General features: G+C 53.4%; 3 protein-coding genes across 3 annotated transcripts; all 3 read left to right on the plus strand.

Moving 5' to 3' along the window:
* Positions 1-185: 185 nt before the first annotated feature.
* LOC134432667 (death domain-associated protein 6-like) lies at positions 186-18233 on the plus strand. The gene is made up of 5 exons (XM_063181560.1): positions 186-259; positions 9458-9674; positions 15274-15502; positions 17781-17911; positions 17994-18233. The coding sequence occupies exons 1-5, from the start codon at positions 186-188 to the stop codon at positions 18231-18233; spliced, it is 891 nt and encodes a 296-aa protein (XP_063037630.1).
* A 2583-nt stretch (positions 18234-20816) lies between these two features.
* On the plus strand, positions 20817-32164 carry LOC134432668 (aggrecan core protein-like). The gene is made up of 3 exons (XM_063181561.1): positions 20817-20840; positions 28015-28386; positions 30007-32164. Exons 1-3 carry the CDS (start codon positions 20817-20819, stop codon positions 32014-32016), a joined length of 2406 nt encoding a protein of 801 aa, XP_063037631.1. The 3' UTR covers positions 32017-32164.
* A 3699-nt stretch (positions 32165-35863) lies between these two features.
* Positions 35864-38706, plus strand: LOC134432711 (uncharacterized). Its single transcript, XM_063181602.1, has 2 exons — positions 35864-35942; positions 37260-38706. Exons 1-2 carry the CDS (start codon positions 35928-35930, stop codon positions 38115-38117), a joined length of 873 nt encoding a protein of 290 aa, XP_063037672.1. The 5' UTR covers positions 35864-35927; the 3' UTR covers positions 38118-38706.
* The last annotated feature ends 32023 nt before the right edge of the window (positions 38707-70729 follow it).

Below are 70729 nucleotides of genomic sequence, written 5' to 3' on the forward strand. Positions count from 1 at the left end.
TAAATGGGGAAAAATGGGGGAAAATGGGGTACAACCTTGGAGCCACCTCACCGATGAGTACCGGCCAGGTAATGGGCAAAAATTGGGGTGAAATGGGGTAAAAATGGATAAAAATGGGGTACAACTTCGGGAGTCATCTCACCGACGAGTACAGGCCAGGTAAATTGGGGTTAAAATGGGTAAAAATGGGTAAAAATGGGTACAACTTCAGGAGTCATCTCACCGACGAGTACCAGCCAGGCAATGGGCAAAAATTGGGGTAAAATGGGGAAAATGGGTAAAAATGGGGTACAACCTCGGGAGTCACCTCATCGACGAGTACAGGCCAGGTAAATTGGGGTGAAAATGGGGAGAAATGGGGTAAAACCAGGAAAAAATGGGGTACAACTTCGGCAGCCACCTCACCGACGAATACAGGCCGGGTAATGGGCAAAAATGGGGTGAAATGGGGTAAAAATGGGTAAAAATGGGGTACAACTTCGGGAGCCACCTCACCAACGAGTACAGGCCGGGTAAATGGGGATAAACTCAGGGAAAATGGGTAAAATGGGGTAAAATAGGGTACAACTCCATGAGTCATCTCACTGACAAGTTCAGGACAGGTAATGGGCAAAAACAGGGTAAAAAGAGCAAAAAATGGGAAAAAATTGAGTACAACTTTGGCAGCCGCCTCACCAATGAGTGCAGGCCAGGTGAGAGGGGAGAAATGGGGTAAAAATGGGTAAAAATGGGGTACAACTTCGGGAGCCACCTCACCAACGAGTACAGGCCGGGTAATGGGAGAGAAATGGCATAAAATGTGGTAAAACCAGGGAAAAAATGGGGCACAACTTCAGGAGCCACCTCTCCGATGAGTGCAGGCCGGGTATGGCGTGGGGAATGCAGAAAAAACGGGGTGAAAATAGGCAAAAATGGGAAAAAATGGGGCACAGCTTTGGGAGCCGCCTCACCGAGGAGTATGGGCGGGGTAAGGGGGTAAAAGTGAGGTAAAAATGGGAAAAAATGGGTGAAAATAGGAAAAAATGGGGCACAACTTCAGGAGTCACCTCAGTGATGAGTACAGGCCGGGTGGGGCGAGGGGAATGCAGAAAGACCAGGGTGAAATGGGGTAAAATGGGGTAAAACCAAGAAAAATTGGGGTACAACTCTGAGAGCCACCTCACCGAGGAGCACAGGCCGGGTAATGGGCAAAAATTGGGGTGAAAATGGGAAAAATGGAGAAAAAATGGGGTAGAACTTTGGGAGCCTTCTCACTGCTGAGCACAGGCCGGGTAATGGGGGAAATGGGGGAAAAATGGGAAAAACCAGAGGGAAAATGGGGAAAATGGGATCCAAGTTCAGGAGCCACCTCAGCGATGAGTGCAGGCTGGGTGTGGCACGGGGAATGGGGGAAAAATGGGGGAAAAATGGGGGAAAAATGGGAAAAATGGGGCACAACTTCGGGAGCCACCTCACCAATGAGTGCAGGCCGGGTAGGGCGAGGGGAATGCAGAACAAACGGGGTGAAAATGGGAAAAAATGGGAAAAAATGGGGCACAGCTTTGGGAGCCGCCTCACCAATGAGTATGGGCGGGGTAAGGGGGTAAAAGGGAGGTAAAAATGGGAAAAAAATGGTGAAAATAGGAAAAAATGGGGCACAACTTCAGGGGTCACCTCACCGATGAGTACAGGCCGGGTAGTGGGCAAAAATTGGGGTAAAATGGAGAAAAAATGGGTAAAAACTGGGAAAAAATGGGGCACAACTTCAGGAGCCACCTCACTGATGAGTGCAGGCCAAGTATGGAGGATAAACACAGGGGAAATGGGGGAAAATCAGCAAAAAATGGGAAAAAATGGGGCACAACTTCAGGAGTCACCTCAGTGACGAGTGCAGGCTGGGTAGGGTGAGGGGAATGCAGAAAAAACGGGGTGAAAATAGGAAAAAATGGGAAAAAATGGGGCACAGCTTTGGGAGCCGCCTCAGTGATGAGTGTAGGCCGGGTAAGGGGGTAAAAGTGAGGTAAAAATGGGAAAAAATGGGTGAAATGGGAAAAAATGGGGCAAAACTTCAGGAGCCACCTCAGTGACGAGTACAGGCCGGGTAGGGTGAGGGGAATGCAGAAAAAACGGGGTGAAATGGGGTAAAATGGGGTAAAACCAAGAAAAATTGCGGTGCAACTTTGAGAGCAATCTCACCGAGGAGCACAGGCCGGGTAATGGGCAAAAATTGGGGTGAAAATGGGGAAAAATGGAGAAAAAATGGGGTAGAACTTTGGGAGCCATCTCACTGCTGAGCACAGGCCGGGTAATGGGGGAAATGGGGGAAAAATGGGAAAAAACAGAGGGAAAATGGGAAAAATGGGATCCAAGTTCAGGAGCCACCTCAGCGATGAGTGCAGGCTGGGTGTGGCACGGGGAATGGGGGAAAAATGGAGGAAAAATGGGGAAAATGGGGTAAAAATGGAAAAAATGGGGTACAATTTCGGGAGCCACCTCATTGATGAGTACAGGCCGGGTAGGGCGAGGGGAATGCAGAAAAAACGGGGTGAAAATAGGAAAAAATGGGAAAAAATGGGGCACAGCTTTTGGAGCTGCCTCACGATGAGTACAGGCTGGGTAAGGGGGTAAAAGTGAGGTAAAAATGGGAAAAAAACGGGATGAAAATAGGAAAAAATGGGAAAAATGGGTGAAAATAGGAAAAAATGGGTGAAAATAGGAAAAAATGGGGCACAACTTCAGGAGTCACCTCAGTGACGAGTACAGGCCGGGTAGGGTGAGGGGAATGCAGAAAAAACGGGGTGAAAATAGGAAAAAATGGGGCACAGCTTTGGGAGCCGCCTCAGTGACGAGTACAGGCTGGGTAAGGGGGTAAAAGTGAGGTAAAAATGAGAAAAAATGGGTGAAAATAGGAAAAAATGGGAAAAAATGGGTGAAAATAGGAAAAAATGGGGCACAACTTCAGGAGCCACCTCAGTGACGAGTACAGGCTGGGTAGTGGGGAATAAATGGGGGAAAAATGGGAAAAAATGGGGGAAAATGAGGGAAAATGAGGGAAAATGAGGAATGGGGGAAGAATGGGACATGGGGAAAAATTGGAGAGGAAATGGGGAAAATGGGGGAGAAACGGGGAAAAATTGGGGGAAAATGGGAAATGAGTGGGGAATGAGTGGAGAAAACGGAAAAAATGAGAGGGGAAATGGGGAAAATGGGAAAAAATGGGGAAAAATGGGAGCAAAAAATGGGGGGAAATGGGGAATGAGCGGGGAATGGGGAAAATGGAGAAAATGGGAAATGGGAAAAATGAGAGGGGAAATGGGGGAGAAACGGGGAAAAATTGGGGAAATGGGAAATGAGCGGGGAATGAGCGGAGAAAATGGGAAATGGGAAAAATGAGAGGGGAAATGGGGGAAAATGGGGAAAATGGGGAAAATGGGAAAAAATTGGGGGAAATGGGAGGGGAAATTGGGGAAAATGAGGGAAATGGTGGGGATGGGGGAAAATGGGAAATGAGGTGGAAATGGGAAAAATGGGAAATGTGAAATGGGGGAAATGGGAAGAAATGGGAATAAATGGGAATAAATGGGAGAGGAGCACGGGTGGGAATGGGAAATGGGAGAGGAAATTGGGAAAAGTGAGGGGAAATGGTGGGGATGGGGGAAAATGGGAAATGAGATGGAAATGGGGAGAATGGGAAATGGGGAGAATGGGAAATGGGGAAAATGGGAAATGGGGAAAATGGGAAAACTGAGAGGGGAAATGGGAAAAAAATGGGAAAAATGAGGGGAATGAGGGAAAATGGGAAAATGGGAAATGGGGGAAATGGGATGGGACAAGGGAAATGAGAGGAAATGGGGAAATGGGAGGGAAATGGGAAGAAATTTGAGGGGAAATGGGGAAAATGGGAAAAATGAGAGGGGAAATGGAAAAAAAATGGGAGAGGGGCATGGGGGAAATTGGGAAAAATGAGGGGAATGAGGGAAAATGGTGGGGATGAGGGAAAATGGAAAATGGGAAAATGGGAGGAAATGGGATGGGACAAGGGAAATGAGAGGAAATGGGGAATGCAAGGGGAAATGGGAGGGAAATGGGAAGAAATTTGAGGGGAAATGGGGATGGGGGAAAATGGGAAATGAGATGGAAATGGGGAGAATGGGAAATGGGGAAAATGGAAAAAAATGGGGAAAATGGGAAAAATGAGAGAGGAAATGGCAAAAAGGGGAAAAATGAGGGGAATGAGGGAAAATGGTGGGGATGGGGGAAAACAGAAAATGGGAAAATGGGAAATGGGAAAATGGGAAATGGGGGAAATGGGATGGGACAAGGGAAATGAGAGGAAATGGGGAAATGCAAGGAGAAACGGAAAAATGGGAGGAAAATTGAGGGGAAATGGGGAAAATGGGGAAAAAGGAAGAAAAATGGGGTAGAAGATGGAGAAAATGCAGGATAATGCTGGGAAGTGGTGGGGAAATGGGATAAGGGAAAAAACGGGGTAGGAAATGGGAAAAGGGTGAGGAAATGGGGAAAGTGAGGGAAAATGGTGGGGATGGGGGAAAATGGGAAATGAGATGGAAATGGAGAGAATGGGAAATGGGGAGAATGGGAAAAATGAGAGGGGAAATGGAAAAAAATGGGAAAAATGAGGGGAATGAGGGAAAATGGGAAAATGGGAAATGGGGGGAAATGGGATGGGACAAGGGAAATGAGAGGAAATGGGGAAATGGGAGGGAAATGGAGAAATGGGAGGAAAATTGAGGGGAAATGGGGAAAATGGGGGAGAAACGGGGAAAAATTGGGGGGAAATGGGAAATGAGCGGGGAATGAGCGGAGAAAATGGGAAATGGGAAAAATGAGAGGGGAAATGGGGGAAAAATGGGAAAAATGGAGAAAAATGGGGGGAAATGGGGAAATGGGAGGGGAAATTGGGGGAAATGAGGGAAATGGTGGAGATGGGGGAGAGGGGAAATGAGATGGAAATGGGAAAAATGGGAAATGTGAAATGGGGGAAATGGGAAAAAATGGGAATAAATGGGAATAAATGGGAGAGGAGCACGGGTGGGAATGGGAAAATGGGAGAGGAAATTGGGAAAAATGAGAGGGGAAATGGAAAAAAATGGGAGAGGGGCACGGGGGGAAATTGGGAAAAATGAGGGAATGAGGGAAAATGGGAAATGGGGGGAAATGGGATGGGACAAGGGAAATGAGAGGAAATGGGGAAATGCAAGGGGAAATGGGAGGAACTTTGAGGGGAAATGGGGAAAATGGGAAAAATGAGAGGGGAAATGGAAAAAAAATGGGAGAGGGGCATGGGGGAAATTGGGAAAAATGAGGGGAATGAGGGAAAATGGGAAATGGGAAAAAATGGGCCAGAAAATGGGAATAAATGGGAGAGGAGCATGGGTGGGAATGGGGAAATGGGAGAGGAAATTGGGAAAAGTGAGGGAAAATGGTGGGGATGGGGGAAAATGGGAAATGAGATGGGAATGGGGAGAATGGGAAATGGGGAAAATGGGAAATGGGGAAAATGGGAAATGGGGAAAATGGGAAAAAATGGGAGAGGGGCATGGGGGGAAATTGGGAATAATGAGGGGAATGAGGGAAAATGGGGAAATGGGAAATGGGGGAAATGGGATGGGACAAGGGAAATGAGAGGAAATGGGGAAATGCAAGGGGAAATGGGAGGGAAATGGGAAGAAATTTGAGGGGAAATGGGGAAAATGGGAAAAATGAGAGGGGAAATGGAAAAAAATGGGAGGGGGAAATGGAAAAAAATGGGAAAAATGAGGGAAAATGAGGGAAAATGGTGGGGATGGGGGAAAACAGAAAATGGGAAAATGGGAAATGAGAGGAAATGGGGAAATGCAAGGGGAAATGGGAGGAAAATTGAGGGGAAATGGGGAAAATGGGAAAAATGAGAGGGGAAATGGAAAAAAAATGGGAGAGGGGCACGGGGGGAAATTGGGAAAAATGAGGGGAATGAGGGAAAATGTGAAATGGGGGAAATGGGAAAAAATGGGCCGGAAAATGGAATAAATGGGAGAGGAGCATGGGGTGGGAATGGGGAAATGGGAGAGGAAATTGGGAAAAGTGAGGGAAAATGGTGGGGATGGGGGAAAATGGGAAATGAGATGGAAATGGGGAGAATGGGAAATGGGGGAAAATGGGAAAAATGAGAGGGGAAATGGAAAAAAAATGGGGAGAATGGGAAAAATGAGAGGGGAAATGGAAAAAAATGGGAAAAATGAGGGGAATGAGGGAAAATGGTGGGGATGGGGGAAAACAGAAAATGGGAAAATGGGAAATGAGAGGGGAAATGGGATGGGACAAGGGAAATGGGGAAATGCAAGGGGAAATGGGAGGGAAATGGGAGGAAAATTGAGGGGAAATGGGGAAAATGGGGGGAAATGGGGAAATGAGATGGAAATGGGAAAAATGGGAAAAATGAGAGGGGAAATGGAAAAAAAATGGGAAAAATGAGGGGAATGAGGGAAAATGGTGGGGATGGGGGAAAACAGAAAATGGGAAAATGGGAAATGAGAGGGGAAATGAATTGGACAAGGGAAATGAGAGGAAATGGGGAAATGCAAGGGGAAATGGGAGGGAAATGGGAGGAAAATTGAGGGGAAATGGGGAAAATGGGGGGAAATGGGGAAATGGGAGGGGAATTGGGGGAAAATAAGGGAAATGGTGGAGATGGGGGGAGAGGGGAAATGAGATGGAAATGGGAAAAATGGGAAATGTGAAATGGGGGAATGGGAAAAATGGGAAAAATGAGGGGAATGAGGGAAAATGGTGGGGATGGGGGAAAACAGAAAATGGGAAAATGGGAAATGGGGGAAATGGGATGGGACAAGGGAAATGAGAGGAAATGGAGAAATGGGAGGGAAATTGAGGGAAAATGGGTGGAAATGGGCTGAAAGGAAGGAAAATGGGGTAGAAGATGGAGAAAATTCAGGATAATGCTGGGAAATGGGATAAGGGAAAAAAACGGGGTAGGAAATGGGAAAAGGGTGAGAAAATGGGGATGGGGTGGGGCTGGAAATGGGAATTTTGGGGGTTGGGATTTCAGGGTTTGGAGTTTTGGGGTTTTGGGGTTTGGAATTTTTGATTTGGGGTTTTTTGGGTTTTGGGAATTTGGGGATTTCGGGGTTTGGGATTTCAAAATTTGGGAATTTGGGGTTTTGGGATTTGGGAATTTTGGATTTCGGCGTTTGGAATTTGGGAAATTGAGGTTGGCAATTTTGGGAGCTGGAAGTTTGGAATTTTGGGAATTTTGGGATTTGGGGAATTTGGGAATTTGGGCAGTTTGGGATTTTGGGCAGTCTGGGATTTCAGGGTTTGGGATTTTGGGCAATCTGGGATTTGGAATTTCAGGAATTTGGGGATTTTGGGCAATCTGGACTTCAGGATTTGGGATTTTGGGCAATTTCAGATTTGGGAATTTGGTATTTCAGTAATTTGGGGATTTTTGGCAATCTGGGATTTCAGGATTGGGGATTTTGGGCAATCTGGAATTTCAGGAATTTTGGGGTTTGGGATTCCAGGATTTGGAATTTCAGGATTGGGGATTTTGGGCAATCTGGTGTTTGGGGATTTGGGATTCTGGGCAATTTGGAATTTCAGGAATTTGGGATTTTGGCCAATCTGTGATTTGGGATTTCAGGATTTGGAATTTCAGGAATTTGGGGATCTGGGATTTTGGGAAATTTGGGGGTTTCAGGATTTGGGATTTCAGGAAATCTGGAATTTTGTGATACGGGATTTTGGCCAATCGGTGATTTTGTGATTTTGGGCAAGCTGCGATTTCGGGCAGTCGGGAATTTCAGGGTTTGGGAATTCCAGGATTTGGTGTTCCAGGAACTTGGGGATTTTGGCCAATGTGGGATTTGGGGATTTGGGAATGTCGGGATTTGGTATTTCAGGAATTTGGGATTTCAGTAATTTGGGGATTTTGGGCAATCTGGGATTTCAGGAATTTGGGGTTTGGGATTTCAGGATTTGGAATTTCAGGAATTTGGGGATTTTGGCCAATGTGGGATTTGGGGATTTGGGATTCTGGGCAATTTGGAATTTCAGGAATTTGGGGATTTGGGCCAATCTGTGATTTTGGGGTTTGGGATTTCAGGATTTGGGATTTTGGCCAATCTGGGATTTGGGGATTATCTGATTTTGGGCAATCTGGGATTTTGGGCAATCTGGGATTTGATGATTTGGGATTTTGGGCAATCAGGGAATTTCAGGATTTGGTAATTTCATGATTTTGAGGATTTTGGGCAGTCGGTGATTTGGGGTTTTGGATTTCGGGGTTTCAGGAATTTTGGTATTTGGGATTCTGGCAGTTTGGGATTCTGGGCAATTTGGGATTTGGGGATTTGGGAATTCCAGGATTTGGTATTTCAGCAATTTGGGGATTTTGGTATTTGGGATTTTGGGCAATTTGGGATTCTGGGCAATTTGGGGATTTGGGAATTCCAGGATTTGGCGTTTCAGCAATTTGAGGATTTTGGCCAATGTGGGATTTGGGAATTTGGGAATTTCGGGATTTGGCGTTTCGGCAGTTTGGGGATTTGGGAATTTGGGAATTCCGGGATTTGGTGTTTCAGCAATTTGGGGATTTTGGCCAATGTGGGATTTGGGGATTTGGGAATTCCAGGATTTGGTATTTTCCTGCAATCTGGCATTTCAGGAAATTTGGAATTTTGTGGTTTGGGATTTTGGGCAATCAGGGAATTCAGGATTTGGTAATTTCATGATTTTGAGGATTTTGGGCAATCGGTGATTTGGGGTTTTGGATTTCGGGATTTCAGGAATTTTGGAATTTTGGTATTTGGGATTTTGGGCAGTTTGGGATTCTGGGCAATTTGGGATTTGGGGATTTGGGAATTTCAGGATTTGGCGTTCCAGCAATTTGGGGATTTTGGGCAATTGGTGATTTGAGGTTTAGGATTTCGGGATCTCAGGAATTTTGGAATTTTGGAATTTTGGTATTTGGGATTTTGGGCAGTTTGGGATTCTGGGCAATTTAGGGATTTGGGAATTCCAGGATTTGGCGTTTCAGCAATTTGGGGATTTTGGCCAATGTGGGATTTGGGGATTTGGGAATTTCGGGATTTGGCGTTTCAGCAGTTTGGGGATTTTGGCCAGTGTGGGATTTGGGAATTTGGGAATTCCGGGATTTGGTGATTCAGCAATTTGAGGATTTTGGCCAATGTGAGATTTGGTGATTTGGGAATTCCGGGATTTGACGTTCCAGCAGTTTGGGGATTTTGGCCAATGTGGGATTTGGGGATTTGGAATTTCGGGATTTGGTGTTTTAGGAATTTGGGGATTTTGGCCAGTGTGGGATTTGGGGATTCCAGGATTTGGTGTTTCAGCAGTTTGGGGATTTGGGAATTCCAGGATTTGGCGTTCCAGGAATTTGGGGATTTTGGCCAGTGTGGGATTTGGGGATTTGGAATTTGGGGATTTGGCATTTCGGCAGTTTGGGGATTTTGGCCAACGTGGGATTCGGTTCCCCCCCCGATGCAGGCGCGGACCCGGCGCTGTCGGACCCCGAGCTGGCGCAGCGGCTGCGGCGGAACCGGCGCCTGGCCCTGGCCCGGCTGGACGACGTCATCGCGCGGTTCGCACAGCGCCAGGAGCGGCACCACGAGAGGGGCGACGGAGCCGGGGCACGGAAACGGGCACGGGGAAACCGGGTAAACACGGGGGAAAATGGGGAAAAACCGGGAAAAACCGGGAAAAAACGGGGAAAGGCGAAATGGGGATGGGAAACGGGCACAGGGAAACAGGGTAAACATGGGGGAAAAACCGGGAAAAACGGGGAAAAACGGGGAAAAACGGGAAAGGCGAAATGGGGATGGGAAACGGGCACGGGGAAACGGGGTAAACACGGGGGAAAAACCGGGAAAAACGGGGAAAAACGGGGAAACGCGAAATGGGGATGGGAAATGGGCATGGGGAAATGGGGTAAACACGGGGAAAAGTGGGGAAAATGGGGAAAAACGGGGAAAAACAGGGAAAAACAGGGAAACACGAAATGGGGATGGGAAACGGGCACGGGGAAACAGGGTAAACATGGGGGAAAAACCAGGAAAAACGGGGAAAAACGGGGAAAAACGGGGAAAGGCGAAATGGGGATGGGAAACGGGCACGGGGAAACAGGGTAAACACGGGGGAAAAACCGGGAAAAACGGGGGAAAACCGGAAAAAACCGGGAAAAACGGGGAAAAACGGGGAAAAATGAAATGGGGATGGGAAACGGGCACGGGGGAAACAGGGTAAACACGGGGAAAACGGGGAAAAACGGGGAAAAATGGGGAAATGGGGATAGGAAATGGGCACGGGGAAACAGGGTAAACATGGGGGAAATGGGGGAAATGGAAATGGAGATGGGAAACGGGCACAGGGCAACAGAGTAAACACGGGGGAAACACGGGGGAAACCGGGGAAAAATGGGGAAATGGGGATGGGAAACGGGCACGGGGAAACAGGGTAAACACGGGGGAAACGGGGAAAAACCAGGAAAAACCGGGAAAAACGGGGAAACGCGAAATGGAGATGGGAAACGGGCACGGGGAAACAGGGTAAACACGGGGAAATGGGGAAAAACGGGGAAACACGGGGGAAATGGGAAATGGAGATGGGAAATGGGCACGGGGAAACAGGATAAACACGGGGGAAAAACGGGGAAAAACGGGGAAACACGAAATGGAAATGAAAAACAGACACAGAAATGGGCACGGGGAAACAGGGTAAACACGGGGGAAGTGGGGAAAAACGGGGGAAAATGGGGAAATGGGGACAGGGACGGCACCACGAGAGAGGGGACAGCAGCGGGGCACGGAAACGGGCACGGGGAAACAGGGTAAAATGGGGGAAAATGGGGTAAAACAGGGAAAAACGGAAAAATGGGGAAAAATGGGGAAAAATGGGGAAATGGGAAATGGAAATGAGAAAAAGACACAGAAACGGGCACGGGGGAAACAGGGTAAACATGGGGGAAAATGGGGAAAAACGGGGAAAAATGGGGAAATGGGAAATGGAAATGAGAAACAGACACGGAAATGGGCACGGGGAAAAACGGGGGAAAACGGGGAATGGGAAACAGGAACGGCCACAGGGGAACAGGGGAATGGGGGAAAACGGGGAAAACGGGGAAAACGGGGAAAACAGGGAATGGGAAATGGCCTCAGAAATGGCCACGGAAACGGCCACGGGGGAACGGGAGAACGGGAAAATGGGAATCGGGGAACAACCCAGAAACGGCCGCAGGGGAACCGGGCAAACGGGGCAAAAATGGGAATGGGAAACGGGAAATGGGGAATGGGGATAGGAAATGGACGTGGCGGAACCGGGTAAATAGGAACGGGGGAAAATGGGGAAAAACTTGGAAATGGGAAATTGGGAATGGGAAACAGGAACCGGCCTTGGAAACGGACATGGGGGAACCGGGGAAATGGGGGAAATGGGAAACAGGGAATGGGAAACGGGGATGGGAAACGGCCATGGGGGAACAGGGGAACGGGGAAAACGGGGAAAACGGGGAATGGGGAATGGGGATGGAAACGGGAACCAACCCAGAAACGGCAGCATGGGAAGCAGGCACACGGGAATGGGAACGGGAAACAGGAAATCTGGAATGGGGAACGGGAAATGGGGAACAGCCCTGGAAACGGGAACAGGGAGAATGGGGAAAAACGGGGGAAACGGGAAATGTGGAATGGGGAACGGGGATGGGAAAAGGCCGCGGGGAGCCAAGTGACAGGGGAAAAACAGGGAAAATGGGAAATGGGGAACGGCCCTGGAAACAGCCATGGGGGAACCGGGTAAACGGGGGAAACAACAGGAAAAACGGGGAATGGGGAATGGGAAACGGGCCCGGAAATGGCCAGCGGAGAACAGGGGGAATGGGAATGGGAAAATGGGGAAAAATGGGAAATGGGGAGCGGGAACAGGAAACGGCCACGGAAACGGACACAGGAGGGAACGGGGTGAATGGAAATGGGAAACGGGGGGAAAATGGGGAAAAATGGGAAATGGGAACAGGAAATGGGAACAGGAAACGGCCGCACGGGAACTGGGTAACGGGAATGGGGAATGGGGAAAATGGGGAATGGGGAAAATGGGGAAAATGGGGAATGGGGACAGGAAATGGCCGCACGGGAACTGGGTAACGGGAATGGGAAACGGGGAAAATGGGAAATGGGGAAAATGGGGAAAATGGGGAATGGGGACAGGAAATGGCCGCACGGGAACTGGGTAACGGGAATGGCAAACGGGGGAAAATGGGAAATGGGGAATGGGGAACGGCCCTGGAAACGAACACAGGGGAACCGGGGGGAAAACGGGGAAACTGGGGAATGGGAAATGGGAACAGGAAATGGGAAATGGGGAAACAGGGTAACAGGAAACGGGGAAAATGGGAATGGGGAATGGGAACAGGAAATGGGAAATGGGGAACAGGAAATGGGAACAGGAAACGGCCACAGAAATGGCCACGGGGGAACAGGGTAAACAGGGACAGGAAATGGGGACAGGAAATGGGACAGGAAACGGCCACGGGGGAACAGGGTAACGGGAATGGGAAATGGGGAAAATGGGAAATGGGGAAAATGGGGAAAATGGGGAACGGCCCTGGAAACGAACACAGGGGAACCGGGGGGAAAACGGGGGGAAAACGGGGAAACTGGGGAATGGGAAATGGGAACAGGAAATGGACATGGGGAAACAGGGTAACGGGAGCGGGAAACGGGGAAAATGGGGAATGGGGAATGGGAACAGGAAATGGGAAATGGGGAACAGGAAATGGGAACAGGAAATGGCCACAGAAATGGCCACGGGGGAACAGGGTAAACAGGGACAGGAAATGGGGACAGGAAATGGGAACAGGGTAAACAGGGACAGGAAATGGCCATGGGGAACAGGGTAACGGGAATGGGAAATGGGGAAAATGGGGAATGGGGAAAATGGGGAAAATGGGGAACGGCCCTGGAAACGGACACAGGGGAACCGGGGGGAAAACGGGGGGAAAATGGGGGAAACTGGGGAATGGGGAATGGGAACAGGAAATGGACACGGGGAAACAGGGTAACGGGAACGGGAAACGGGGAAAATGGGGAATGGGGAATGGGAACAGGAAATGGACACGGGGAAACAGGGTAACGGGAACGGGAAACGGGGAAAATGGGGAATGGGGAAAATGGGAAATGGGGAAAACGGGGAAATGGGGAAAATGGGAAATGGCAACGGGAACCAGCCCGGAAACGGCCACGGGGGAACGCGGTAAATGGGGGAAAAATGGGAAAATGGGAAACACGGAAAAATCAGGGAGAATGGGAAATGGGAAACAGGAACCGGCCTCATAAACGGCCGTGGGGAACCGGGGAACGGAAACAGGGGAAGGGGGGAAATGGGAAATGGGGACGGGAACAGGAAACGGACATGGGGGAACAGGGAAATGGGGAAAAGGGGGAATTGGGAAACGGAAATGGAAAATGGGAAATGGAAATGGGGACGGGAACAGGAAACGGGCATGGGGGAACAGGGAAATGGGGAAAAATTGGGAAAGGGAAATGGAAAATGGGAAATGGGAAATGGGGACGGGAACAGGAAACGGACATGGGGGAACAGGGAAATGGGGAAAAATTGGGAAAGGGAAATGGAAAATGGCCTGGAAACAGACACGGGGGAACAGGGTAAAGCAGGAACGAGAAACGGGGAAACGGGAAATGGGGAACAGACACGGAAATGGGGAAACGGGGAAACAATGGGAAATGGGAAACGAGAATGGGGAACAGGAAATGGACACGGAGGAACCGGGAAAACGGCGGAAACGACCGGGAAAACTGGGGAATAACGCGGAAACGGGAACAGGAAATGGGCGCGGGGAAATGGGAAACGGGGAAATGGGAAATGGGAAATGGGAATGGGAAATGGGAAACGGCCCCGGAAACGGCCGTGGGGGAACCGGGTAAACGGGAATGGGAAACAGGGAAAACGGGAAAAGGGGAAAATGGGGAATGGGGGAACAGGAAACAGCAACAGGGAACCGGGAAACGGGAAATGGGGAAAATGGGAACAGGAAATGGGGAATGGGAAATGGAAATGGGAAACGGGAAATGGGGAAAATGGGAAATGGGAAATGGGAAACGGGAAATGGGGAAAATGGGAAATGGGGAAAATGGGAAATGGGAAATGGGAAACGGGAAATGGGGAAAATGGGAAATGGGGAAAATGGGAAATGGGAAATGGGAAATGGGGAAAATGGGAACAGGAAATGGGAAATGGGAACAGGGAATGGGAAATGGGAAATGGGAACAGGAACAGGAAATGGGAATGGGAAATGGGAATGGGAAACAGGAACAGGAAATGGGGAATGGGAAATCGGAATAGGAAATGGGAAATGGGAACAGGGAATGGGAAAATGGGAAATGGGAAATGGGAACAGGAACAGGAAATGGGAATGGGAAATGGGAAATGGGAATGGGAAACAGGAACAGGAAATGGGGAATGGGAAATCGGAATAGGAAATGGGAAATGGGAACAGGAAATGGGAATGGGGAATGGGAATGGGAAATGGGAACAAGGTGGGGAAATGGGGAAAATGGGAATGGGAAATGGGAACGGGGAAATGGGAAATGGGAACGGGAAATGGGAAAAGGGAACAGGAAATGGAAATGGGAAATGGGAACAGGAAATGGGGAATGGGAATGGGAAATGGGAACGGGGAACGGGAAATGGAACGGAACAGGAAATGGGAAATGGGAAATGGGAACAAGAAATGGGAAATGGGAATGGGAAATGGGAATGGGAAACAGGAACAGGAAATGGGAACGGGAAATGAAATGGGAAATGAAAACAGGAAATGGGAAATGGGAATGGGGAATGGGAAATGGGAACGGGAAATGGGAATGGGAAATGGGAAATAGGAACAGGAAATGGGAATGGGAACAGGAAATGGGAATGGGGAATGGGAAATGGAAACAGGAAATCGGAACAGGAAATGGGAATGGGAACAAGGTGGGGAAATGGGAATGGGAAATGGAAATGGGAAATGGGAACAGGAAATGGGAAATGGGAAATGGGAACAAGGTGGGGAAATGGGAATGGGAACGGGAACAGGAAATGGGAATGGGAACAGGAAATGGGAACGGGAACAGGAACAGGAAATGGGAACGGGAAATGGGAACAAGGTGGGGAAATGGGAGAAGGAAGAGAAAGAAGAGGAGGAGGAGGAGGAGGAGGAGGAGGAAGGCTGGAAAAGGAACCGCTCCCCCTGAACCCCTCCATCCACAGAGGAAGAAAGAGGAGGAGGAGGAGGAAGAGGAGGAGGAAGAAGAGGAGGAAGAGGAAGACGAGGAAGAGGAGGAGGAAGATGAAGAAGACGAGGAAGAGGAGGAGGAGGAAGAGGAGGAGGAGGAGGAGGAAGGAGAATCCTCGGAGGCCGAAGGGCGGGTGAAGGTCAAGGAGGAGGAGGAGACGGAGGAGGAGGAGGAGGAAGGAAGAGAAGCCGCGGCGGCGCAGGGTGGGGAGTTGGGGGAATTTGGGGGAATTTGGGGAAATTTGGGAATTCTGGGGAAACTTGGGGGGATTTTGGGGGGAAATTCTGGGAAAATTTGGGGAATTCTGGGGGAAATTCTGGGGGAATTTTGTGAATTCTGGGAGGATTTTGGGGGAGATTCTGGGAAAATTTGGGGGGATTTTGGGGGAAATTCTGGGAAAATTTGGGGAAATTTGGGAAATTTGGGGGGAATTTGAGAATTCTGGGGGATTTTGGGGGGATTTAGGGGGAAATTTGGGAGCTCTGGAGGGATTTGGAAGTAATTTTGGGAATTCTGGGGGGAATTCTGGGAAAATTTGGGGATTTGGGAATTTGGGGGGATTTTGGGGGAGATTCTGGGAAAATTTGGGGAATTTTGGGAAATTTGGGAATTCTGGGGGGATTTGGGGAATTTGGGGGGATTTAGGGGGAAATTTGGGAGTTCTGGAGGGATTTGGGAGGAATTTTGGGAATTTGGGGGGATTTGGGGCAGTTCTGGGGGATTTGGGGGGAGTTTTGGGGAAATTTTGGGAATTTTGGGAGAACTTTGGGAATTCGGGGGAATTTGGGGGGGTCCTGGGGGTGATTTTGGGGTAATTTTCGGGGTGAATTTTGAAGGGCCATGGGGGGATTTTGGGGGAGGGAATTTTGGGGCTTTCTGGGGGGGATTTTGGGGAAATTTCGGGAGGGATTTTGGGGGTTCTGGGGGGGATTTTTGGGGGGATTTTTGGGAGGGATTTGGGGGATCATGGGGTGAATTTTGGGGGTCCTTGGGGTGAATTTTGGGGGGTTCTGGGGGGAATTTTGGAGGGGAATTTCAGGGATCCCTTAGGGGGGATTTGGGGAGGGGGGGGAATTTTTGAGAAGGATTTTGGGGGTCCTGGAGGGAATTTTGGGGGTCCTGGCAGGGATTTTGGGGGGTTTTGGTGGGATTTTGGGGGAGGGAATTTCGAGGTCCTTGAGGGGGATTTTGGGTTTTTTTGGGGGGATTTTGAGGGAATTTTGGGAGGGATTTGGGGGTTCTGGGGGGATTTTTGGGGGATTTTTGGGAGGAATTTGGGGGATCATGGGGTGAATTTTGGGGGAGTTTTGGGAGGGAATTTTGGGGGGTCCTGGGAGGGATTTTTGGGAGGATTTTTGGGGGGATTTGGTGGGATTTTGGGGGAGGGAATTTCGAGGTCCTTGAGGGGGATTTTGGGGCTTTCTGGGGGGATTTTGGGGAATTTTGGGAGGGATTTGGGGGTCCTGGGGGGGATTTTGGGGGATTTTGGGGACATGGGGGGGAGGTTTTGGGGGGTCATGGGGTGAATTTTGGGGGATTTTGGGGGGGAATTTTTGGGGGGTTTCGGTGAAGATTTTGGGGGAGGGAATTTCGAGGTGCTTTGGGGGAAATTTTTGGGGTCTCCGAGGTGAAATTTGGGAGAATTTTGGGGGGTCCTGGGGAAATTTTTGGGGGTTTAGGTGGGGATTTTGGGGGAGGAAATTTCAAGGTCCTTGGGGGGAATTTTGGGGGAATTTGTTGGGAATTTTGGTGGATCCTGGGAGGAATTTTGGAGGGTTCTGGGGGGAATTTGGAGGGAATTTTTGGGGGGGTCCTGGAGGAAATTTTGGGGTGAATTTTGGGGGACCCTGGAGGGAATTTGGGGAGCATTTGGGGGGGTTCTGAGGGGGATTTTTTGGGGGGTTTAGGTGGGATTTTGGGGGAGGGAATTTCAAGGTCCTTGGGGGGAATTTTGAGGGAATTTGGTGGGAATTTTGGCGGATCCTGGAGGGAATTTTGGAGGGTTCTGGGGGGAATTTGGAGGGAATTTTTGGGGGGGTCCTGGAGGAAATTTTGGGGAACCCTGGAGGGAATTTGGGGAGCATTTGGGGGGGTCCTTCAGGGGATTTTAGGGGAATTTTGGGGGGAAATTTTTGGGGTCTCCGAGGTGAATTTTGGGGGATCCTCGGAGAGGATTTTGGGGGGTTCTGGGGGTTTGGGTGGGGATTTTGGGGGAGGAAATTTCAAGGTCCTTGGGGTGAATTTTGGGGGACCCTGGAGGGAATTTGGGGAGCATTTTGGGGGTCCTTCAGGGGATTTTAGGGGAATTTTGGGGGGGTCCTGAGGGGGATTTTAGGGGAATTTTTTGGGGGGGTCCTGAGGGGGATTTTGGGGGTCCTGGGAAGAATGTTGGGGGTATTTTTGGGGTGAATTCTGGGGGGTCCTGGGTGTGTCCCCGCCCCTCCCCCCCTCTCTAACCCCTCCCCCTCCCCCCCCCTCCAGGTGCGGCCGATCCGGGGGTCCCGGCGCTGCCCCTCCCCCCCAAAGCCGAGGGGGAGGGGGGGGGTCCCGAGGGGGGTCCCGAGCCCCTCCCCCCCCCCCAAGCCCGAGCTGTTCCTGCTGGAGATCGAAGCGCTCCCATTGGAGCCCGCCGAGACCCCGCCCCCCTCCCCCTCCCCCTCCCCGTCCCCTCCCCCCGCCCTGGGCGGCTCCGAGGCCACGCCCAAGGCCACGCCCCCCTCCCCGCGGGGCCACGCCCCTCCCCCGCCCCCGCCCGGCTTGGATTTGGGGGGCGGGGCCCGCAAGCGCCCCTGCCCCCCCTCGCCCCCCTCCCCCCCCCGGCCCATCAGCTCCACCTCCCTGAACGGGGGGGGAGGGGCGGGGGGGGCCGAGACCCCGCCCCCGGCCCAGGGACCCCCCCCCAGGAAACGGAGCCGGAGCGAGACCCAGAGGTGAGCGGGAATTTTGGGGGGTCCTGGGGGAATTGGGGGTCCTGGCTGGAATTTGGGGGGTCCTTGGGGGGATTTGGGGGGGATTTGGGGGGTCCTGGGGGAATTTGGGGGGTCCTGGGGGGATCTGGGGGGTCCTGAGGGGGATTTTGGGGGATTTGGGGGGTCCTGGGGGGATTTGGGGGGGGATTTGGGGGATTTTGGGGGTCTTGGAAGGGATTTGGGGATTTTGGGGAATTTGGGGGGTCCTGGGGGCATTTGGGGGATTTTGGGGGGGGCCTGAGAGCGTCTGGGTGGGAATTTGGGGGTTCCTGGGGAAGATTAGGGGGGTCCTGAGGGGGATTTGGGGGATCCTGGAGGGATTTGGGGGGTCCTGAGGGGGTCTGGGGGGGCATTTGAGGGAGCTCTGGAGGAATTTGGGGGATTTTGGGGGGTCCCAGGGGGGATTTTGGGGGTCCTGGGTGAGTCTGGGATGGATTGGGGGGAAATTTTGGGAAAGTCTGGGGGGGATTTGGGGGGTCCTGGGGGGATTTAGGGGTATTTAGGGGGATATTTCGGGATTCCCATTGGGATTTTTGGGGTTCCCACTGAATTTTTGGGGTTCCCATTGAATTTTGGGGTTCCCATTGAATTTTTGGGGTTCTATTGGGATATTTGGGGTTCATTGGGGGGGGGTTTCGGGGTTCCCATTGCATTTTCTGGGTGTCTCTGACCCTTTCCCCTCCCCCCAGCCTGGCGCTGCCCGGGGGGGTCCCCCCGGCTCTGGGGGGGGCGGGGGCCGGATTTGGGGGGCGCCCCCCCCTCCCCCCTGCCCGACTCCACCCGCGCCGACTCCCCCGGGGGGGACCTGGTCAGCTCCTCGCAGGGGAGCCCCCCGGGACAGGGGCACCCCAAAACCTGCAAGGTGAGAATGGGAGATTTTGGGGGGGTCCTGGGTGGGAATTGAGGGTTTGGGGGCTCCTGGTCAGCTCCTCGCAGGGGAGCCCCCCCGGAATGGGGCACCCCAAAACCTGCAAGGTGAGAATGGGGGGATTTGGGGGGATTGAGGGGGGTCCTGAGGGGTGTTTGGGGGTGTTTGGGGGGTCCCTGGGGGGGCTCCTGGTCAGCTCCTCGCAGGGGAGCCCCCCGGGACAGGGGCACCCCAAAACCTGCAAGGTGAGGATGGGGAAACTGGGGGGTCCTGGGTGGGAATTGGGGGGTCCTGAGGGGTTTGGGGGACCTGGTCAGCTCCTCGCAGGGAGCCCCCCCGGAACGGGGCACCCCAAAACCTGCAAGGTGAGAACCCCAAAACCTGCAAGGTGACAGTGGGGAGATTTGGGGGGAATTGAGGGGTCTGGGGGCTCCTGGGTGGGATTTGGGGGGGTCTGGGGGCTCCTGGTCAGCTCCTCGCAGGGGAGCCCCCCCGGGACAGGGGCACCCCAAAACCTGCAAGGTGAGAATGGGGGGGATTGGGGGGGATTGAGGGGTTTGGGGGGACCTGGTCAGCTCCTCGCAGGGGAGCCCCCCCAGAACGGGGCACCCCAAAACCTGCAAGGTGAGAACGGGGGAATTTGGGGGTCCTGGGTGGGAATTGGGGTGTCCTGGGTGGATTTGGGGGTGTTTGGGGGTGTTTGGGGGGTCCTGGGTGGAATTGGGGGGATCTGGGGGGGATTTGGGGGTGTTTGGGGGTGTTTTGGGGGTCCCTGGGGGCTCCTGGTCAGGTCCTCGCAGGGGAGCCCCCCGAGAATGGGGGACCCCAAAACCTGCAAGGTGAGAATGGGGGGGTCCTGAGGGGGTTTGGGGGGTCCCGAGGGGGTTTGGGGGGTCCTGAGTTGTCTGGGAGGGGGTTTGGGGGCTCCTGGGGGGATTTTGGGGATCCCCAGGGGGAATCTGGGGCATCTTCGGGGGGTCCCAGGGGCCCAAAGATCCCCCTGGGGTCACCTGGACCCCCAGATCTCTGTGGGGCGACCCCAGACCCCCCCCAAAATCTCCATCGAGGGAGCCAAGAGGAGCCCAGGACCCCCCAAAATCCCCTGGGGTGACCCCAGAGGGACCCCAGACCCCCCAAATTCCCCCCAGGATCCCCCAGATTCCCCCCGGGGTGACCCCAGAGGGGTCCCGGACCCCCCAAATTCCTGCAAAACCCCCAAATCCCCCAAATTTCCCCCAGAGTCTCCGTGGGGTGACCCCAGACCCCCCAAATTCCCCCTAACTCCCATGGGGTGACCCCAGACCCCCCAAAATCCCCCCAGATCCCTGTGGGGTGACTCCAAGTGGGTCTCAGACCTCAGGACCCCCCAAAATTCCCCCCAAACCCCCCTGGGGTGACCCCACAGGGCCCCAGACCCCCCAAAACCCCGAATTCCCCCAATTCCAGACCAGCGTGGGAACGCAGTGCGACCCCGAGGAGATCATCGTGCTCTCGGACTCGGATTAGCCCCGCCCACCGCCTCTGGCCACGCCCCCTCGCGCTCAAGCCCCGCCCCCTTCGCGCTCAACCCCCGCCCCTTTGGCCCCTCCCCCTCAATAAACCCCGCCTTTTGTTTTACCTTCAAGGCTCCGCCCCCTTTGTGGGCGTGGCCCGAAGCGACCACGCCTCTTTTGTCGCGATATGACGTCACTGATCGAGGGTGTGGTCTGTGCGGGGAAAGGGACGCGGCGCCTTTAAGGGGGCGTGGCCGGGGCGGGGGGCGTGGCCGGCGGGTCCAAGATGGCGGCGGCGGCGCCGTGAGGGGAGAGCGCGGGTAAGGCGGGCGGGGGGCGGGGCCTGAGCAAAGGGGGCGGGGCCTGAGCAAAGGGGGCGGGGCCTGGGAGGGGAGGGGGCAGCGGGGGGGGCGAGGGGGGAAATGGGGAGGATTTGGGGGGCTCGAGGGGCGATGAGGGGGGCGATTTGAGGGGGATTGGGGGTCCCGGGGGGGATTTGGGGAGGATTTTGGGGGGTCCCGGGTGGCAAGGGATGGATTTGGGGAGGATTTGGGGGGGTCCGGGGGGGGATTTGGGGAATTTGGGGGGTCCCGGGTGGCAAGGGATGGATTTGGGGGGGATTTGGGGGGGATTTTTGGGGGGTCCTGGGGGGGCTTGATTGGGATTTGGGGGGTCTGGGGGCGATTTGAGGGGGATTTGGGGATCCCGGGGGGCATTGGGGGAGGATTTGGGGGGTCCCGGGTGGCAAGGGATGGATTTGGGGGGGATTTGGGGGGGTCCGGGGGGGATTTGGGAATTTTGGGGGGTCCCGGGTGGCAAGGGGGGGATTTGGGGGGGGTTTGGGGTCCCGGGGGGAATTGGGGATCATTTTGGGGGTCCCGGGTGGCCAGGGATGGATTTGGGGAGGATTTGGGGGGGTCCTGCAGGGTCTTGAGGGGGATTTAGGGGTCTGGGGGGGATTTGAGGGGGATTTGGGGATCCTGGGGGGGATTGGGGGAGGAATTTGGGGGTCCCGGGGGGATTTGGGGAAGGATTTTGGGGGTCCCGGATGGCAAGGGATGGATTTGGGGGGGTCTTGAGGGGGATTTGGGGATCCTGGGGGGGATTTGGGGGGATTTGGGGGGATTGGGGGAGGATTTTGGGGGTCCCGGGTGGCCAGGGATGGATTTGGGGAGGATTTGGGGGGGTCCTGGAGGGTCTTGAGGGGGACTTTGGGGGGTCCCGGGTAGCAAGGGGGGGAATCTGGGGAGGATTTGGGGGTCCCGGGGGGAATTGGGGATCATTTTGGGGGTCTCGGATGGCAAGGGGGGATTTTTTGGGGGGTCCTGGGGGTCTTGAGGGGGATTTGGGGGGTCTGGGGGGGATTTGAGGGGGATTTGGGGATCCTGGGGGCGATTTGAGGGGGATTTGGGGGGTCCCGGATGGCAAGGGGGGGATTTGGGGGGATTTTGGGGGATTTTTGGGGGGTCCTGGAGGGTCTTGAGGGGGATTTAGGGGGTCTGGGGGCGATTTGAAGGGGATTGGGGGGTCCCGAGGGGCATTGGGGGAGGATTTTGGGGGTCTCGGATGGCAAGGGGGGATTTTTTGGGGGGTCCTGGAGGGTCTTGAGGGGGATTTGGGGGGTCTGGGGGGCCATTGGGGAGGATTTTGGGGGTCCCGGGCGGCCAGGGGGGGATTTGGGGGGGGTTTGGGGGTCCCGGGGGGATTGGGGATCATTTTGGGGGCCTCGGATGGCAAGGGGGGATTTGGGGGGATTTTTGGGGGGTCCTGGAGGGTCTTGAGGGGAATTTGGGGGTCCCGGGTGGCAAGGGATGGATTTGGGGAGGATTTGGGGGTCCCGGGGGGTATTGGGGGATCATTTTGGGGGTCTCGGATGGCAAGGGGGGATTTGGGGGGGTCCTGGAGGGATTTGAGGGGGATTTAGGGGGTCTGGGGGGATGTGGGGATCCTGGGGGGATTGGGGAGGATTTTGGGGGTCCCGGGGGGGATTGGGAGATTTGGGGGGGATTTTTGGGGGGTCCTGGGGGGGCGTGAGGGGGATTTGGGGGTCCCGGATGGCCAGGGGGGATTTGGGGGGATTTTTGGGGAGTCCGGGGGGGCTTGAGGGGGATTTAGGGGGATTTTAGGGGGGATATTTGGGGGTCCTGGGATGGATTTGGGGAGGATTTGGAGGGTCCCGGGGGGGCTTGAGGGGGATTTTGGGGGGTCTGAGATGGATTTGGGGGGATTTGGGGGGTCCCGTGAGGGACTGGTTGGAAATTGGGGGTCCTGGGGCGGCTTGGGGGGGATTTGGGGGGGATTTGGGGAGGATTTGGGGAGGATTTCGGGGGTCCCGGGGGGGCTTGAGGGGCATTTGGGGGGTCTGAGGTTGATTTGAGGGGGATTTGGGGAGATTTTGGGGAGAATTTGGGGGTCCTGGTGGAAGATTTGGGGGGGAATTCAAGGGATTTGGGGAATTAGGAATTCAATTAGGAACTAATTAGGAATTAATTAGGAATTAAAGAGGATTTGGGGGTCCTCGGGGGGCTTGGGGGGAATTGGGGGGGTCTGGGGAGAGATTTGGGGGATCCTGGGGGGTCCTGGGGGGATGAATTTGGGGGGTTCGGGGAAAATTTGGGGGCGTTTGGGGGAAATTTTGGGGATTTTTTTTTTTAATTTTGCGGAATTTTGGGATTTGGGGATTTTGGGGGGGGGTCCTGAGGGGGTCTGGGGGGGGAGGGGGAATTTGGGGGATTTTGGGGGGTCCCGGGTGGTTTTGGGGGGTCCTGGGGGAGTCTGGGCTGGATTGTGGGGGGATTTGGGGAATTTTTGGGATTTGGGGAATTTTTGGGGGGATTTGGGGAGAAATCCGAGAGGTTTGGGGGTCCCGGTGGGGGGTTGGAGAGGATTTTGGGGAGGATTTGGGGGGTCCTGGGGGAGATTTGGGGGAAATTCCGGGGACTGGGGAGGTTTGGGGAATTTTGGGGCGTCCTGAGGGGGATTTTGGGGGGTCTGGGCTCAGTTTTGGGGCACCTAGGGGAAGATTTGGGGGAGATTGAGGGGATTTGGGGGGTCCGGAGGGAAAATTTGGAAGAGTTTGGAGCTCCTGGGGAAGATTTGGGGGGATCCATGAAGGATTTGGGGATTTTGGGGGGTCCTGAGGGGATTTGGGGAGATTTTGGGGGGTCTGGGCTCAGTTTTGGGGCATTTTGGGGGGGATTTGGGGGATCCTGAGGGGGGTTTGGGGGATTTCGGGGTGAATTTGAGAGATTTTGGGGGGATTTGGGGGAGATTTGAGGGATTTTGGGGGGGATTTGGGGGATTTTGGGGGGATTTGAGGGGTCCTGGGGGGGATTTGGAGGAGCTCGGGGGATTTGGGGGATTTTGGGGGGTCCCAGGGGGGATTTTGGGGGTCCTGGGGGAGTCTGGGATGGATTTGGGGGGAAATTTTGGGAAAGTCTGGGGAGGATTTGGGGGGTCCTGAGGGGGATTTGGGGGAAATTTCGGGGGTCGGGGGAACTGGGGGAGATCTTGGGGGGATTTTGGGGGGTTCTGAGGGGGATTTGGGGGGGTCTGAGCTCAGTTTTAGGGGGTCCTGGAGGGGATTTGGGGGATCCTGAGGGGGATTTGGGGGATTTTAGGGGGATTTGAGAGATTTTGGGGGGACTTGGGGGAGATTTGAGGGATTTGGGGGATTTTGGGGAGATTTGAGGGGTCCTGGGGGGCATTTGGGGGATTTTGGGGGGATTTGGGGGAGATTTTTGGGGGGGATTTTGGGGATTTTTGGGGGGGATTTTTGGGATTTTGGGAGTTCCTGGGGAAGATTTCCTGAGGGATTTGGGGGATTTTGGGGTGTCCGGGCTGGGTTTTGGGGGATTTGGGGGGATTTTGGGAAGGATTTGGGGGATCCCGGGGGGATTTGGGGGGTCCTGAGAGGGTCTGGGGGGGGGGAAATTTGGGGGATTTTGGGGGGAATTTGAGGGATTTTTGAGGGGATTTGAGGGGAATTTGGGGGGATTTGAGGGATTTTGAGGGGATTTTGGGGGGAATTTGGGGGATTTTGGGGGGTCCTGGGGGGATTTTTTGGGGTCCGGGTTCGGTTTTCAGGCTCCTGGAGGGGATTTTTAGGGGATTTCGGGGGGATTTTGGGGGTTCTTGGGGGGAATCTGGGGAAGATTTGGGGGAGATTTTGGGGAGTCCTGAGGAGGATTTGGGGGAGATTTTGGGGGTTTGGGGGAAATTTGGGGGAAATTTAGGCGATTTTGGGGGAAATTTGGGGGATTTTGGGGGAAATTTGGGGGATTTGGGGACATTTTTGGGGGTCCTGGAGGAAAATGTGGGGGATTTTGGGGGCTCCAGGGAGGAATTTTGGGGAAATTTGGGGGAAATTTGGGGGTTTGGGGGGGAAATTTGGGACATTTTGGAATTTTGGGGGAAATTTTGGGGTTTGGGGGGGAAATTTGGGGCATTTTGGGGTTTGGGGGATTTTGAGGTTTGGAGGAATTTGGGGTGAGAATTTCCTGGGATTTGATGGGAATTTTTATGGGATTTGGGTCGGGATTTGGGATTTTACGGGAATTTAGTTGGGATTTGGGGATTTAATGGGAATTTTGTGGGATTTGGGCAAAATTCAGGACCAAAATTTGGGATTTTGGGGAGGATTTAATGGGGATTTGGGTCGAAATTAAAGGATTTGGGTCGGAATTAACAAATCTGGGAAGATTGAAAGGAATTTAGAGGTGAAATTTCTGGGTTTGGGGTGGAATTAACGGGATTTGGGCCAGGATTTGGGGATTTCAGGGAGAATTAACGGGATTTGGGCCAGGATTAAGGGAATTCGAGCCAAATTTATGGGATTGGGGTAAAATCAGAGGGATTCGGGTCCGAATTAACGAATTCGAGGCAGAATTTGGGGCGGAAGTAAAAAAATCTGCGTGAGGATTCAATGGGGTTTGGGGCGGAATTGAAGGATTTGGGGTAAATTTGGGGAATCGGGATTCGAATTAATTAATTAATTAATTAATTAATTAATGGGATTTTGGTCAGAATTAATGGGATTTGGGGTAAAATTGGGGAATTTCGGTTGGGATTCATGGGATTTTGCTTGGAGTTAATGGGATTTGGGCTGGAATTAATGGGATTTGTATTGAAATTAATGGGATTTGGGCTGGAATTAATTAATGGGATTCGGGGCAGAATTTTGGGATTTTATCGTGGAACCAATGAGGTTCAATCCGGGATTGGGGGATTTGGGTCAGAATTGGGGGATTTGGTACAAAATTTGTGAGATTTTTATTGGAATTAATGAGATTTGGGCTGGAATTAATGGGATTTCGGCTGGAATTAATGGGATTAGTATTGAAATTAATGGGATTTTGGTTGAAATTAATGGGATTTGGGGTGGAATTAATGGGATTTTTGTAGGAATTAGTGGGATTTGGGCTGGGATTAATTAATGGGATTTGGGTGGAATTAATGGGATTTGTATTGGAATTAATGGGATTTATAGTGAAATTAATGGGATTTTGGTTGGAATTAATGGGATTTGGGCTGGAATTAATGGGACTTGATGCAGAAAAAAAATATTTGATCTGGAGTTAATGGGATTTGGGTCAGAATTCAGGGATTTGGGTTGAAATTCATCAGATCTTGCTTGGAATTGAGGGAGTTGAGATGGAATTTTGGGATTTGGGTCGGAATTTTGGGATTTGATCCCAAATTAGTGGAATTTTGGTTGAAATTATTGGGGTTCGGGCTGGAATCAGGAGATTTGGTGCCGGATTAACGGGATTTGGGTCAGGATGAAGGGATTGGGGCTGGAACTCAGGGATTTGATGGAGAATGAATGGGACTTGGGCTGGAATTAATGGGATTTTTGTAGGAATTAATTAATGGGATTTGGGCTGGGATTAATTAATGGGATTTTGGTAGGAATTAATGGGATTTGGGTGGAATTAATGGAATTTGGGCTGGAATTAATGGGATTTGGGTGGAATTAATTAATGGGATTTGGGCTGGAATTAATGGGATTTTTGTAGGAATTAATGGGATTTGGGCTGGGATTAATTAATGGGATTTTTGTAGGAATTAATGGGATTTGGGCTGGGATTAATTAATGGGATTTGGGCGGAATTTTGGGATTTTATCACAGAACCAACGAGGTTCAATCCGGGATTGGGGGATTTGGGGAAGAATTAAGGGATTGGTTTTGGAATTAATGGGATTTGAGCCGGGATTCAGGGATTTGGGGTTGGATTAAGGGACTGGAGTTGGAATTAATTGAGATTTCACTTGTAATTAGTGGGATTTGTGTTGGAATGAAGGAATTCGAGCCGGAATTATTGGGGTTTGGAATTGATGGGATTCGGGGCAGAATTTTGGGATTTGATCACAGAACCAGCGAGGTTCAATCCAGGATTGGGGGATTTGGGGCAGAATTGGGGGATTTGGTACAAAATTGGTGAGATTTTAATTGGAATTAATGGGATTTGGGTGGAATTAATGGGATTTGGGTGGAATTAATGAGCTTTGAGCCGGAATTAATGGGATTTGATAAAGAATTAATGGGATTTGGGCTGGAATTAATGGGATTTTGGTAGGAATAATGGGATTTGTACAAAATTAATGGGATTTTGGTTGAAATGAGTGGGATTTTTGGCTGGAATTAATGGGATTTGTATTGAAATTAATGGGATTTGTGTTGAAATTAATGGGATTTTGGTTGAAATTAATGGGATTTGGGGTGGAATTAATGGGATTTTTGTAGGAATTAATGGGATTTGGGCTGGGATTAAGTAATGGGATTTTGGTTGGAATTAGTGGGATTTGTATTGAAATTAATGGGACTTTGGTTGAAACTAATGGGATTTTGGTCGGAGTTAATGGGATTTGGGCTGGAATTAATGGGACTTGATGCAGAAAAAAAAATTTTGAGCTGGAATTAATGGGATTTGATAAAGAATTAATGGGGTTTGGGTGGAATGAATGGGATTTGGGTGGAATTAATGGGATTTGTATTGGAATTACGGAATTTGATACGGAATTGGTGGGATTTGGTTGAAATTGTTGGGATTTGAGCTGGAATTCAGGGATTTGATACTGAATTCAGGGATTAGGGTGGAATTAATGGGATTTGGGTGGAATTAATGGGACTTGGGTGGAATTAATGGGATTTGAGCCGGAATCAATGGGATTTGGGTCAGAATTACGGATTTTATGACAGAACTGATGAGCTTCAATCCAGAATTGGGACATTTGTGTCAGAACTCTGGAATCGGTCACAGAACCAATCCCTGACCCCATTTCCCCCCCCCATGTCCCCTCCCAGCCCCTCCCCCTCCTCCTCCGCCATGCCCCGCCCCCGCTCCCCCGCTCCGCCCCCCGCTCCTTCCTCCTCCTCCTCCTCCTCCTCCTCCTCCTCCTCGTCCTGCTCCCCGTGCGCGGCCCCGCTGCTGCAGGTGGAGCTGCCGCAGGTGCCGCGGGCGCTGCTGCGCGCCCTGAACCGGCAGCGCCTGGAGGGGACGCTCTGCGACGTCTCGGTGCGCGTCCAGGGCCGCGAGTTCCGCGCGCACCGCGCCGTGCTGGCCGCGGCCTCGCCCTTCTTCCAGGAGCAGCTGCTGCTGCGCGGCGCGGGCGCGGCCATCGAGCTGCCCCCGGCGCTGGAGCCCGCGGCCGTGGCGGCCGTGCTGGGCTGCGCCTACACCGGGCGGCTCTCGCTGCGCCGCGGGGCCCTGCTGGCCACGCTGACCGCGGGCAGCGCGCTGCAGATGTGGCACGTGGTGCGCAAGTGCGCGCAGCTGCTCGCGGAGCCTTCGTCATCATCGTCATCATCGAGAACGTGGGGAGGGGACATGGGGACAGGGGACATGGGGACAGGGGACATGGGGGCAGGGACAGGGGTTGGGGACATGGAGACACAGGAGGGGACACAGGGATGGGGACACGGGACGGGGGAAAGGGACAGGGGATGGGGACATGGGGACAAGGACAGGGACAGGGACAGGGGAGGGGACACAGGGAGGAGACACGAGACACGGGATGGGGACATGGGGACAGGGTATGGGGACATGGGGACAGGGGATGGGGACATGGGGACGGAGGAGGGGACACAGAGATGGGGACACGGGGCGGGGGAAAGGGACAGGGGATGGGGACATGGGAACATGGACAGAGGAGGGGACACGGGGAGGAGACACGGGACAGGGGATGGGGACATGGGGACGGGGACAGGGGAGGGGACACGGGATGGGGACATGGGGACAGAGACACGGGATGGGGACATGGGGACAGGGGTTGGGGACATGGAGACACAGGAGGGGACACAGGGATGGGGACACGGGGCAGGGGAACGGGACAGGGGATGGGGACATGGGGACAAGGACAGGGACACGGGGAGGAGACACGGGACAGGGGTTGGGGACATGGGGACAGGGGATGGGGACAGAGGATGGGGACATGGGGACAAGGACAGAGGAGGGGACACGGGGAGGAGACACGGGACAGGGGTTGGGGACATGGGGATGGGGGAGGGGACACAGGGATGGGGACACGGGGGGAGGACAGGGGACATGGGGACACGGCAGGGCAGCAGGGACAGGGGATGGGGACGTGGGGACAAAGACAGAGGAGGGGACACGGGGATGGCGGAGGGGACACGGGGATGGGGACACGGGGACTGGGACAGGGGAGGGGACACGGGGACAGGGGAGGGGGACAGGGATAGAGGATGGGGACACGGGAACATGGGGATGGCGGAGGGGACACGGGGATGGGGACACAGGGACAGGGACAGGGGAGGGGACACGGGGAGCAGACACGGGACAGGGGTTGGGGACATGGAGACGGAGGAAGGGACACAGGGAGGGGGACACGGGGAGAGGACAGGGGACATGGGGACACGGGAGGGCAACAGGGACAGGGGATGGGGACACGGGGACATGGGGACACGGGATGGGGACATGGAGACGGCAGAGGGGACACAGGGATGGGGACACGGGGACGGCGGAGGGGACACGGACAGGGGGTGGGGACACGGTGACAGGGACGTGGGGACACAGGGAGGGGGACACGGGGACAGGAGAGGGGACACGGACAGGGGAGGGGACACGGGATGGGCACACGGGGACACGGGGACACGGGGAGGGGGACATGGGAGGGGACGCGGGACAGGGGATGGGGACACGGAGACAGGGACAGGGGAGGGGGACAGGGACACGGGGAGGGGATTCGGGACAGGGGAGGGGGACACGGGATGGCGACAGAGGGACAAGGACAGTGACACGGGGAGGGGACACGGGGAGAGGAGAGGGGAAATGGGGACATGGGAGGGGACGGGGGACGGGGACATGGGGACACGGGACGGGACCTGGGAGGGGACACGGGGAGGGGACACGGGAGGGGGACAGGAGGAGGAGGAGGAGGAGGAGGAGGAGGGGAGCGAGGAAGGGCCGGAGCCCAGCCCCGAGGGGCCGTTCCCGGGTCCCAGCCCCGTTCTGCCCCAAAACCGCCGCGTTTTGCCCCAAACTCCCCGGGTGAAGCGGCGCTGGCTGCAGCAGGACCTGGTGCTCACCTGCGAGGAGGAGGAGGAGGAGGAGGAGCCGCCCCCGATGGAGGGGAGGGAAAATTCGGGAATGGGGTCCGGAAATAGCCGGGAAAATTCGGGAATGGCGCTCAAGAGGAACCAGGAAAATTCGGGAAAAGGGTTCGGGAATAGCCGGGGAAATTCGGGAATGGGGCTGGGGAGGAACCGGGGAAATTCGGGAATGGGATCGCGGGAAAATTCGGGGATGGGATCCCGGGAAAATTCGGGGATGGGATCCGGGAGGGGTCGGGGTTCCTGGGGCGGCGAGGAGATTCGCGGGATTCCGCACGGAAATGAGGAAATTTCGCTCGGAAATGAGGAAATGTTGCTCGGAAACGCTGGAATTTCACACGGAAATGAGGGAATGTCACTCGGAACCGAGAGAATCGTGCACAGAACCGGCAGAACTTTGCGTGAAAACGAAGGAATTTTGCACAGAACCGGCAGAATTTTGCACGAAAACGAGGAAATTTTGACCGGAATCGTAATTTCGCACGAGAACGAGGGAATTTTAACTGGAATCAGCAGAATTCCGCACGAAAGTTCGGGAATTTTGAGCAGAACCGGCAGAATTCGGGACGGAACCGCGGGAATTTTGATGGGAACCGGCGAAATTCTGCATGGAAATGAAGGAATTTTAACCGGAATCAGAGGAATTCCGCACAGAACTTTGGGAATTTCGCAGGAAAATTCGGGAATTTTGACCAAAACCGCCAGAATTCGTGAGGGAACTGAGGGAATTTTGATGGGAACTGGCGAAATTGCGCTCGAAAACTCGGGAATTCTAACTGGAATCAGAGGAATTCCGCACAAAATTTCGCACAGAACCGCGGCAATTTCGCAGGGAAGTTCGGGAATTTTGACCAGAACCGGCAGAATTCGGGAGGGAACCGCGGGAATTTTGACGGGAACCGGCAGAATTTGGTATGAAAATGAGGGAATCTTGACCGGAACCGACGAAATTCCGCACGAAAACTCGGGAATTCTGACTGGAATCAAAGGAATTCCGCACAAAATTTCGCACAGAACCGCGGGAATTGCGGAGGGAACTGAGGGAATTTTGACCGGAACCGGCGAAATTCCAGAGGGAACCGCGGGAATTTTGCACCGAGCCGGCGGAATTCCGCACGGAAACGAAGGAATTCTAACCGGAACCAGAGGAATTTCGCACAGGACTTCGGGAATTCCGCAGGAAAATTCGGGAATTCTGACCAGAACCGGCAGAATCCGGGGCGGAACCGAGGAAATTTTGACGGGAACCGACGGAACTCCGCACGGAAATGAAGGAATTTTAACCGGAATCAGAGGAATTCCGCCCAAAATTTCGCAGGGAAATTCGGGAATTTTGACCCGAACCGCCAGAATTCGTGAGGGAACCGAGGGGATTTTGCACAGAACCGTCGGAATTCTGGACGGAACCGCGGGGATTCCGAGCAGAACCGTCAGAATCCCGCAGGAAAACGCGGGGATTCCGCCCAGAACGGCGCGGATCAGAGGGCCCGGCCCCGCCCAGGGCGCACCTGCGCGCCAGGTGAGCGCGGGCAGGGCGGGCAAGGGCGGGCAGGTGTTCGTGTGCCACTGCGGGAAGGCGTTCTCGCACCGCTCCATGCGGCAGCGGCACGTGAACATGCACCTGGGGCTGCGGCCCTTCACCTGCGCGCTGTGCCGCAAGCGCTTCAAGATGAAACATCACCTGACGGAGCACATGAAAACGCACACGGGGCTGCGGCCCTACACCTGCCACACCTGCCACCGCTCCTTCATGTGGAGGGACAGCTTCGTGCGGCACCGCGGCACCTGTGCGGGGACACCCGGCACACCTGAGTGACACCTGGGACACCTGAGTGACACCTGGGCACAGATACTGTCACACCTGTCACACCTGCCACACCTGCCACCGCTCCTTCATGTGGAGGGACAGCTTCGTGAGACACCGCGGCACCTGTGCGGGGACACCCGGCACACCTGAGTGACACCTGAGTGACACCTGGGTACAGGTACTGTCACACCTGTGGCACCTGCCACGCCTGCCACCGCTCCTTCATGTGGAGGGACGGCTTCGTGAGACACCGCAGCACCTGTGCGGGGACACCCGGCACACCTGAGTGACACCTGAGTGACACCTGAGTGACACCTGAGTGACACCTGGGACACCTGGGTACAGATACTGTCACAACTGCCACACCTGCCACCGCTCCTTCATGTGGAGGGACAGCTTCGTGAGACACCACGGCACCTGTGCGGGGACATCCAGCACACCTGAGTGACACCTGAGTGACACACCTGTGACACCTGAGTGACACCTGGGTACAGATACTGTCACACCTGCCACACCTGCCACCGCTCCTTCATGTGGAGGGACAGCTTCGTGAGACACCGCAGCACCTGTGCGGGGACACCCGGCACACCTGAGTGACACCTGGCACACCTGAGTGACACACCTGTGACACCTGAGTGACACCTGAGTGACAAACCTGTGACACCTGAGTGACACCTGAGTGACACCTGGGTACAGGTACTGTCACACCTGTGACACCTGTGAGAGATCCTGCATGTGGAGGGACAGCTTCGTGAGACCCTGCGGCACCTGTGCGGGGACTGCCACACCTGAGTGACACACTGTGACACCTGAGTGACACACCTGGGACACCTGAGTGACACCTGAGTGCAGGTAATGTCCCACCTGAGACACCTGAGTGACACCCTGGGTACAGGTAATGTCACACCTGTAACACTTGGCACACCTGAGTGACACCTGGGTGACACCTGGCACACCGGAGTGACACCTGGGCACAGATACTGCCTCACCTGTCACACCTGGCCACACCTGAGTGACACCTGTGACGCCTGGCACACCGGAGTGACTCCTGGGTACAGATACTGCCACACCTGTAACACCTGTGACACCTGAGTGACACCTGGGTGACACCTGGGTACAGGTACTGTCACACCTGTAACACCTGAGTGACATCTTGACAGGCAATGTCACACCTGAGTGACACTTGAGTGACGCCTGAGTGACACCTGGGCACAGGTGATGTCACGCCTGGGCGGGTGCAGGGACACGGGGGGTACTCAGGGCGATGTCACAGGTGTGACATCATCACACCTGGTGGCACAGGTGACATCACACCTGGTGGCGCAGGTGGCATCACACCTGGTGGGCTTGGTGACATCACGCCTCGGGGTGTGGACAGGTGAGGGGGGCGGGGACAGCTGGGTACAATGGTGATGTCACGCCCAGGTGAGCCTGGAGGTCACACACCTGGATGACGTCACACCTGGATGATGTCACACCTGGATGACGTCACACCTGGCGGGGGTCACGTCACACCTGGGCAGGAGGGGGGGATGTGGGCAGGTGATGTCATGGCGAGGTGAGCTGGTGACGTCACACCTGGGTGGGGGTGACATCATAGCCGGGTGACGCCACACCTGAGTGTGGAGAGGTGGAGAGGTGACGTCACACCTGGGTGGGTGGGTGATGTCATAACCAGGTGACATCACACCTGGATAACCGGGTCCCACCCATCCCATGTCACCTGGATCCCTCACACCTGGATCCCTCACACCTGAGTTCCAGCCCGCCCAGATGTTCGGGTTCCTGCACAGCTGGATCACCGGTTCCCAGCACACCTGGGCACCTGCACCTGCCCAACACACCTGGATCCCTCCAGACCCACCTGGATGTCCCCAGAAAGCACCGGGGACACCCAAAAAACACCTGGATCCCTCCCAAAAACACCTGGAACTGCCCCCGGGACACCTGAAACCCTCCCAGGAACACCTGGACTCCTCCCGAGCACACCTGGAGCCCTCAGGAGCACCTGGATCACCCCAAAAACACCTGGGAATGGCTCCGGGACACCTGAGTCTCCCCCAAGGACACCTGGATCACCCCAAAGCCCCACCTGGAATCTCCAGAAACCCACCTGGACACGCCCAGGAACACCTCGATGCCCCCGAAATCCCACCTGGAACCCCCAAAAATCACCTGGGACCACCCAAAATCCCACCTGGGACCGCCCAAAATCCCACCTGGATCCCCCAAATCCACCTGGGACCCCCCCAGACGCACCTGGCCCCTCCCCCGTGATGTCACAGGTGTGGCCCTGCCCCCCCCTCCCCCCCGGGGTTGTGTTTTTGGTTTCCATTGATTAAAAAATCCAATTGGGGGCGGGGCTAAGGCTCTTTCGGGGGCGGGGCCAGAAGGCAGAACTGGGACATGCGAGGGGCGGGGCCTGAAGGGGTGGGGCACCCTGTGGGCGTGTCCAGCAGCGAGGGGCGGGGCTAGGCACGCAGGGCAAACGCCTAAAAGGGGGCGTGGTCAACATTTGGCGGGTTTTCCCTTCCCGCCCCCTCCTCCCCCCCAAATTCCCCGGGGCCGACCCCCCCCCCCCATCGCCGACCCCTCCCCCACCCACGTGACCCCAGCTCCTCACCGCCCCTCCCCCACCCATGGGACCCCCCCCCCCCCCAGCCCCTCCCCCCCCGGCCCCCCCAGCCCCCGGCCCGCGTTCTCATCCCGGAACCCCAAAATCTTTGGGAATTCTCAACTGGGAAGCCCCAAACCCCTGGAAACCTCACTCGAGGCGCCCAAAACTTCACCCGGGACCCCCAAACCTCACCCGGGACCCCTGAAACCTCACCCGGGACCCCCAAACCTCAGCCGGGACCCCCAAACCTCACCTGCGACCCCCAAACCTCACCTGGGATCCCTGAAACCTCACCCGGGATCCCTGAAACCTCACCCGGGACCCCCAAACCTCACCCGGGACCCCCAAACCTCACCCGGGATCCCTGAAACCTCACCCGGGACCCCCAAACCTCACCCGGGACCCCCAAACCTCACCCGGGATCCCTGAAACCTCACCCGGGACCCCCAAACCTCACCCGGGACCCCCAAACCTCACCTGGGATCCCTGAAACCTCACCTGTGACCCCCAAACCTCACCTGGGATCCCTGAAACCTCACCTGGGATCTCCAAAGCTCACCTGGGACCCCCAAACCTCACCTGTGACCCCCAAACCTCACCCGGGACCCCCAAACCTCACCTGGGATCCCTGAAACCTCACCTGGGACCCCCAAACCTCAGCCGGGACCCCCAAACCTCACCTGGGACCCCCAAACCTCACCTGGGATCTCCAAAGCTCACCTGGGACCCCCAAACCTCACCTGTGACCCCCAAACCTCACCCGGGACCCCCAAACCTCACCTGGGATCCCCAAACCTCACCTGGGACCCCTGAAACCTCACCCGGGACCCCCAAACCTCACCTGGGATCTCCAAACCTCACCTGGGATCCCCCCCCAAAATCTCCTCAGGACCCCCCAACCCAAAAGCGGCCAAAGGAGTGGGCGTGGGGCGGGGGCGGTGACGTCACCTCTTCCCGCTTCCCCTCTCCGGCTCCGCCGCCTTCCCGCGCGTCCCGAACCGCGAGCGAGGCGAGTTCGCGCCCCGGAGTGTCCCCAAAGCGGCCCGGAGCGTCCCGGAGTGTCCCCAAAGCGGCCCGGAGTGTCCCCAAAGCGGCCCGGAGTGTCCCCAAAGCGGCCCGGAGCGTCCCCGGAGTGTCCCCAAAGCGTCCCGGAGTGTCCCCAAAGCGTCCCGGAGCGTCCCGGAGTGTCCCGGAGTGTCCCCAAAGCGGCCCGGAGCGTCCCGGACTGTCCCCAAAGCGGCCCGGAGCGTCCCCGGAGTGTCCCCAAAGCGTCCCGGAGTGTCCCGGAGTGTCCCCAGCGGCCATGGAGCCCCGCGAGGTGCGACAATCCCGGGGCGGGAGGGGACGGAGGGGACACGGGAGGTGGCAGTGGGGACAGAGAGGGGACAGAGGGGACAGGGGGGTGGCAGTGGGGACACGGGACAGGGGTGTGGCAATGGGGATGGGGACAGGGGGGTGGCAGTGGGGACAGGGAGGGGACAGAGGGGACAGGGGTGTGGCAGTGGGGACAGGGGGGTGGCAGTGGGGATGGGGACGGGTGTGGCAGTGGGGACAGGGGGGTCGCAGTGGGGACACGGGGGTTGGCAGTGGGGACACGGGGAGTGGCAGTGGGGACAGGGGGGTGGCAGTGGGGACAGGGAGGGGACAGAGGGGACAGGGGGGTGGCAGTGGGGATGGGGACAGGGGGGTGGCAGTGGGGACAGGGAGGAGACAGAGGGGACAAGGGGGTGGCAGTGGGGACAGGGGGGTGTCAGTGGGGACAGGGAGGTGGCAGTGGGGATGGGGACCGGGGGGTGGCAGTGGGGATAAAGAGGTGGCAGTGAGGACAGGGAGGTGGCAGTGGGGATGGGGACAGGGGGGTGGCACTGGGGACAGGGGGGGTGGCAGAGGGGATGGGGAGGTGGCAGTGGGGACAGGGGATGGCAGTGGGGACAGGGGGTGGCAGTGGGGACAGGGAGGTGGCAATGGGGACAGGGGGGTGGCAGTGGGGATGGGGACGGGTGTGGCAGTGGGGACACGGGGGGTGGCAGTGGGGACACGGGGGGTGGCAGAGGGGATGGGGAGGTGGCAGTGGGGACAGGGGGTGGCAGTGGGGACAGGGGGGTGGCAGTGGGGATGGGGACGGGTGTGGCAGTGGGGACAGGGAGGGGACAGAGGGGACAGGGGTGTGGCAGTGGGGACAGGGGGGTGGCAGTGGGGATGGGGACGGGTGTGGCAGTGGGGACACGGGGGGTGGCAGAGGGGATGGGGAGGTGGCAGTGGGGACAGGGGGTGGCAGAGGGGATGGGGACAGGGGATGGCAGTGGGGATAAGGACGTGGCAGTGGGGACAGGGAGGGGTGAAAGGAGGCAGTGGGGGACGCAGGGGACATGGGGGTGGCGGGAGGGACAGGGGGTCGCAAAGGGGACAGGAGGGCATAGGAGGAAGGGGGGAGGTGACAGAGAGGAGAAGGAGGGGGGACAACAGGAGGTGGCAGGGGGGAGCAGAGGGATCGGGGGGTCGGTGACAAAGGGACAGAGAGCACAGCAGAGCACTCCAGGGAGGGGACAGAGGGGACCCCGGGAGGGCACAGGGGCCAGCCTAGGAGGCCGTAAGTGCCACCAGGTCCCTGACACCTCCCCTGTCCCCTCCCCAGCTGCTGGAGCGGCAGGTCGCCGTGGTGGCCACCCTGGGCAAGCTGGTGGCCATTGCGACTACGCCGTACAGGGGCATGCTGCTGGGTGGGTCCCCAAGGTCCCTCCACGAGGCCCTGGGGACCTTCATCCGTCACCTCAGTGGGACCCTGGGCTGCTGCGGTGTCACCTCCTGGCTTGGCAGCAGTGTCACCTCCAGGCGCCGCAGCAGTGTCACCTCCGGGTGCCGTGGCAATGTCACCCCTCTGGGCCACCTTGATGCCAATTCCCTGAACCGATTCACTTCCCTGCTGGGCCTCTGCGGTGCCACCCTTGGGCGCCACAACCGTGTCACCACTCTGGGCCAGGTCCTGGCCAACCCGGAGGCCACCTGGGCCGACGTGAGAGCTGCGGCCAGCACCTGGCGGGAGTCGGTGGACAGACTCATGGACAGCTGGTCCCGGCGGGTCGAGGAGGCCGCCAGGCTGTGCAACGAGTGGGAGGTGACGGCCACCATGAGGGGACGGCAGGCAGAGACACCCCTGGGGCTGCTGGAGTGCCTGGTGGCCGAGTGTGACAGAGCCACCGTGTACCCCCGGGAGCTGCAGCGCCGGCTCGGGGACATCGAGTTCGCCCTGGAGGAGACAAGGGAGCCGTGTCCCGATTTCCGCGTGGCCTTGGTGGCCGCCGTGGCCGAGGCCGAGCGGCTGCGGGATGCCAGCGCCCACCTGGCCTCGTGTCACCTGGAGGCCATACTTGGGCAAATCCGCGGCATCCTGAACAGTTTCGTTTGCGGCCCTGATGGCCCTGCTGCCCACATGGTGGCCGAGCGGTGCCAGAAAGCCATCGAGGACATCCCGAGGCTGCTGCGGGAACTGTGATGTCACCGCTGCGATGTCATCGGTGATGTCACTGCGGATATCAGAGGTGTCACTCGTTCTCTCCACCCCCTCCCTGTGAGGGATTTGAAGCTAGTTTGGAGAATTTTCTGGGAATTTTCATTGAAATTGCTCCAAATCCTGATGGGAATTCCTGGGGTCACGTCACCGGGGCCACTCAGGGTCACTCCGTGGCGGGTTGGGGGATGAATGAAGCAGCTTTCCACCATGGGTGCAGCCGACCATTTCTCAACCCTCCTCAAAAACCTTCAGGTCCCTTTCCCTCCCTGGGCAGTTTCACCTCCAATGCCCAATTTCCCTGTGCTGGTGACAGATTGGGCCTCAGCTGTTCAATTGCCCTTTTCCCTTTTAGGGCCTCTGCCCCCGGGAGCTCTGTCCCATTCTCCTCCCCCTGCTCCCGTTTGCCTTGCCCTGACAGGGTCTCACTTCCCTCTGGGGGTGGCTCCTTGCACGCGGGTTCCCCTCATCAATAGTGGCTCCATTATCTTTGCTTTCCCCTTGGCTTTCTCCTCATCCCTCCCTCTGTACATTGACCTTTCGGGCTTCCTTTAACAGGCCATTCAATCCCTTATCCTGCCATTCCCCCAGTCTTGCAGCTTTTCCTTATATCCAGCCGAAGGTTATCTTCAATAAACCTTGCCTAGCTATTCTATCAGTCTGTTCCTGAGTATTGTCTCACATTTCTTTTTAACCTCTCCAGCCATTCAGTTGGAGTCTCATCCTTCTTTTGTTGTTCAGCAAATGCCCCGTGGTCGTTCTGAGTTGGTGGAGCAGCCTCCCTAATTCCCCTGATAATTAATGCTCTATAATCTTCCATGTTTTACCTTCCTCCAGGGTTATGGTGGTCCTAATTAGGGCATTGCAGGGGCATTTTCTGCTCCCCATGGGGTCTGTGTTGTGCAGGGTGCCTTTCCCAAATCCACATCCTCACTAGTTGGATCATTTGTCTTTCCTCGGGTGCAAACAAAAGGTTAATTCCGGATTCCACTTTGTCGCAGTTATAAACATTGGGTCCCAAAATTGGTCTACTTCTTCTGCTGATCCAATTGGATCTTCACGTAGAATTTTTAATTCCTTTTTAAATGCTCTCACTTCGGAGGAATTAAGTGGGGCAGTGACAAACCTGATTCCCTGTGTGCCCCAGCCAGGGGCACTTCCCAGAGGGGGTTTCGTGCCACTGCTTGGTTCTCATTTTTTCCATTCCTCTCGCTGGACTGCTCTGCCCCAGGTATCCTGGCTGGGTCCATCAGGGGGTGCATCAAGTGCTGGCAGATATGGAGAGGACAGATACTCTAAGGTTTCCCAGTTTCTGTTTTATTTTAATTGAAACATGTTCTCCTTGTTCTCCTTCCCCAGAGAAGCCTCGCCCTCCCAGCTGGCAGCAGAATCACATTTTTCCTGGCTGGCTGATTCTTCAGCGTTCACATGACTGTTCAAAGTTTGGCACATCCACCCCTCAAAGGAGCTCTCTTTTGGCCAGTATAAGTGATCAGGTCTTACGACGCTATTTCATCATATAGTAATCTATCATTTTGATTTTATTTTCATTCTTTGTGTCAGGGTTATGTTCACACCGTGCCATTTTTATCCCTAGGAGGCTGTTTGAAGGTGTATCCATTGAAGTTTCCCTGCTCCCCTTTCCCCTGGGGGTTTCTCCTTGTTTGCTTTGTGTCCCATTTTCTCATCTTATCCTGGCACTGTCCCACGCCTTTTTTTTTTTTCTTTCTTTCTTAATTTTCAAGCACATCTGCCTTCCACATGTATTTTCCCAGTCCTTCTCAGGAACTGTTCAGGCTCGTGGAAATAAATGCAGTTTTCCCACACACTATTTCCTACAGAAATTTAAAAAAAATTTAAACATTTTAAAAAATTATAAACATTTTTAACAATTTAAAAAATGCCCAATTCCTGTCTCTCAATTCCGCTCTTTCCCACTCCCGGCACAAGGCACTCTTTTGTGTGCCTGTGCAATGCCGCCTCTCATGACAGATTTTACAATCACACCATACCCAAGGATCACATCCCAGTCCACAACTGAAACACAAAATTACATTCATGCAGACAACACAAAATCTTTATTAAAATTTTATTAGTATGCAAAACAAACACTTTGCTTTTTCTGGCTGTCTCGGTCACCCGAAAAGAGGAATTGTGGCTCGAGGCTCCTGGTTTGTTTTGTAGCGCAGAACATCTCATTCACTCAGCAGCTACACTCATCAATCAAAGAAGACAAAGGGCATAATCACGCACTTCCCACTCTCCTCATTTCCCATTCACACTTTCACACAATACTGAGGTGTAGCAATGGGGAACAAAGAGACACAGATGCCCTTGTGCATCTGAAGGAGATCACTTTATTGTAGAAATCACCCTCCTTTTATAGCTTTACTCTGAACCTGACAAAACCAGAACTCAACAGAAGAAGGGCGCCCATTGGCTGGCTCAGCTGCAGTCTCCTATCACCCAATCAGCTTCCCTTTCATGCATTTTTCCATGCATTCCTCCTCATAACTGCCTCTCACCCCCCCAACCAACCCCCAGCCGTCCAGCCTGCAGCTTTGCCTTCCCCACAGGGCCTTCTGTGGGCACGAGCCTTAACAACTTGAGGAAATATCACCCCGTATTCCACATAACGCCCTTCCTTTTTTTTAGGCAACGAAAACATACCGAGAAAAACCTAAACAACTCCTAAAACATCAATTACAGTGACAACAATAATAACAATGGGATATGTAATGTAGTTGATTCATGCTGTACAAACAGATATGTGTAGGGGTAAAATATTGTAGAAATAATATTTTACCCTCCCAGCCAGGAACAAAGCTCTATTTGAATTGTAACTAATTCCTGGCAGTGTCAAGGTAGCATCGGACCTGTTTAACGTCTGAATGGAGCCTTCCTGGACCATCAGAGATGATTTCCTTGTCTCCTGCACCTGGAGGTAACATCAGGAGCCTCCCTGGCCCGTGATTAATTGCTGCGTCCCAGGAATCTCACAAGACTCAGACTTGCCCTGATCACATGTGGGCACTCAGGAACCAATACCAGCTTATTCAAACTTCTCCCGTGTGCTCAGACTTCTGTCTGCCCCTCTTTGTCTATTTCAACATATGTATAGAAATGGATTTGCATTCAAAGAAGTGAATAGAAAGATGTGGTCATCTGTGCCTTGGGCAAAATAAACTGTACATAAACTGGACGCAGGAGATACCCGGGGTGAACCTTTGAGGGGATGCCTCACCCTGTCAGATGAACCTCTGGTCTCACCCAGCACCCGTTCCCAGGACTGACCGAACCTCTGGTCTCACCCAGCGCCCGTATCCAGGACTGACCGAACCTCTGGTCTCACCCAGCACCCATACCCGGGACTGACTGAACCTCTGGTCTCACCAAGCGCCCGTACCCAGGACTGACCGAACCTCTGGTCTCACCCAGCGCCCGTTCCTGGGACTGACTGAACCTCTGGTCTCACCTAGCGCCCGTTCCTGGGACTGACTGAACCTCTGGTCTCAACCAGCGCCCGTTCCCAGGACTGACCGAACCTCTGGTCTCACCCAGCGCCCGTTCCCGGGACTGACCGAACCTCTGGTCTCAACCAGCGCCCGTTCCCAGGACTGACCGAACCTCTGGTCTCACCCAGCGCCCGTTCCCGGGACTGACCGAACCTCTGGTCTCAACCAGCGCCCGTTCCCAGGACTGACCGAACCTCTGGTCTCACCCAGCGCCTGTTCCCGGGACTGACGCTGTCTTGGCTGTGGTGGTTGCTCGAAATTCTGTTTTTTCTGTAATTGACCCAATAAATCGTTGTTAAATTTTTCATAAATTTGGCTATCGATTTGACAATTTATGCCAACAATAACAAGTTTTCAAAAACTGTAACGTACGCCTGTCGCATAGTAACTACATACACATGGGATCAGGACAGTGGCACACCATGATGGAACCCACTCCACATGGAGACACTGTAGAGACACAGGCTCAGCCCCTTCCCCATGTCAGTAAGTCCAAGGCTCCTTTCCATTGTCCAGTCAGTAAGTCCTTCACCAGAACTGGAGGTCTTAGATGAGCCTTTGTGCTGAAGGAATGCTGTTTGTCACATGCAGTCTGTCCCATCTTGTCCCGATTTTAAAAACTGAAGACATATAGGGCTTTAGCTACTCTGTTGTGAGGGTACCCCAAGTCCCCCTCTTTTTGTTTTTCAAGCATGGTTTTTAGGGTCCTATGGGCACACTTGACAACAGTTTACCCTGTGAGAGAGCGGGGAATGTCAGTATTGTGAGGCACACCCCATTGCTGCAAGAAGTTACAAACTCTCTCTGAGGTGTAGGCAGGTCCATGGTCCATTTTGATGGTGTCAGGAAGGCCCAGAGTGGCAAAACAGGTGAGCATCACAAGCCTTCTCTCTGGTGTGAGCAGCTGCCTTTAGAAAATGAGAATAGGTGTCAATGGAAACGTGAACATATTTTAAGCAGCCAAACCCTGGGATAGGGGTGACATCAATTTGCCAAATGGAGTTAGGAGTTAAACCTCAGGGCTTAGTGCCTTCTGCTAAAGGAGCAGGATCAACCTCATGACAGGAGGGACAAGACAACAGGATATCATGGGCTTGTGAGGAAGTTATTTGAAATTGCTTGTGAAGAGAAAAAGCATTCTGGTGTAAAAAGTTGTGACATAGCTTGGCCTGTGCAAAAGTATTTTGTAGGAATGTTCCCCCTATTGAAAGAGTGACCAAATTATCCTGTATCTCCTTAAAAAGGAAAAAAACCCAGAAGTTTCTCTCCTCAATTTGGTAAAAAGACACCTCACAGGACCTTTGGGACTTCATCTCAAACCTAAGGCTACCCAACTGGACAGAAGCCAAAAAGTCCCACCTAAGTAATTCACTAGAAGAAGAAGAGAACAAAAGAAATCATTGTTTTTGTGGGGTGTTTTTAGCAGGAGCAAGAACCTCTTGCCCCTGGCTCAGGTTTTCTCTGCAAAGAGCTTTGTTATTTGCCTTTTATTAAAACTTTCCTGTTTCCAACACTACCTCAGAAGTCATCCTGCTAATTTTATGCCATTTGAAGTAGCTGGGCTATCTTGGGTGTGATAAGTCCTCTAAGAGCTCATGAGACCTGGCTTGAGGAGAAAACTTATCAGTATTTGGTACCACACCTGTCATGACAATGACATCTGCATAGTTATTACCTTCTGCAATAGGGCCAGGTGAACCTGTGTGGGAGCGAACATGCAACACATGAAAATCATGCAGCTGGCTGTTAATTAAAGTCCACAATGTTCTTAACTCTGTAAACAAAAGATAGTTATTAACATGCTTTAAATAGGAAAATTGTCAACGGAGTACAACATTGGCAGCATACGAGGAATCAGTTATGGTGTTAAGTGGTTCCTGTGAAAATCACTGAAGGGCATAGCGGATAGCAGCCAATTCTAAAATGTGCACCGAGGCATCCTTTAACATTAACACCCTTTTATGCCACTGGAAAGAGTCACCTTCATGCCAAATCCCTGCACCTTTGTTGGTTTTGCTGGATGCATCTGTAAAAACACCTGGTCTGTTGACAGGGGTCGTGCTGCAGTGATGCTTTGAGTGCAGGGGGAGGTTACCCATCTCTGTCCATAAACGATGTGAGGGATAATGGATAGATAATTGTCCAGAAAAACCTGCAAGCACAATTTGGAAGTTAGTTGCTGTCAGAGTCTTCTTTACTTGCAAGTACATTGGTGGCATGATGATCCTGGCCATTGAGAGTTTGCAATCTGTCTCTACCTTTCTTAACTAAATAAGAGAACATATCATTAACAGTCCACACAGGTTTTGTTGCTATGTGAGGTAAGAATAACCATTCTAACACAGGCAAACGGTCTTTATCACTAGCAAACAATCGAAACACAACAGCAAAATGTTGAAATTTTTAGCAATTATGGCAAGGTACGCAGATTTATCAGGATCCCCTCTCCAATTCTGTTGGTTTTCCATTGCTTGAGCACAGTGTGCAAGGGCAATTTTAGCTTCTGGGGTAAACTGTCAAAGCAAATGCAGGTAGGGGTTTCCTCTGAGTAAGCCAAACAAAGGATGTGAAAGTTCTGTGGATGTACCCAAAACAGGATTTTTTGGGTAAATCAGCAGCCAATTCAAAGAACCCAGCAGTTCCTGTAATTCATTTAAAGTGAGGGTGACTTTAACACAAAGCCTCAAAGGCTGAGGGCTGACAGTGTGTTGAGTAACTCTCTACCCCAGATAATTGTAGTAGATAGGGTCAGGTGTTCGGAAAATCTCGCGATGTTACGGAAAGCAGTAGAGCTCCTCTCCCCCTAACTCCTAGTGATAAAGGATCACCCAAGAATGTAGTCCCCCCCTAACATTAGTAACTTTCTACTCCTTACTAACCAATTACAGTAAAATAAGACCCCCTGACGTAGGGAAAAAACTTTCCCAGTATAAAACCCGACGAAAAGGGACAGTAAAGGTCTTGAACTGTCCACCATACTGGTGTCTGCGTGTGTTCTTGGCCCGAGTGACCCTGGGCAGTGGGTCGCCGTGCCGTCTCCTCGGAACCAGGTTGCCTTGCCTTGCATCAGAAGGCAACAACTGGTGCCAAAGCCCGGGATCGAACCAGTGCCCGGGGAACGGGAATCGCCTGGAGAGAGGACGGCGGCTGCACAGCTGGCCTTGTGCAGCGGAGGGGACGCCCTCGAATCATGGAAGCGATCGCAAAGGTAGTCAGTGAAACGCATGCACAATGGGGAATCGAATGTAAGCTTAAAGATATGACTCTCGCATTGCCGATATTGATTAAGCTGGGGGCTATAGAGAGCCCCGTGGATGTTTTACACCCAGAGGTGTGGGATAATTGTATGAAAACCCTGGCCGAGGATACCATGTGTTCAGGCTCGGGGAAAGCCCTAAAATCGTGGGGCAGAGTCATCCGGGCTCTGCAAAAAGCTCGAGAAGAGCAAGAAACCTGGAAAGCTGCCAGAAGCTGCTTAATAGCCATTACGCAGCTAGGGGTGGGAGCTACGACCCAGACCACCCGGGAAAGTGATCAGATTACAGACGGGGACGCACGGGGGCTAGGCGCGTCCCACCTCCCCCCGAACCCGAGCCCAGAACCCCCGGGAGACCCCCCAACCCCCCCGCAGAGCCCGCCAGAACCCAGCCCCCCCTCGGAGCCTCTCAACAAAACCGCGGCTCCTCTACCCATACCCCCCCCCGCCAATCGCGGACCCAGCGCAGGAGGCAGAGCGACGGGCGCAGTGTTTTTGGGGGGGGCTGGCGGAGGAGGCGCGAGAAGTGGAGGGACGGTCAGAAACTGCCTGGATCGATAAAATCTCTCCGCCCCTGTATGGGCTCGAAGATGGCGGCCGGCCGCGTGGTCAGGGCGGAAGAGAAGAGGGGACAAAGGGCGGAAATGGAGTCAGCGCGCCTAACATCGCATGCGCGGGAGAGCGGGGAGGGGGGGCGGTCCCCGCGGTGAAGGGTGAGACCAATCAGAGCGCTCTATTCAAATTAAGCCCGTATAAGGCAAGGACCTCCCCCAGCAGGAGGCGGGGAGACCCCAGGGGGAGGGAACGGTCCGCCCCCCGCAGGAGGGGTCGGGGCCCGAGAAAAAGGCAGAGCAGCCCGGAAGTGCTCGGCCATTCCACATCCGACTCCGACTCAGACTCGAGCCGGGACGAGTCTGAGAGGGAGTCCGGGAGCTCCGGTTCGGATACTAGCCTTAACAGAGGGAGAGCAGCAGCATATAAGGTCTCTAGTCGCAGCGCTCCCGCACGGGTGAAGGGGTCATCAGAGAAAGACCAAACCGCGCTTACAGACTGGCAAAAAATAAAGATAGCCTGCGCCGAGTACACCCCTTCAGCCAAGCTAGTGTTCCCTGTCCGTGTGGGGGGGCAGGCGGAAACCAAAGGACCTATTCACCGGTCAATCCAAAAGATGTGCAGGCAATTGTTAAAGCGATTGCGGATAAGGGAATTAATTCTGCCATGGTTTGCACACTTATTGACGGCCTTTTTGGTGGGGAACGTTATGCTTCCCTTTGACATTAAGCAGACGTGTAGAATGATATTTGATGGTGCAGGGATGATTGTTTTTAAACAAGAATGGGAGGATAATTGCATCAAACAGCTAGCCTTGGTAACAGGGGCAGACCACCCACTGCACGGCTCCAGCATACAGAGGCTAATGGGCACAGACCCCGCTATGATCACCCTCCAGCAACAGGCTGAGGGCTTGCGGGCCCATGAGGTTATGACAACAACCCGTGCTGCCCGAGAAGCCATCCGTGACGCTTCTAAAGTGGTAGCTAAACCATCTCCGTGGTCTTCCATAAAACAGGGTGAGAGTGAGAGCTTCACTCAGTTTGTGGACAAACTTCAGGCCGTATTAGATTCCTCTGCGTTACCCTCAGAGGCGAAGGGTCCCGTGCTGGCAGAGTGCCTACGCCAGCAATGCAACTCAGCCACCAAGGACATCTTAAGATCACTGCCACCTGGGGCTAACATAGCCGACATGATCAGACACGTGGCAAAGGAGGAACACCTTGCTCCCATCCAAGCAGCAGTCCACACTACAATAACCAGTGTGATGGCGTGCCTTGAGTGTGGCCAGGCAGGCCACGTGGCAGTAAACTGCCCACAACCAAGGTGCCGATCAGCAGCTGCTCCACCACGCCAAGGAGAACTTAGGGGACCGTGCTGGGCATGTGGGAAGAAGGGGCATTTAGCTAAGGAATGCAGATCCAAGCTTCAGGGAAACGGCAGAGGGAGGGGGTGGCCGGGCTGCGTTCAGCCCCCTCCCATCTGGAAAGTGCAGCGGCCCAGCTACAGCAACCCCCAGTGAGGCAGGGGACCCTCGTACCCCATGCCCCCACAGGGAGCAGTCAATTTTACATCCCCACCTACAACGCAGTGCCAGAACTGCACACCAACACCAGTAATGCTTTCGCACCCCCCACCGCCACAAGCCGTGCCGGTGTCACAGGAACAGCAGGGGACGTCACAGAGCGGGATCCCTGGGTGGCCTTGGTCATGAAAATAGGGAAGGAGCCCCTGATGGAGTGGGGGACATGCCGCCTTTACGGCAGCCAGGATCCCCACGTCGTAGGGCTTCAGTTTTGGGTGGACACGGGATCAGACTGCATGATTTTTTCCCAAGCACATTGGCCCGGACATTGGCAATTCAAAGAAGTCCCTCCAGTGAACGGAGTGGGAGGGCAGTCCTGGGCATGGAAAAGCACCCAGCTGGTAGCTATAACACTTCACACGAAAGAGGGACCAGAACAGACAGTAGCAATCTACCCCTACATTCTGCAAAATTCTCCGCCACTGTTGGGAAGGGATGTTCTTTCCCTGCTAGGATTCCGGATTACAAATTTATCATGAGGGCCACTGCTGTGCACCCCCCGCTGCCAATCAAATTGACTTGGAAATCACCAGACCCTGTATGGGTTGAGCAGTGGCCCCTGACAGAGCCTCGAATGGCAGCATTGCTGAAACTGGTCGACCGCGAACTGCAAACGGTCACATAGAACCCTCCGTCAGCCAATGGAACACCCCTGTATTCGTGATCCCCAAGAGGTCCGGACAAGGCTATCGTCTCGTCCACGACCTGAGAGAAGTGAACAAGACGATCTGACCCATGGGTCCAGTCCAGACACTGCTTCCCGCGAACTCAGCCATCCCCGCAGGGCAGCCGTGCGCAGTGCTGGACATCAAGGACTGCTTTTCTCAATACCCCTGCACCCTGAGGACAGAGAACGACTCGCCTTTTCTGTGGTGTTTCGAAACGGCGAACTGCCCAACCTCCGCTTCCAATGGAGGGTACTTCCACAAGGTCTTGTTGACAGCCCTGTCATATGCCAAATCACCGTGGACAAAGCACTGATGCCAGTCAGACACTCCTATCCTGATGCAACCATCATCCAGTACATGGACGACATCTTAGTCGCCGCACCATCAGCAAGCCAAGTGGATCACCTGGTGTCCACAATCACGGAAACCCTTCAGACCAACGGCTTTGAAATCGCGAGCGCAAAGATCAAGAGAGGACCCTGCGTGACCTTCTTGGGAGTGGGGATCACAAGCTCTTACGTGACACCCCCCAAGGCGAAGGTCCATCGAGACATCGAAACACTCCACGACGTGCAACGCCTGGTGGGATCGCTGCAGTGGCTTCGCAACATCATCCTAGTTCCCCTCGAGGTCATGGACCCTCTGTACGACCTCTTGAAAGGAAAGAACCCCTGGGATCCCAAGAAGCTGACACCGCAGGCAGCGAGCTCCCTCGACTTCATCGAAAGCCAGATGGCCGCCTGCACACTTGCCAGGTGGAACCCAGCCATGCCGCTGGACCTGTACGTCCACTTTACACCGAAGAGGGGGAGTGGGAGCACTGGCCCAAGGACCTTCTGAAAAGGCCCGACCCATTCAATGGGTGGTGCTCGGAAGACCCGCTTGTGCATTTTCCCTGGGAATCGAATGCATTGCTAACCTCATCACGAAGGGCAGGAAACTCGCCTTGAGACACCTGGGAACAGAGCCGACAAGCATCCACCTTCCTTTCCGCAAGCAACTGACCACAGAGTCAGCCACAATATCAGAGTACCTGGCCCTTGCTCTCTCCGGCTTCAGAGGAGAAATCTCCTACTCCTCCAAGCCACCCTGGACTAAGCTGCTGACCGTAGTCGACATGGACATGCCACCAAAGGTCATGGGTCGACCGCAGCCAGGACCAACAGTCTTCACAGACGCTTCCTCCACGACTTCAACCGCAGCAGCAGTGTGGCAGGCAGGAGAGCAGTGGCTCTGCGTCAAAGCGTGTGACCCCACACTGTCAGTGCAACAGCTGGAGGCAGCAGCAGTGGTTTTGGCGTGCGGACTCTTCCAAGAAGAACACCTCAACATCGTAACGGACTCTATATTCGTGGCAAGGCTCTGCCTAGCCATGGCAGGACCAGGAGTGTCAACATCAGCAGCAGCCCTAATGCTGGAAGAAGCACTCTCCTCGTGACAGGGCACCGTGTCAGTCATCCACATCAACAGCCACGACCCAGTCAAAGGTCACTTCGAGATCGGCAATGACAAAGCAGACGCCGCAGCAAAAGGCATCTGGACATTGCAGGAAGCCCGTCAACTGCACGAGTCGCTCCACATCGGAGCCAAAGCACTGGCGAAGAGATGCGAAATCTCGACAGCGGACGCGAAACATGTGGTAGCCACCTGCCCTTACTGCCAGAAGTCACCCCTTTGGACCTACGGGGTCAACCCGAGAGGTCTCAAGCCCTCAGAAATCTGGCAGTCGGACTTCACTTGGTGTGAACTGCTGAAGCCCCGACCATGGCTTTCAGTAACAGTAGACACTTACAGTGGAACGATCGTAGCCACGCAGCACCCCAAAGCAAACTCCAAGACCACAATTCAGCACTGGCTGACAGCCATGGCTTGGCTTGGCATCCCCAAGCAGATCAAAACTGACAATGGCTCCAATTTCACCTCAAAACCAGTACAGGAATTCACCTCGAAATGGGGCATCACGTTAGTGCAAGGCATCCCATATAACAGTACCGGACAGGCCATAGTCGAGAGAGCAAATCAGACCCTGAAAACCAAGATAGAAATGTTGGCAAAAGCAGAGGGCTTTGCCCATGCCATTCCCCCAGGAGATCAGGCACGTATGCTGGGAACTGCTCTGCTGGCATTGAACCAATTCCCTAGAGGAGATGAAACAAACAGTCCTGTTCAAAAACACTGGGCCACTCGAACGCTAGAAGAGGGCCCGCAGGTCGTGATTAGAAACGAGCTAGGAGAGTGGGAACGGGGCTGGAGGTTGATGCTCAATGGGGCGAGGGTACGCGGCTGTCAAAAAGGACGGCAAAATCAGGTGGTGTCCACTTAAGTCAATTAAGCCCGACCTCCATAACGAGCAGAATGAGACTGATGAGAGTTGTGAGTTTCTGTTTACAGGACATGCTCGTGGGGCGTCCTCGTGATGCGTACATCCCCCTTCCAGAGATAGACGACAGACCACCAAGCCGTCAGGCAGCGCCTGAGTGACCCGCACGGTTGGAACCCAAGCGTCAATGGTGTTTCTGTGTGATTTTGCTGTTGGGGCTTGTTGCCAGAGGGCAAGCCAGCCCAGATCACTACCCCCATCAGCCATTCAGGTGGGTCATGCAACACCTTAGTAGTGACAAGGTGCTCAAAGAAATCACCACACCAAACGCCCCATCCTTCGTGCTCCGCATCACCGACCTGTTTCCAGGACAACCAAGGGTAAACCCCTATTCCCCACACTCCACACACATGTACCTATCCTACTGGTGCCCAGCTTCAAACCCTGGGAAAAGCTACTGCAATCATCCAGGGTGGGGACATTGTGGGCACTGGGGCTGCGGAACCATTGTCACAGATGCCAGACCGTCGGGGCCTGGGTGGGATCCACAAGAGCCAGACAAATTCTTACAGTTCACCTGGGGACCCACCGGTTGCAAAACACCCCTCTTCCTCCACGGTAACTTTTATCAAAACCGCCATAAAATCCCCGAATTGCAGAAATGCACAGACTACAACATGACAGTTTTGCAGCCACATCACCCCAGCTGGACAACAGGCAGAACGTGGACAGTAGTCCTTCAAGGGTCAAAAGAAAAGGTGAACGTGTGAATTATTAGGCTCCAACCGTTGGCACCCCGAGCGGTCGGACCCAACAAAGTGATTAAAAGCGTGCCGAAAGGGAGAAATGCGACCTGCCCCAAAGCCTTGCCCACAAGGGTCGCTGATATCCCGACTGGCCATGCAGAAGCCTTTCAGATAGATCGTTTAGCCGGGTCGGATTTAGATCCGATCCTTCGTATGTTAGAAGCTACCTTCCTATCCTTGAACGAAACTAACCCTAACCTAACTGAATCCTGCTGGCTTTGTTACGATGTCGAACCTCCCTTTTACGAAGGAGTCACTCTAAACACTCCCTTCAGTTATTCCTCAGCCGATGCACCCAGCCAATGTAGATGGGACACCCCTCGCAAAGGGATCACCCTGAGTCAAGTCACAGGCCGAGGCAGATGCTTTGGCAATGAGACCCGCCTAGAACGGGCCAACATCCTGTTCATAGGCCGGCAGCAAATGCTGTGAATTTGACCAGGGACAACCTCATGCCTCATCTCAGTACCTATGTGTATGACTACTTCGTTCATTTGTGAAAAAGGGGGGGGAGATGTAGTAGATAGGGTCAGGCGTTCGGAAAATCTCGCGATGTTACGGAAAGCAGTAGAGCTCCTCTCCCCCTAACTCCTAATGATAAAGGATCACCCAAGAATGTTGTCCCCCCTAACATTAGTAACTTTCTACTCCTTACTAACCAATTACAGTAAAGTAAGACCCCCTGACATAGGGAAAAAACTTCCCCAGTATAAAACCTGACGAAACGGGACAATAAAGGTCTTGAACCGTCCACCATACTGGTGTCTGCGTGTGTTCTTGGCCCGAGTGACCCTGGGCAGTGGGTTGCCGTGCCGTCTCCTCAGAACCAGGTCGCCTCGCCTTGCATCGGAAGGCAACAGATAATGCCATGGGGACTCACACTGCGCCTTTTCAGGCACCACGATGATTCCTGCATTTTGAATTGCCTGCATGACAGTTACCTGAACGGAACATAGGATGGATTGATCATGGGCTGCAAGTGAAATGTCATCCGTATAATGATATACGATTGCAGCAGGAAATTTATGACAGGCTGCAGGGCAAGATGGACTGTCCTTTGGCATGTGGTTGGGATGCCACACATGCCTTGTGGCAACAGGGTCCAATGAAATCTCTTCATTGGTTCTGCGTGCTTGGAGGCAGGCACAGAAAAGGCAAACAGAGGTGCATCATCAGGGTGTAAAGGTATGGTGAAATAACAATCTTTAGGTCTAACATTACTGAGGGCCAATTGGATGGCATCGTTGTAGCTGATGGAAGAGCACCCACAGCTTCAATAAGTGCATTTACTGCCCAATAATAGCTCACCACTTGCCATTTTGCTTGGGTATACAGAATATTGGTGTTCCGGGGGCTAGAAGATGGACAGATATGGCCTAAGGGCAATTGCTGTTCCACAAGCTGTTTTAAATTTAGTTCTTTTCATAGGGGCCATTGGTCGACTCATGCAGGGTCTTCAGTCCACCTTGGCGGTTGACATATGTCCAGTATTTGGTTTTGGAATGGCTGATCAATGGCCCCTTTGAAAAAGGATTTCTGGTGAGGTCAAGTCTATGGTGACAGAGGGACAGAACCAGCAGCGCTGGGCTGGAACTGGTGGCAATGCTGTGTCCCTGGTGCCACCTGCCCAGTGTTCCCATGTCCCCGCAGTGTTGCTGGACTCAGCCAGCGCCACCCTGGCTGTGTTCGACCCCTGGAGTGTCCCTAGAGTGTCCCCAAAGTGTCCCCAGTGTGTCCCCAGCGGCCATGGACCCCTGCAAGGTGTGACAATTCCGGCAAGGAGGTGGCAGAGTGGACACAGGGGGTGGGGGGAGGGGGCGGGGGGGAGAGAGGGTCACAAAGGGCACAGGAGCGTGTGGCAGGATGGGGGCAGGTGGCAGAGGAGTGGAGGGGACCAATGGTGGCAGGGAGACGGCAGAGAGGATGAGTGGCCTGGCAGGGGGGTTGGCAGAGGGGACGAGGAGGTGACAAAGGAATAGAAGGGACAGTAGAGCCCTTAAAGGAGGGGACAAAGGGGACCCTGGGAGGGCACAGGGCCCACCACAGGTGGCCACAAGCGCCATGGGGTCCCTGACACCTCCTCTTTCCTCTCCCCAGCTGCTAGAGCCACTGGTGGCTGTGCTGGCTACCCTGGGCAAGGTGGTGGCCACACTGGCCAGGCTATACAAGTGTGGTGGCGTGTGTACCCAAAGTCCCTGCACGGAGCCCTGAGGAACTTCACCTGGCACCTCTGTTAGACCCTGGACCATGGTGATGTCAACTCCCTGGGCAGATTCAATGTCCTCACTCTGGTTTGGTCCCTGAGAGTCCTCAAGTTCTCCAACATCAACCCACAGGTCTTCTGGGCCGGTGTCTGGCGGGACTTGGTGGCCATGCTCATGGACAGCTGGGTCCAGCTGGCCAGGGAGGCCACTGATCTCCATGACACCTGCAGGGACACGGATACTGCTGAGGCCGGTGCTGCAGCCACCACCACTGCCCAGGCTGGGGACCTGTGGGACAAGGCCACCCGCCAGGGGATGTCAATGCACACTCTGGTGGCCATGGCCCAGCAGCCTCCAGTGTTTCTGGCCATGAAGGACTTGGCCTTGGCAGGGGCTGCACACAAGGCCCATGTGGCAGTGGCCACCATGAGGTGGTGGCAGCCCCCAAGGCCATGAGAGAGGCCATATTGGCCGCCAGCCAGGCAAGGGCAGCCACCAGGAGGGGACAGTGGGTGAATGTGGGCCTGGGTCCACTGGAACGCTTGGTGACCACATGTGACAAAGCCACAGGGTACCCCTGGAAGATGCAGCACCTGCTCGGGGACATTGAGGCTGCCCTGGAGGGGACAAAGGAGGCGTCCCACAATGTCTCCAAGGCCTTGGAGGCCCCCGCGGCTGAGGCTGAGCAGCTGTGGGAGGTCAGCGCCCGCCTGTTCATGCATCACCTGCTGGGGTCACTTGGGGACATCCACAATCTCCTCTTCAGTCCCTATGGTGGCCCCGGCAGCAGCACGGTGGCCGAGCAGTGCCAAAAAGCCATGGAGGACATCCCAAATCTGCTGCAGGGACAGTGATGTCACTGCTGTGATGTCATTGGGGGTGGTGACATCAGCGCTTATGTCATCTGTGCCCTCCCTCCTCTCCACACAGGATTTGGGACAAAAGTGGGGAATTTTCTGCGAATTTTCATTTATATTCTTGGTGGAAATTCCTGGGGTGATGTCACTGGGGACACTCTGGGGACACTCTGGCGGCACTCAGGGACACGCAGGGACATGGTGGCAGGTCAAGAGGGGGCATGAACCCCCTCAGTGCCTTGCAGCAGAGGCAGCTTTCCACTGTGGCTGCAGCAGAACTGGGTTATAAATGGCAATATAATAATTGGCTTTTGCATTTCTGTATTGGCTTTTACACATTGTAATTGATCACAATTATTTTGCTATGGTGCTTGATATTGATATCAATTATTGATAATTCCTTCTATCTACTTGTTGGTACAATATAATCTATCAGGTTTTTGTCCACTGCAGAGCCTTTTTAATGGTAGCATAATGGTCTCTTGGAGCTCGGTCCTGTCGCCCCCGCCCTGTTATCACCAGGACCCCCCATTGTGACGGTGTTCGCAGGGGTCTTCAGATGAGGGAAGAGACGAGGATTCTGACTCTGTGTTTCAGAAGACTGATTTATTATTTTATGCTATATATATTATATTAAAATTATACTAAAAGAATAGAAGAAAGGATTTCATCAGAAGGCCAGCTAAGAATAGAAAAAGAATGAATAACAAAGGCTTGTGACTGACCAAGACAGTCCAGACAGCTGGGCTGTGATTGGCCATTAATTAGAAACAACGACATGACACCAATCACAGATGCACCTGTTGCATTCCACAGCAGCAGATAACCATTGCTTACATTTTGTTCCTGAGGCCTCTCAGCTTCTCAGGAGAAAAAATCCTAAAGAAAGGACTTTTCAGAAAATATCATGGCTACACCCCATTATCACCAGGGACACCCCTGAATTTACCAGGGCCTCCCATGTGGTGAAACGCACAGCTTTAGCCAGGGCCCCGTGGAGAATCTGAATAATAGAAATGCTGCCACAGCAGCAGAGAAGCTTCCTGACTCCAGGGACATCCGCCCTATAACCTATCCCTAAAACCATGTAAGGCAATATCTTGTTAACCCTACTATTGGTCACTTATGGTCACTCTAACCTTTGCCATTGGTCAAGATTGGAACTGGGCCAAGGCTATAAAAGTAGCATACTGTACCCCTACTAACTTGGAAGAAGAAGAGCTGAGACCCTTCACGAACCCCTCCAATAAAGCCATACTCGTGGAACAGCCGGCGTCTTCTCCTTCTCCTCTCTCTGCTGGAGCCTCAAGCCAAGGGCAAGCTACCTAGCAAGCAAAGCTGAAATCATAAGAGCTGGCTAATCACTATAAGAGCTGAATATTCTCTGCTTGCTAGGGGCTGACCTGCGGCCTTGGTCTGAGCAAGCTGGCCTCTGGCACTCAGTCCTCTTGGGGGCTGAGCTCTGGAGCTGTCATAGCTTGCCCTAGGATAAGACCAATTAAGGCTCATTACTCCCCCATGCACTGAGACCCCTCCTTCACTGCTCCCCCATTCACTGTCCCCCCAAAGTTCTGGGACCACCCTGATCCATGAGCCCCACCCAGAGTGTCAGGACACCCCTTGGCCTCCCCCGAATCCCCAGCCTGCACTGGGCCCTGCCAGGGCCAGGCTGGCTCCAAAACCCTGCATGGAGCCATTCAATAAATGCCAATTGGTCTTGTAGTCATGCCCACAGAGGGGGAGGACTGCTCGGGGCGGCCAGTGGGGAGCGACGGAGCAGGGAGGGGGCAGGGACTGAAAAGAGTTAGAAATGGGACTGTGGGAAATGGGGCGGGGCCCAGTGAGTGATGGCCAATAGGGAGATGAGAGGCCTGGGGGGCTGGAATAGGAGCGTGGGAAGGGGCAGGCAATGAATGGGGTGTGGAAAAGGGGCGGTGCCTGGACAGAAACAAAAGTGGGCGGTGCACAGCAGGTGTGGAATGGGGATGATTCTGGATGATTTTCTCTCCTTTCTCGAACACTTTTGCTGTCATCTTCCCCCACACAATGATGTCATTGATGTACTGCAGCTGTTCTGGAGCCTCACCCTTTTCCAGTGCAGTCAGGATCAGTCCATGGCAGATGGTGGGACTGTGCTTCCACCCCTGGGGCAGTCAGTTCCAGGTGTACTGCACACCCCTCCAGGTGAAAGCAAACTGAGGCCTGCATTCTGCTGCCAGAGCAATGGAGAAAAACGCGTTAGCAATGTCAATGGTGGCAAAGCACTTTGCTGCCTTGGACTCCAGCTTGTACTGGAGTTTCAGCATGTCCAGCACAGCAGCGCTCAGTGGTGGAGTCACTTCATTCAATGCACGATAGTCCACAGTCAATCTCCATTCTCCTTCAGATTTACGTACAGGCCAAGTGGGGCTGTTGAAGGGTGAATGGGTTTTGCTGACCATGCCTTGGTTCTCCAGCTCATGGATCATTTTGTGGATGGGGATCACAGCATCTTGATTTGTCCAATACTGCCAGAGGTGTGCTGTTGAGGTAGCAATTGGCACTCGTTGCTCTTCCACCTTCAGAAGTCCTACTGCAGATGGGCTTTCTGATAGTCCAGGCAAAGTGTTCCACTGCTTCATGTTCTCTGCCTCCACAGCAGCTATGCCAAAAGCCCATCTGAGTCCCTTTGGGTCTTTGTAAAGCCATTCTGGAAGAAAGCTATGCCCAGAATACACGGGGCCTCTGGGCCAGTCACAATAGGATGTTTCTGCCACTCCTTCCCAGTCAGGCTCACCTGGGCTCCAAACAGGGTCAATTGCTGGGATCCCCCCGTCACTCCGGCAATGGAAACAGGTTCTGCCCCACATGTCCCGATGGTATCAAGGTACATTGCGCACCAGAATCAACTAAGGCGTCGTATTTTTGTGGTTCTGATGTGCCAGGCCATTGAATCCACACTGTCCACAGATCCGAATTTCCCGTGCCTCTTCCTGGCTAGAGGCAGGGCCCCTCTAACCCTGGTTACAGTTTCTTTCCTGGGCATACATGGTAGAGGTTCCTTCAAGGGGATCTGACAAATCATACTCAGCAGCTCGGTCATGGGAGGTTGAGGCTACCTTCACTTTAGTGGAACTCCCTTGGTTAGTGTTTCCCTCCTTGAGTTGATGCACCCGTGCTGCCAGGACAGAAGTGGGTTTCCCATTCCACCTTCCCGTGTCTTCCCCATGGTCACACAGACAGAACCACAGGTCACCCTCTCTGTCTAGTTGGGGGATGTTGGGCTCTGATTTTGGGGCCTGTGACTTGTACTGGTGCTGCATTGATCTTACTCACCTCCTCCTTTATCTCCCTCATCTCCTCTTTGAGGTCCTTGACCACAGCAGAGACATGAGCCTGCATGGGGCCATTGATCACACTGATAATTTCTGAGCTTGTTGGTGACAGAGTGCACTGTCTCTCAGTTGGTATCAGTATTAATTGTTGCAATGAAGGTGGTGTATTGAGATGGCCCCAGATTGGCCAGACTCCACAACATTTCTCCTGTACACTTATGTAAGAGCCTGAATGAGGGATGTGAGACTCCAGGTATCTCTTCAAAATGCAGTTTATTACATCCAAGACATTACAGCAGTCCAGGGTCAAGGGTGACAGAGTCTGTGCCTACAGCTGACAGCTCCAGCTGCAGGCAGGCCTGGACACCCACATCCTTCAATCAGGCTCTTACTAACAGCGCCCCACGTTGGGCGCCACCGTAAGCTAGAATATGTTTTTCAGCTTTCTTGCAGTGGAAAATCCTGAGACCTTTTTTCTACTTGAACTATTGTCAGGCTTGTTTGTCTATGCTATCTTTGTGCTTGGTAAAAACATCTTCTTGTTTGAGGTGGGTTTATCCTTTGCTCTAAGCCATAAAACCCCCTTCTAACTAGCAGACCCTTTGCCTCCTTGGTTATCCAGTAAAACTGGCTCAGCAGTTCTTTTCTTCTATATCAAATCTTGCTTCCATCTCAATTCCTTGTGGGAGATTAGGAAACGACCAGAAGACATTGCGATGTTATGGGCAGACAGAACCCCTCTCCTTTACCCTTACTTAGTCCTCCATCTTGTTGACCGTTAACCCCCGTCATATATAACCCCATGGAACCATTAATAAACGCCATTTACTGTCCACCACATTGGTGCATGTGAGTACCTGGACCGAGTGGCTGGGGGATTGCTGCTGTGCCGTTCCCAATCCAGGTCATCACACCTCAGCGGAGGCAACAAAGTGGTGCTAAAACCCGAGACATTGCCCGGAGGATGGAGATCGCCTGGATGGGTGAACGGCTGCCGCAGCGGCTGGACCAGCTCGGTGGGGAGGAGACACTCCTGGACCAGCGAGAAGGATGGAAGCCCTCTCAAAGGTCGTATTTCAAATTCATAGGCAATGGGGTATTGATTGCAAGCCAAAAGATTTTACACTCGTAGTATCGAGGCTGCTGCAAATTGGGGTCCTTGACCGACCAGTGGATATACTCCACTCAGAAATATGGGATAAGTGTACCAAAGCTCTGGCCGAGGAGGCCATGTCCTCAGGTTTGGAGTGGAATCTTAAATCACGGGGGAGAGTCGTACAGGCTCTGCAAAAGGCTTGGCAAGAGCAGAAAACTTGGAAAGCCGTGCGGGATTGTTTGCTGGCCATGCCCCAGCTGGGGATTGAAGCAACTGCGCAGACTGCAGGTGATTGCGATTTTGCCGAGCACAGGGATCCGCAGCCACTGGGACCCTCTTCGTGGCTCCCGAGCCCAGGCACGCCGGCTGAGGGAAAAGAGCAAGAGCAGTCATTTTGGGAAGGGCTGTTAGAGGAGGCGCAAAGTGCTGCCATTAATTCGGAGTCTGAGGGAGCCTGGGCGGGGCCTCCGCCTTGTGTGCCGCAGGGTGGCGAGCCCCAGAGGCATGGGGGGGACGTGGACGTGGTCGGCAGTAACAGAGAAGGTTTGCAGGACAGTGCAGACACATGCGAGCAGGAAAGAGGGGAGAGACATGGAGGGGGAATTTGAGCTACTCAGAGCGTGCGTCTGAAATCTTATTCTTACAAGACACCAGCTTCCCCCAGCAGGAGACGGGGCGAGCCTAGAGGGAGGGAGTGGCCCAATGCTAGAAAAAAGGGGCGGGGTCGAAGCCTGACAAAAAGGTCCTGGAGCCAGGAAGTATCCAGTCAGTCAACTTCCGAACTCAAGTCAGACTCAAGCTGGGATGAGTGGTTAGACAAGTGGTCTGTAGCCAACTCTGGCTCCAACTCCCATAAAGAGGGAGTGAGAGCATACAAGATTAGCCATCACAATGCTCCCGCTTGGGTCAAGGGGAAGTTAGGAAAGGAACGAACTCCTCTTACCGACTGGAGGAAGATAAAAATAGCATGTGCTGATTGGGCCCCATCAGCCACGCTAGCATTTCCAGTCCGAGTGGGAGAGGCAAGGCGGAAACCAGAGGACCTATATGCCTGTAAACCCAAAGGATGTGCAAGCAATTGTTAAAGCAATTGCGGACAGAGGGATTAATTCAGCTAAGGCTTCCACCCTTATTGATAGCGTTTTTGGAGGGGATGACATGCTCCCATTTGATATTAAACAAACATGCAGATTAATTTTTGAGGGGGCAGGGATGATTGTTTTTTAAACAAGAATGGGAGGATAACTGTGCAAAGCAGCTAGCCTTAATGACTGGGGCAGACCACCCATTGCACAGTTCCAGTGTACAGCGGTTAATGGGCACAGACCCAACCATGATCACCCCCCAAGTGCAGGCCGAGGGCCTTCAGGCCTATGAGGTTATGACAACAACCCGTGCTGCTAGAGAGGCTATTCGCTCCGCGTCTAAGGTTATTGCCAGACCATGGCCATGGTCTACTATAAAGCAGAGCAAAAGTGAAAGTTTTACACAATTCGTGGACCACCTCCAGGCAGCACTTGACTCCTCAGCTTTACCCTTGGAAGCGAAGGGCCCTGTGCTAGTGCAGTGTTTGCGACAACAGTGCAATTCAGCTACTAAGGACATCTTACGGTCATTATTGCCTATGTCTAGCGTTGCAGACATGATTAGCCATGTCGCGAAAGAAGAGCATCTAGCCCCAGTTCAGGCAGCCATCCACACTGCAATAACTAGTGTGATGACATGTCTTAAGTGTGGCCAGGCAGGTCACATTGCAGTGAACTGCCCTCAGTCAGGGTACCTGCCAACAGCCGTTACCCCACGCCAGATGAGACCTAGGGGGCAATGCTGGGCATGTGGAAAGAAAGGGCATTTTGCCAAAGAATGCAGATCTAAGCCTCAGGGAAACAGGAGGGGGAGGGGACACCTGGGCCACACACAGCTCCCTCCCCCCTGGAACATGAAGCGGCCCGGTTATGCCAATTGTCAACAGGGCGTGGAGCTCCCGCACCCATTGCCCCCTCCAATGACTGACTTCACAGCTCAGCGAACAGCCCAGCCAAACCCATCCACACTCCAGGAATACCAAGAACGACTCCCTGGGGGCGAGGCCCCTGGGTGACCCTGACCATGAAAGCGTGGGAGCAGGACCCATGGGTGTCTTTTGCCGTGAAGGGGGGAAGACACCCACTGATAGTGTGGGCAGTTTGCTGTCTCTATAATAACCCTGATAGCTCAGCAATCTGCCTTCCCTTTTGGGTTGACACGGGATCAGATGTCACTGTTATCCCAAACATACACTGGCCTTCACAGCGGAAATTAGAAGAAGCCCCCATGGTGGGTGGAGTTGGAGGGCTGTCTCGGGCCTGAAAAAGCCAATAGCAATAATGCTTTGCACTGAAAGGGGACTGGGCAGAACCATCACCCTTTCCCCATATGTCATGTCAGAATGTTCACCCTTGCTGGGGAGGGATGTCCTAATCCTGTTGGATGTCAAGATGACAAATTTATTCTAAGGGCCAGTGCCGCGTACCTGCAGCTACCCATCAAATTAATATGGAAATCACTGGACCCAGTGTGAGTCAAGCAGTGGCCCTTATCAAAGCCTCGAATGACTGCCATTCTTGAGTTAATTACCCGTAAGCTGCAGCAAAACCACATAGAACCCTCCAGAAGCTCGTGGAACACCTGATTTTTGTAATATCCAAACTATCTGGTGAAGGCTTCCATCTCCTACACGACCTACAAGAGGTGAACAAAAGAATCCAGCCAACGGGTCCTGTACAAACTTTGTTGCCGATGGATTCAATGATACCAAGAGAACAACCCTGTGCAGTGCTTGATATCAAAGACTGCTTCTTCTCCATCCCCCTGCATGATGAGGACAAAGAGCGGTTTGCCTTTTCTGTCATCTTCCCGAACAGCCAGCGGCCCAACCTGCGCTTGCAGTGGACAGTATTGCCCCAGGGAATGGTCAACTCCCCAGCCATTTGCCAGATCACGGTGGACTGAGCACTAGCGCCAGTCCGACAGAATGATCAAACTGCGACCATTGTTCAATACATGGATGACATCCTGACTGCTGCACCATCAACGAGCCAAGTAGACCAGCTAGTGTCAACAGTCTCAGAGACCTTGAAAACAAATGGGTTTGAAATTGCGAGTGCAAACATAAAAAAGGGACCGTGCGTGACCTTTTTAGGTGTGGGAATCTTGGACTCCTATATAACCTCTCCCCAGATAAAAATCCGGCGAGACATCAAGACGCTCCATGACATCCAGCAGCTGGTAGGATCTCTACAATGGCTCCACAACATCGTCCTGATCCCTCCCTGTGGAGGGCTGGCAACGTGACAGAGGTCACGTAGACATGCTCTGGTTAGCTGACCAAGGACTGGAAAAGCACCGAACGCAGCTAATCTAGTCCCTACACCTGCAAGGACACTGTGGCCTTGAAGCATAGCTGTATCATGATAGCAAGATGCTGTAATTGAGAAAGAGACATGAGACAAAGAGATGTAACTCCAAAGGAATGAGGAAGAGCTGATATCTACGATGTAACCAATAGACTGCTTGGCTTACAGAATATGTATGAGCTTATTATTTGTTGTGCATACATGTCTGATGGTCTAATCAATAAAGGAAACTTGCTGATTCTCATATTGAGCATCCCGAGCCTTCCCTCACTGTGACAAATGGCGTCCTGAACAGGGACCCTACAGTGGGCTTGAACCTGTGAGTCACGGTGCGGTGCAATATTCGTGTTTGTCCCAACGCAGCACGGGAGGCAAAAGAGTGGGCTCTGTGCCCCAAGCGACCCTAGAGAGGAGTCTCGGAAGGCGGAAGAGCGAGCTCTGCTGCCCCGAGCAACCTTAGAGAAGGGCTCAGCTGACTAAACGCTGCCGACATCTTGCAAAGGGCTGCAACAGCGCACTGACGATCAGATTAGAAGGTAATGCAGAGACAAGCGGTGTATGATCTTTTTAAATGCTTTTTACAAAAGTGGGGATTGCAAGGTATTGACCTGGGAAAAGAATTCTCGGGATTGCTTGGATATGGAGTTGCAAAAGGGTGCTTTGCAGATCCTGACCAGGCCTTTGAGGGGTTAGAGTGGCATAGGTTTGGGGAGAAGTTGTGGGAAGCTGCGTTAGATGATTGTAAAACTGCAAAAAAAGTTGTCTAAAATTTGGCAGATAGTTGCTAATGCACTAAAACAACATCAGGCAGAGCAGAAGGCTGCTCAGGCAGCCTCTGCTCAACTGGGAATACTGTTCCTAGGGAGAATAGGAGGGCCACAGCATCCACGTCTTCTTATCCCCTCCCCTCATCAACTAACACAGTGTATCTACCAGCGGGGACGGCCTCAGCGGCAGCTGCCCAAGGCCCCCGCTCCCTCTGTGCCTCGGCTGGCTGTGGGGGATTGGCCCCCCCCTTCGGCTGGAGAGGACGGCAGGGAAGGAACAAAAGAAATGCCTGACCCCGAGGCAATGAGAATTGCTAATGAAAGGCATAAGGCATGGTGAGAAATTACAGGAGAGGCGACAGCTGCAGGTGACCGAGTCGCTGCTGATGCCTTGCTTGAGGTGCCTTGTTCAGTGGTTTATGCACCAAATCCTGCTGGAAGTTTGCAGGTGATGATTACTGCCTTAGATTGGAAGTGGCTGGCACAGCTCCGTGCCACTGTAAGTGAGTGTGGTATCCACGGAGAGCCCACTCGCCAGATGTTGAATTATTTGTGGGGAGGAAACATACTGTTGCCATCAGATATTAAAAGCCTCATGAGGCTAGTGCTTACCCAGCATCAACAGTTGTTGTTTAATGCTCACTGCCAGGCTGCGTGCCAAGAGTCTGTGGCTACCCCAAGACAGCCGGGAGATCCGCTATACGGAGTTACTCTAGAAGAGCTTATGGGGATAGGGACATACCTAGGGACGGAGGTGCAAGCGCTAATTGGGCCCGAGAAGCTGAGGGAGGCTATGAGGTTAGCCTGGGTGGGGCTCGATAGGGTGAAATCCCCAGGGGGTATTCCCTCATACATGGGAATTAAACCAGGAAGAGAAGAGCCATTAGGGTTGTTTATTGACAGAGTGGTGAATGCTATTCAGACAGCAGGGGTCCCTGAATATATGCACAGAGCACTACTAAAGCAATGTGCCCTACAAAATTGCAATCCCACCACTCAGAGTACACTTGTCACACTCCCTGGTACCTGGACTGTTGAGGAGGCTTTAGAACAAATGGCTCAGGTACTGGTGGGGCCGCAGGCTATGTTAGTGGAGGCAGTAAGAGAATTGGGAAGTAGTTTTAGAGAGCAGGAGCAGGTGATGCAGAGTCAGGTGTTGGCTGCCCTTGCCCCCTTGCAAGCATCTGTAAATTGGCCTCAGGGAAAAGGACCATCACGACTCTGATGCTTCCACTGTGGAATTGCTGGCCATGTGCGATGGAATTGTACAATGGGAGTTGTGTGTGATGCTGGCATTGCAAGTCTGACGCTCACAATGATTCAGCCTGCTGGCGCGTCTCAGGAAACAGGAAGCCCAGCAGGAGGGGTCGCCCTACGTCGACACAAGTGGCGGCCCAGAACCTGAGTGTCTTCCCAGCACAAGCGCCTCCTCCCTCCGCCCTGCAACCAGCGGAAGCCTCGGTTTGGACCTGGCAACCTCAATAGGCTGTACCTTAATAGACTGCAAATTGCAATGTATCCCAAAACGGGGATTAAGGGCCCTGTTTCAGCAGACAGACAACCAGTGGGGGCTTTGTTGATTGGATGCTCATCTGCCAGCATGTCGGAACTTACTATTCTTGTTGGACTAATTGATGCAGATTATACAGATGAAATACAAATAATGGCACAAACATGATTCCCACCATTGTTCTTCTTGTTGGACTAATTGATGCTGATTATACAGGTGAAATACAAATAATGGCACAAACGTTATTCCCACCATTGTTCATTCAGCTGGATTGCGAATTGCTCAATTGATCCCTTTGCCTCAATTAACAGGAGGAACTTTACCACTTGCCGAGCAGCGACATGGCGAAGGCAGTTTTGGTTCCACAGGAACAATGGCATTGTTAACAGTGGACTTAAAGCATCGTCCTAAAAAACATACCCACGTCCAGTATCAAAATTGACCATACCCACAGTCAAACCATCACCCTGGTTGCGCTCCTAGACACCGGCGCAGATGTCAGTATCACAGGGACTCAGAGATGGCCACCCCAGTGGCCCACCCATGCGGCAAATGCCACAGTCACAGGAGCTGGAGGAATCACACTTGCACGGAAATCCCCTCTGCTGAAAATTATTATAGAGGGAAAGACTGTCACATGTACAGTTTTGTAATACCGCTCCCTGAGGGTGTCCATGCCTTGCTGGGCCGCGATGTGTTGGCACAGTTGGGAATGGTCCTTACCACAGATCTCCCTTTATAGGGATGGCCATTGCATGGACTTTCCCAATCCCACTCCGATGGAAAACAAAGGACCTGGTGTGGGTTGAGCAATGGTCTTTAAAAGGGGAAAGTCTCATTCAGGCACACAAGCTGGTACAGGAGCAGTTTGACCAAGGACATCTCCAGCTATCTGTTAGTCCTTGGAGTACTCCTATTTTTGTGATCAAAAAGAAATCTGGCAAATATCGGCTCCTGCATGATCTACGTGCCATCAATGATCAGATGCATAGTATGGGAGCCCTGCAGCCCGGACTGCGTAATCCTGCAATGCTCCCTGATGGATGGTCCCTCCTCATTATTGATCTAAAGGACTGCTTCCTCACCATCGCCTTGCATGAGGCAGATAAGCAGCGCTTTGCTTTTACCCTGCCTGCGCTGAATCGAGAAGGGCCTGCCCAGAAATTTGAGTGGATGGTACTCCCACAGGGAATGCGTTGCTTGCCCACTCTTTGTAAATTGTATGACGAAGCAGCCTTGCAGCCAATTTGAAAGGCGTGGCCCAAAGTTATATTTACCATTATATGGATGACATTCTTTTTGCTCAATCATCATCGTTCTCTCCAGAGAAAAAAAAAACAATTGGCTCAACAGCTCCAACAGCAAGGCCTGGTAATTGCTGCAGAAAAGGTGCAGGAAACAAGCCCTTGGAAATACCTAGGGTGGAAAATCACTGACCAACATATTCAGCCTCAAAAACGCACTCTTATTGTTGAACTTCAAATACTCCATGATGCTCAGCGATTACTAGGAGATCTGCAATGGCTTTGCTCGGTGATTGGCATTCCCAACGAATATCTTGAGGAGCTGCAATCTCTTCTAAAGGGTATGGACCCTGTGGCTAAAGTGTCCTTAACTTCATGACAAAGAAGAGTTCTGCAGGACATTACCTCCATGGTTGCCTATCATGTTACTCATCGCTGCCAGCAGGGCCTTCCATTAAATCTTACCATCCTGGCAGGAGACAGGCACCTATTAGGGGCCATCATGCAGCAAGAAGAAGAAAACAGGGGAGAAGCAGGCAGCCAAACAGATCGTGTTAGAGTGGATTGCCCCTCCCCTACAGCCCTGAAGAACAGTGCAGGTAAAAGTACGGACATTGGCGGAGCTTATGAAGAAGGGCAGACTCCGAATTCTGAAAATTACAGGAGAGCGACCGGGTGAAATTCACATTCCTATGCATGAAGATGTGGTATTTGATCAACTCCAAAGCCCTTCAGACTGCATTGCTAGAAGATGGAGCTGCAATTCATATTGAGCCTTTAAAATCACCTGTGTTAGCATGGATGGCAAATCAAGGCTGGATAAAAGTTCTGAAACGGGCTGATCAACCACTGCCGAATGCTGTCATGGTTTTCACAGACGCTGGGAAACGGTCTCGAACAGCCGCTGCCACTTGGAGAGACGTTGATGGATGGCATCATCAAATCCTGCAGGCAGAGCAAAACGATTCCCTGCAGACCCTCGAGCTGTTGGCAGTAGTATGGACCCTGTCGCACTGATTGCACAAACCCTTGAACATTGTCACAGATTCACTATATGAGGCAGGGGTAGCAAGTCACATTGAGCATGCAAGTATTAGGGATGTGATCAATAAACGGTTAGGAGAGCTCCTGATACAGCTCCAGCGGGCCACACGGCAAAGGACTGCTGACTATGCTGTTTTGCAAATCCACAGTCATCAATGGGACCAAAAACTCGGAGAGGGCAATGCAAGGGCAGATCATCTAGTGACTGTGACGAAGGAAGCCCCATTGTCTCCTAATTGCTGAGCTAGAGAGGCTCATGCAATATTCCCCCAGAATGCTCGGGGTCTCCATTGAGCATATGGTCTCTCCCTGGAAGAGGCTAGGGCCATTGTGAAGGTCTGTCCTATATGCAGCCATCATAATCAGGGTTTGGGACTTGGGACAGGAGTAAACCCGAGGGGGTTGAAGGCCAGTGAAGTGCGGCAGATGGATGTAACACATGTGTATGCATTAGGTCGGTTAAAATATCTGCATGTTACCATCGACACTTACAGCCACATGATTTGGACTACCCCTCAGCCTGGTGAAAAGTCAAGGGACGTACAACGGCACCTTACAAGTTGCTTCGCAGTTATGGGGGTGCCTTGTTGTATCAAAACTGACAACGGGCCTGCCTACAAAAGCAAGACAGTTATGCAATTCATGCAAACATGGGATATCAAGCACGTAACTGACATAGCTCATTCCCCTACAGGTCCAGCAATAGTGGAACGAGCTAATGGAACTGTGAAGAAGTATCTTGAGAAATTCCAGAGCATAGAGGACCCACGTGAAAGGGTTAAAAAGACCCTGTTTGTGATGAATTATTTGTGTGTGTTTGGTGACCACCTGTGAGAGTCTGTCAGAATTTTCCCTCATCTGCCTCACAATCGTCCTTGGGATACCACTGAAGAGAAGACGCCCCCCTGTCTAGAGTATCTGGCTCTGAAGGAGAGAAGTCATACACCATGAGCCCTGTGACCTGAAAGCTCAGTGTTAAGCTATTGTTTTCACAAGTGTGTTTGCTGTGTGCTAAGAAGGGGGCACCATGCCCTGTTTGCAACAATAGCAGCTCTGGAAGCTGTCCCATCTTTCGGCCTGGCTGGACTTCTCCTGAGTTTCAGGTGGTCTCCCACAGAAAACCTTCATCTGTTTTACAACCACCGTGACAGACAGACAGAGATGTAAGAAGCTTCTCCACCAAGGACTGAGACATGAAACTCCTAAAAGGCCCCTCTGCTCCTTCCAAGGACTGGGACTGAAACCCCCAGCCCGGGGCAGGTGTGTGGGGGAGGCAAGCTGACCGAAGTGAGATGTTTGCTTGCAGGTTGTGACCACTGAACCAAGAAAACAATGGCTCTCATTTACTGCTGAGAACATGGACTACCTGCTACATCTGTTCCCTGTTGTATCTGTTTCCCCCCCCTCACAACTTTCAGTAATAAAAACCTCTGAGTTAGCTAGAGCCTTTGAGATCTCCCCAGCATAGCAGGCAGATCCTCGACTGGACTGGACCAAAGGACTTCGACTCTGCGTTGGTAGCTATTCCCCTCTCTCTTCCTCTATCTTTTTCTCTCCCTTAATCCCTCTATCGCATTTTTACTGCGATTATTTTAATAAAATTGCATTTGTTTTGATTATCACTGCAAACCCCCTTGTACCATGTTGGTTTTTGCACTCTGAGATCATTCCTACGAACCATCAGGTCATCTGTTCACTAGGACAGATCCTGACAGCTAGAAAGACAACCCTGGATGCCAAACCAAAAAACTGGGAATCTCCTGGTGCTCTCATGAGGATGGAACCCCCAGCCCTGCCTACAGCCCAGCGGACACAGCTGCACTCTTCCTCCTCCTCCGTGTCACCCCTGGGAGCAGCGGCAGCGTGAGCACGACCCGTTGGTTCTCCCCACGCGAGCTGAGCACCTTTAATAAAGGCATTAAAAGGAGAAAGATCTCCTGCCCTATTTATTTCAGCTGGGGATTCTCCGGGATAGCCACGCCTGAAGAGGACACTGGGACTGGGGCGGCCACCCACCCTGGACCTCCAGGACAGCTGGCTGTCAGAACCAGAGAAAATCGGCTTGGGACCAGTGAAACAGAGGAGTGCCTGACTGGTGAGAGTATCTGATGTCGGGAGTAGGGGGTGAGCGAGTGGAGTGTGATTGAGATGAGGGCCGGGAGCTTGGACCCTCAAAGTCATGGAGGGCCCCATGGTACCACGGTTCCGGACTCCGCGAAGCGTCCAGCCAGGAACGGGGTGAGCGAGTGGAGTGTGAGTGAAACGAGAGCCGGCAGCTCGGACACTCAAAGTGAGTGAGGGCCCCTTCGTACCGAACTCCCGCGAAGGGGTCGACCGGGAATGGGGTGAGTGAGTGGAGTGTGAGTGAGACAAGGGCAGGCAGCTTGGACCCTCAAAGTGGTTAAGGACCCCCTAGTACCGTGGTTCCAGACTCCCATGAGGGGGTCAGCCGAGGACAGGGGAAGCGAGTGGGATTGGTGGTTGAGGCGCCTCCTAAGGGGTAAAAGGGGCCCCCCCTCCGGGCATGAGGAGGAAATAGTGTGTAAGTGGCAAGCAACCCAAAAGTCCTGATATGTAAGCCCTAACCTTAAGTTAGGCAATTTAGAAAATCAGGCAGATTTGTTTTTAAGTCCTGACACAGGAGGCCAGGCACGAGTCTTGGTGAAGGAGGTCAGGGTCTCGAGTTTATAAAGTCCTGACAGAAAAGCCCTAATGGGGGGAAGTTAGGCAAACTAAAAATCAGGCAGTGCTTTTTAAAAGTCCTGAAGAAAAGGGTCAGGCAAATCTGAGTTTCAGTGGAGGAGGCTGGGACTTCTCAAATAGTATTTTTCTTGAGTTACTTATCACTTCATTTCTCTTCGAGGAGAGGCATCTTTATGATTTTTTTCTGTTGAGATCTGAAAAAATGGGAGAATGTAATAGTAAGAAGAGAGGCAAGAGACTGAGGAATATATCTCCCCATAGTCACTTAGGCAAACTGCTAGAGATGGGATTCTATAGAGGCCATGGAGGCACTGGATAAGGTTAAGATGATTCACAACTGTGTAGAAGTCTGGCCAGAGTTAGATGTGCAAGGAGGATGGCCGTGGTGTGGGACAAAGGAAAAGTGGATGTGTCAACAACTGAGTCACTATCTGACAGCCCGAGGAGATACTGATCCCAAGCAACTATTGTATGCTGCTTGCTGGTTAAAGAGTGCTATCGGGGATGAAGGTGTGCGAATTTGTAAGGTGCAGAGGAAGAAAGAGGGGAATGACGGACGGGATACTAGAATTAGAGAGAGTAGTAAAAAGGTGGGACCCCCCGGACTATTTGTCTCCTGATGCTCCTCCACCTGACCATCCTCTTCCGCGGGCACCACAAATGAAAGATCCAGCTTTTCCCCCCGCTGCCACCCCATTACCGCCTCCTCTAATTCCACCCCATTACCGCCTCCTCTAATTCCTTCTTCTACCTCTTTGGCTTTCTCTATGGTAAACCCGGTATTTCGTCTAGTAACCACTCCCTCACCACCCCCTTCGGCTCCTCCAGTTGTTTCTGCACTACTACAAACGCCTACTACACCTGCTGCACTCTCCACCCCTTCTCCAGCTCCACTAAACATGCAGTCAGGCTCTTCTCACCCTCCTATTGCTGTCCCTTTACCTCCTCCTAGTTGTTGCCTTCTGATGCAAGGCAAGGCAACCTGGTTCTGAGGAAACAGCACGGCGACCCAAACTCTCCAGGGTCACTCGGGCCAAGAACACATGCAGACACCAGTATGGTGGACGGTTCAAGACCTTTATTGTCCCGTCTCGTCGGGTTTTATACTGGGAAGGTTTTTTCTCTACGTCAGGGGGTAGTACTTACTGTAATTACTAACCAATTACTTACTGTAATTGGTTAGTAGGGAGTAGAAAGTCACTAATGTTAGGGGGGACTACATTCTTGGGTGATCCTTTATCACTAGGCATTAGGGGGAGAGGAATCCTGCTGCTTTCCGTGACATCGCGAGATTTTCCGAGCGCCTAACCCTATCTATTACATCTCCCCCCCCTTTTTTACAAATGAACGAAGTAGTCATATACATAGGTACTGAGATGAGGCATGGGGTTGTTGACAGAGAAAGGGGTTTGGTAAACCTGGGTAGGAGATCTTGTGACTGGCAGTGTTTCCTGGTCGGATTCACAGCAGTTGTTGCCGGCCTATGAACAGGATGTTGGCCCGTTCTAGGCGGGTCTGAATGAATGAGACCAGCTTGTTCAGCAGGCATGGTCCGAAGGTGACAGCTAAAAGTAGCATTGCCAATGGACCTATAAGGGTAGAAATTAGGGTGGTCAGCCATGGTGATCGATTGAACCAGGACTCGAACCAACCCTGTTGGGCTTCCCTGTCTTTCTGTCTCTGAGCCAGTCTGCTTTGGAGTTCTGCCATGGAGTCTCTCACGACTCCCATGTGGTCTGCATAGAAGCAGCACTCCTCCTT

Source organism: Melospiza melodia (assembly GCF_035770615.1).
Source record: "Melospiza melodia melodia isolate bMelMel2 chromosome 7 unlocalized genomic scaffold, bMelMel2.pri SUPER_7_unloc_1, whole genome shotgun sequence".
Classification (NCBI taxonomy): Eukaryota; Metazoa; Chordata; class Aves; order Passeriformes; family Passerellidae; genus Melospiza; species Melospiza melodia.

What these genes read in the sequence shown, in the direction of transcription:
- LOC134432668 (XM_063181561.1), top strand. Translation starts at nt 20,817, where the DNA reads ATGACGTCACTGATCGAGGGTGTG. An exon ending in CGTCACTGATCGAGGGTGTG is followed by an intron (nt 20,841 to 28,014) that starts GTCTGTGCGGGG and finishes TCCTCCTCCTCC; the next exon opens with TCCTCCTCCTCCTCCTCGTC. An exon ending in CGCTGCAGATGTGGCACGTG is followed by an intron (nt 28,387 to 30,006) that starts GTGCGCAAGTGC and finishes GACACGGGAGGG; the next exon opens with GGACAGGAGGAGGAGGAGGA.
- LOC134432667 (XM_063181560.1), top strand. Translation starts at nt 186, where the DNA reads ATGGGTAAAAATGGGTACAACTTCAGGAGTCATCTCACCGACGAGTAC. An exon ending in GGCAATGGGCAAAAATTGGG is followed by an intron (nt 260 to 9,457) that starts GTAAAATGGGGA and finishes GCATTTCGGCAG; the next exon opens with TTTGGGGATTTTGGCCAACG. An exon ending in TTCCTGCTGGAGATCGAAGC is followed by an intron (nt 17,912 to 17,993) that starts GCTCCCATTGGA and finishes GGCGGCTCCGAG; the next exon opens with GCCACGCCCAAGGCCACGCC.